The sequence below is a fragment of the Melopsittacus undulatus genome, chromosome 2 (assembly GCF_012275295.1).
Source record: "Melopsittacus undulatus isolate bMelUnd1 chromosome 2, bMelUnd1.mat.Z, whole genome shotgun sequence".
NCBI classification, from domain to species: Eukaryota; Metazoa; Chordata; class Aves; order Psittaciformes; family Psittaculidae; genus Melopsittacus; species Melopsittacus undulatus.
Genome location: NC_047528.1, coordinates 8,772,493 through 8,844,581, shown reverse-complemented (window position 1 = coordinate 8,844,581; position 72,089 = coordinate 8,772,493).

Sequence of the window (72,089 nt, the reverse complement as noted above, 5' to 3'; positions counted from 1 at the left end):
GAAGTGGGCTGATGCCAACCTCATGAAGTTTACCCATGCCAAGTGCAAGGTCCTACACCTGGGTCTGGGCAATCCCAGGCAGAGCTACAGGCTGGCCAGAGAAGAGATACAGAGCAGCCCTGTGCAGAAGGTCTTGGGGGTGTTGGTCGATGGGAAAATGAACATGGCCCAGCTGCAGTGTGCACTTACAGCCCAAAAAAGCCAACGGTATCCTGGGCTGCATCAAAAGGAGCGTGACCAGCAGGTCAAAGGATGTGATCCTGGCCCTCTACTCTGCTCTCGTGAGACCTCACTTGGAGTATTGTGTGCAGTTCTGGTGTCCTCAACATAAAAAGGACATGGAACTGTTGGAACAAGTCCAGAGGAGGCCATGAGGATGATCAGGGGACTGGAGCACCTCCTGTATGAAGACAGGCTGAGAAAGTTGGGGCTGTTCAGCCTGGAGAAGAGAAGGCTGCGTGGAGACCTCATAGCAGCCTTCCAGTATCTGAAGGGGGCCTACAGGGATGCTGGGGAGGGACTATTCATTATGGACTGTAGTGATAGGACAAGGGGTAATGGGTTGAAACTTAAACAGCAGAGGTTTAGACTTGATATAAGGAAGAAATTCTTTACTGTTAGGGTGGTGAGGTACTGAAATGGGTTGCCCAGAGAGGTTGTGAATGCTCCATCCGTGGCAGTGTTCAAGACCAGGTTGGATGAAGCCTTGGGTGATATGGTTTAGTGTGAGGTGTCCCTGCCCATGGCAGGGGGGTTGGAACTAGATGATCTTCAGGTGCTTTCCAATCCTAACTATTCTATGATTCTATGATTTAACACATCTACTTTCTTCTCTTCCCCAGCTATTTCCAGCTGATAACCTCCCACTTGATAGTAGTGTGCATGATCTTCCTCTCTGTAGTATTTATTTTCACCCTTTTTCTAGTCTTGGAGATCACCTGCGTCTTTTGATGTGACATTCTGACTGCCCTGTGGATTAACAATGCACCAAAAAATTAAGTCACAAGCAAATTTCATTAGCAGACTAACTTTCCAATTGGTAGAATGGCAGGATGGCTATTTCTTTTTACATGCCTTGCAAAGATGAGTGCAGCCCACATTTTGACATTTTTTCTCTTCATCTATATACTTAAGATCTAGGACATAACTTTCTTTGTTGTTGACTCCCTTTTCCATCTTGTGTATGCACCTTACTTTTTTGCTAGCATCTTTCTTGCTGGATTAACCATCCATTTAAGAATGATGTCTTTCCAACAAGATTTCCTCCTCTTGCTAGGGACAAATAATGTCCTTTGATAATGAAAAAAACAATATGTCTTTGGCTTTTACAAACTTGGTCTTCTAGTTCACTGTTCAGCTAGATTCAATGAAAGGTCCTCAATTGTAGGTATTGTTTGTTGAAACTGAAACTAAAACCTGATCATCTGAAAGCATAAAAAAAAGAGAGAGGGTATTATAATATCCTAATTTCCTGTCAAATCTATGTCTAAAGCTGTAGTATTTCTCTCTCTGTGCATTTCTCTTGGGATTTCCTGGGAATTCTGTTGGCTTTCATCTCTAAAATTGACACCACAATCAGTGCAGTAATGCCTGATCTTTTTCTGGCAGAAAAACCCAAATCAAACCAAAAGGAAACAAAAAAGTCTTTTAAATGGTACTCTTTCTGTAGTGTTTACCTTCCTAATAACATGAGGTCTCTAAAACCAAGACTATAGTAACTCATATTCTTCCTTTTTGGCTCTGTGCAGCAGTAAAAAAGTCATTTCAAATCTCTGCAGGAAATTGACATAATCCTTTTCCTAACCACTTCAGGAGTGTAGTTTGACTTATTTTTACTTCATTCCAGGTACCTAGACTCTTACTTACGGTGCTCCTTTATTGCTAATAGTAACAACTGCACTTGTCTATTTTTTCTGACATCAAGTGTAGAAAATCACATCTCTCAAAATTCTTTTCTTTTCCTACTCTATAGTTTTTTTGATGGGTCTCAATGGTTTTATACAGACTTTTCTGTGGTAGGAGGCTGAAGAAAGCATGCCATTTCCATGAATAAGATACATAGTTGAATATCTCTGAACAGTCTTCATTTACTCAACTAATTAGTCATCTCACTGTCTTCATTATCTTGTCTTTTCATTTTCTTTCTCAATGACCTGAAAAAAAGTAATGGTGATGATTGATTAACTGTGCATTAGCACTGCCAGCCATCTTCTGTGGGCTGACACCATCATCCCGGAGATAGGATGCTTCTTGATGAATTACATTTATGAGAAATTGTAGAAATAGAATTTCCAAAAAAAATCTTGAATGTGTACAGGAAATTTCAGATGGAAATATTGAAAATGGTTCCAGATCAGGGTAGTAACATTTCCAGAGTGAAATTTTTAGTGTATTAAAGATAAGATAAAGAGGGTGCTAAAGATCAGCTAAAAATTAGTACAAGGCCTTCAGCTCAGATGGTCTGAAACAAAAACTTATGGTGTTTTGCTTTCCAGTAGAAAACAAAAGTCAGTGAAGTTAGTAATATATAAGACAAAAAAAGACTTTGAAACAATTGTTGCTTCTACCAAAATGCACTTGCTTGTAGGGTAATCACTACATTTTACAAGTTAAAACTACAATAAGGCAAACTTGTTTCTTCCATATCCAGCAATTGTTTTCTTAATTTTCAATAGCAGTAAACAAAGTTTGGAAAGCAAAACAGATATTTGTGCAACAATAAAAGTCTGTTGCCATTTAGAGATACTCAGAATGTTCATATAAAAATGAAAATGAATTTCCAGTATAAAATATTTTTATTATATGTTTGATAGTATGTAAAATATCACATCATTAAAAGATCAATTAAAAGATCACTTCTGTTCGCTTTGGACTATAAACTGCAATAAACAGCTTTTGAGATTGATTAATAACCAAAACAAAGATGAAGCATTGAATCAGCCTCAAAATCTTTTGGTTACATAGAAATAACAGATTAGTCCTGCTATATTCTAGGTAGAGGAAAAAAAAGAAGAAGGGCTGGATTCTTCTTTTAATTTTATAGAGTAGGATTTATCTGAATTAATTTATCTGTTTAATCTAAACTAGATCTGAAGATCTTCATTCACTAAATAGTGTGAATGGAAAGAGACAGGCTTTTTGAAAAGGCAATTTATCCAGCCTTTCATAAACACCTGTCATTAGACAAATCATCCTGCGGAGATATCTATCTCCCCATTGATTTGAGGGAACTTAGGTATGTCAAGAGAGACACACACTTAAGATGGATGAAGGTGATATGATGCTGAAGTGCCCCTTTAACTTCAAGAATGTAGATGCATTCCCTCAGTCACCCACTCCCCCCCCCAGTTCAGGAGATTTCAGTAGCAGCTGACCATCACTATGCTTGCATCTTCTTCAAGGCAGAACTTTATTATTCTATGTAAAATATACTTAAAATATCAAATAACTTTTCCCACTCTGTCATCCTGTGCTGCTCGTTATACTGCCATATTTCATTGAAAATGCAGTGTTTCAGAAGAACTGCTGTTCTTCCCAAAGAAGGCTCCGGTAGTCTGGCAACTGTAGCTCGTCTCTTGGGTATGCAGAGGCCAGTAACTGTTCATGATGATGCTTGCAGGAAAAAGTACAGTGAAGACATGGGTATATCAGCTCACTGTCCCTCTCTGAAACTATTGCACAGCTTCTTATTCCTTATGACTTCCTAGTCTACTCATTCCCTTTGAACTGCTGGGTAGATCCAAACCAGAGCTCAACAGTCTCACACTTAGTCTATGTTAAACAGACGCATAAAGATAAAAGCAGTGCCAGGGTTTTGTTCTTTTACGTGGTTTGCTCCTGAATGATTATCTTCTGAAGGTGAAATAGGTGCACTTTTTTTAAGGTAGGTGATAAAAACATACATAAAAGAAGGGCTAAGGAGGTCATAATCCTGAAGTGAGGGTGCCCTTTCCCAATCTTTACTGTGTAATCTGAATTGCTTAATCACAGAAAATCATAGAATATCAGGTTGGAAAGGACCTCAAGGATCATCTGGTCCAACCTTTCTTAGCAAACTATGACCTAGACTAGATGTCCTAGCACTTTGTCCAGATGAATCTTAAATGTGTCTAATGCTGGGGAATCCACTGCTTACGTGGGGAGATTATTCCAATGGCTGATTGTTCCCATTGTGAAAAATTTTCCTCTTGTTTCCAGCCAGAAGCTCCCTAAAAGTAACTTGTGCCCGTCACCCCTTATATTTTCCATGTGACTCCTTGTAAAAAGGGAGTCTCCATCTTCCTCTTAATGAATTTGTCCTTTCCAACCCTAACGATTCTATGATTCTATGAATTGAACCACTATACAGAATGTGACCAAACACCTTAATTTTTTGCCAGAATACAAAACTGTCAGACAGAATAGATTTTGGTGCCTTGGTCTGGCATGGCCCTAAAAGTGATCATAGAATTCTTCTGTGTCTCAATTTTTCTAGAAATTGAATCTATGGTACACTCTCTACCACCCGTAATCACCGTCATGTTATCATACTCAGAATATTTATTAAAGGTCACAAGAGCCCTTACAAATGTACTAAAGGAAGGAATCCATAACTGCAAAACACATTGAGATCCATAACTGAAAGAAAACAGGCAAATTAGTAACAATTGTTTTAATAATTTTTTATGGTTTTTATCTTTTCTGGATTTTACTGTTTTTTAGTATTTGCCCAATGCCAATCTCCAATGCAGATATAATGTATCTGAATAAAATGGGACTTAAAAAAAGATAAAGTCTAGAGTAAATCAATAGCTGTGGAAGTTTTGATGTAGCAAATTTATATCAGAGATTTATTCTGGTTTAACTCCTTTCAAATCCTTCATTTTGCTAAGCCTGGAAATATCATATTGTCTGGAAAAGTCACTGGAAAATTGATGGATGCTCAGTTCTATATTAGCTGAATATAGGTATTTATATTAGCTGAATATAAGTATTTAACCTCATTTCTGCTAACTACAGTTCTTTATATCAACAACTGATCAGCAACTTGCATCTTAATAAAATTCTTCAGTCTCCATCTGGACACAACAGAGCCATTTGCAAATTGCTTTGTTGTTTTTAGGTGATAAAAATTAATATTACAGGGAAAACTTGGAGCAGATTAACTGCAGTTGCTAATACCAGGTGACAGGCTTCCCTAATTCTGACAAGGCAAAAACATCTCTTGCAACAAGTGTGATAGTGTTAAATCGAGAGATAACTATATGTCATCAAAACCCAGGAATTTTCTTGTTGGAGTATTTAAGTAAAGAAGATTTGAAAAGGATATAAAGTCCTATCCCTCTCTCAGTAATGAAATGCGGGCAGATGCATGTGTTTTCTCTGTGGTAAAGAAAATGAATGAGAGATTAGTACAGAAAACCAGAAAACAAGCAAAAAGGGAAGAGGGGCTAGAGTTTACGGCTGCAGAGCAGTCACAGAATGAAGTTTAACTGGAACAGATGTCTTTACCACAGTTGCCATTGTACAGCAGAATTATTGTCCTCTGTGAGTGATGCTTACTGGCACAGATTAGGCTAAGAAAAGACTCTTCACCAACCAAAAGGTCTGTTCTAGCAGTTCTTCACAAGTAACACTTGTCTAACACGTTCTATGAATTTACCTGTTCAGATAACTAAACTGGCAGAAAACTGGTAGAGTTCTTATGAGCACAGAGATAAGTCAAGGGAAGCAGTAGGAGTGAAGCAGTTTTCAGAAGCAGCTGTCTATTTGATCAGGTTAATCACCTGTCACATCATACATAGAACTGCAGTGGAACCCAACGCAATATCTTAAGCTGATAATGAAGCATAGCTACCTGGAAGGGCTGTCATTTTAAAGGTGAAGTGTAGCAATGGTGATATTCACTCATTAGAAGATTTTACATCCAGAATGCTAGCTGAGAAGCACATAGTGGCACATTCCATGAAATGGTGACATACTAAGTAAAACAAAGGTGTCAAATGTATGCTGCCAGAACATACATGGTGTATTTTTCCTTTTACTCCCTGCCAATTTTTTTTTCCACTTCTGGTCACTCCATAGATGTTTTCTAACACAATTAAGCAAACCAGGTCTCAGGAGGCCCAAATTGTAATGCTGAGGTTTACACTACCATGGGAAAAAGGAATATTTTTATAATATAAAATATTCAAAATCAATATTATCTACAAGAAATTCACAAGGGATCCCCCTTGAGTGTGTTTCTTCAAAGGATATCCAAAGGTATCCAACATCTTTGGAATCTGATGAGAGGTGATTACCAGTCTTCCTGAGACTTCTTGATTTGGAGCAGATAACTTGATACCCTGTAACATTAATGCTCTAAAGTGCTCAGTGCATCCTGCATGAACCTCAAAAGGTGGTTTAAATCTACATTGGAGTAAAAGACTTCTGTGGACTTTATTTCCATTCCCTACTACAGTGCCAACGCTGCAGGAAGAAAATGACTGCTTGTTATGCTGCATTGCAAGCCCTGTTTAATAAGGATGAATGCATATATGACACTGAAAGAGAAGAGCTGGATTTGACAATGGGATACTTGGGATACTGCCACTCAGTAAGCTCTTCTGGTTCTGCACTGCTTTAAAGGAAATGATACAGCTTCTGCAAGCAAGAGGGGAGAGACATTTGAAGTATGAAGCAATTGTATAATGACAACTTGAAACCTGAACACCAAATCCTCAGTCATTTCTACCCTAACCTCAGTTCTGCGGTGCTAAGAGGTCTATCTGCTAAAACTGTGTGTGTGGGATTTCCCTTGAGTGCATCCCACTGAACTGAAAAATGTCTGTATTCTGCTTTAGTAATTCAATGCCCAAAGATCAGCCTGCTAATGGACAAGAAGCATGGACTTTTTAGGGGTCATAGAGGTAATTTAAGCCTAAAACACAAGTAGATGTAACAACCTGAGTACACAGATAGGAAGCAGCACAACACTACTTGAACCATGACTTTCTTGTAACTGCATGCTTGAAGATTTAATATGAAATAGCATCCTATAAAATTATCTTTAGGTGCTAAATGGTGTAGCAAAGTGGTTGCATGCTTTAGTTAATCTTCTCAGAACAAAAACTAACAGTAAAAAACATAATTTAGGTTAGAGATTTTTAGTATTCTTTTTTAACTCTATCATCATTGTGCCTATTTTGGGTTTCTCTATGGCAGGTTGAGCAAAAACAGATAATGGAATGATAATCCCTTGTTCTGCCGATGGGTGAACTAGAAGCTGTAATAGCTATGCACCAAAAACAGTAGAAGCTACCAAAAAGACTGATGAGTGTCTGAATAAAATACCCTTTGTTGACATTAGGATTACTTTTATTCTATCTATTCAAAATGCCAATTTCTGAAGTATGTTTTGTTTCATGTCTCTGCCCCAGTGTCTCTTCAGTAGGCAATTCAGCTGAGCACTGCAAAATTCACTGCATTTTATTCTTGTACAGGCTGATGTTACGTCTCTGCTTTGCCTGCTTATAAGCAGGTATTTCTCACACTTCTTTCTGTTCAAAGCATAGCTGAAACCAGGGGGAAAACAGTGAGGCAAGGTTTTGGAATCCCTATTGCTGTTTGCACTAAAAGAGCTCAGGATTTGAGGTACTAATTGTATCTTTAGAGAAGAGTCTAACCAATTATGCATATTTCACTGTGGCAAAGCACTATGCTATTGTGTGGGAAGCCTCTGGAGCCGAGACTGTAGGGGGTTTATCTCTTCTTTCCAGTAACTCAGAAGAATAAAGGATCAAAACTAAGTGCTTTATCAAATTGTAACTCAGATAGATAGTGAATTCAATGTAATGTCGTCTGGTAAAGGCCAACTATTTGACTAAGGATGTGGAGCCTGAGGGAGCAATGGAAGCGAGATGAGAATATATAGTCAGTCAAAATGCATATTAGCATAGTTTGAATCTATTATTATAAATGCATTGTAAATTTTAAATGGATGGATTATAACTATGTTTCTTTTCTTGATCTTCTTAATATATATTCTGGTGCCAGACTTTCCAGCTGTTCCATTGCAATAAGGATGGAGCCTTGTGTCCCAGTTTTCCTGTACTTCCCTATACCTTTTTTTGATGGACAATAAGCTGGCAGTTCTTTTCTTTGTGTATGCATCTGTTCACATGGGCACAAATAAATGAGATTGCTTAAAAACATTCCCATGTGCTTTTGTCTACCTGATTTCTGCCCAACAATAGAAACATTCCCTTATATCCCAGTCTTGGTTTCCCCAAGCCTTCAGAGATTTTCAGTTTTAATGCGCAATCTTTTGAGGAGTCCAAGACGTACATGACTTGCAAATCATTGAGTCTGTTTTTTCCAGCTATTGTCTTTAGTTCAGGTGGATCCAGTTCCCCACATCTCTCCCTCTCATGAAGTTCTAGCATTTTAAAGGAAATCACTGAAGCTTAATAGCTAATAGAAAGTTAATGAATTAAACTGAATGTTGAGCTGCCTGAGTTTCCACCTTCTGAATTTAGGCTACATTTTTTCTCAGTCCTATTCTGGATGCAAATCATCCTTCACTTTACTTTTTGACAACTACTTTTAGCTGCCCTGTGTAGAAAACAGTTTCAGTTTCATACATACAAATCTCTGCCACAAAAACTGGATATGTTTGAAATAAAACAAAGCCAAGTCTCATCTTAAAAGTAATGAGGAATGGAAAGTTATTCTGGATTCCAGAAAAATCAGATTTGATTGGAAACCTGTAGTTTTCAGAAATCCTCAGCCATGAGAGCATTATTTTACTTTGGGAGAAATTCTATTGCTGTTCATGACTCTCTGGTTCAATACGTTCTTACACAAGCCCTCACTCAACATCTGCTTTAACTTAGGTGTCAAAATATAGATAGCTCCCTGTGCTTCTGCTACAAGAAGGTGCCTCTGGATGGCAGTTCATCTCATCTTAAAATAGGCATACACAGTAAACCAGACAAAAAAATGTTCTTTTGTCTGTGTCTGCAGTTCAGCACCCATCCAGCTCAGCGATTTTGCCACCTTGTGATGGATCATATTGTCTCAAACCTTCAGTGTACTTGCCATAGTTCATTAGATTTAGAAGGGGCTGTCTGCTCAGCACTGCTCTATGGAGTGTGCTATATTGTGTATGTATGGGGAACTGCTATGTTGTGAGACACGATGCTGAAAGTCCCTGCTCTGCAAAGTACCAGCTGATCAAACGTGGAAGAGTTCAACCCCAGAGGCATGGGCATTGTGGTCCCTTCCAACCCTCGGGATTCTGTGTTTCTGTGATTCTGTGACATTGGTCCAAAGAGCATCTCACCAAGGCTGTTATGGAGAGTTCCTTGGGGCCTCTTTACCTAATGGAAAATGCTTCCAAACCAGACATGAGAGTATCATATTGCCTCATCTCTCCTAATCTGCTCACGCTCAAGAAAGTATTTTTATTCTGCTTAATTAAACAGCATCACAATTGCTGGGACAATGACTCTTTTAAAAAGAACAATGTTTATGCTCTTACCCTTCTCTGCACCTTCCAAGTCATATCTATTCATATGATATTTATGACTGAATTTGTATTTCAGTGTTGCCAACTTTTATGGGCTCATGTCTTCCTAAACTAGCGGTGTAATTATAACTGCCTACCTCCTGGTATTTATTATTAACATGAATATAATGAAGTGGGTGATTAAGCAGTCACTGGTTACTCCTGTAATCACCAGACAAGCCCCCTAAGGAAACTGGGTTCAATAACATGTCATTGGAATGATAAAATCTTAATGAGTCATCAACGAGATGCAGAATTGTGAGGCTCATCAGAGTTCAAGCCATGTTTATCATAAAAATGGAAGGACATGAGGCTGGGTGAGAAAGAGAAATAGCACAAAATGGAAGGATAGATACTCGGTGTGATTTGTATTACCTCGGTTGGATCTCTGACAAGTAAAAATTGCTGAGGATCTGCCCCTCATCATTAGCACAGTAGTTGTAAAACCTTTAATTTGATATACAGACCTATTTCCATACACTCAGCTGTTACCTGGCACCTGCTTAATTCAGAACATGCCAGAGATGGGACTACCTCCTTCCCATCTGCCCCCTAAGATTACCTCCCCATCCTCCTTTCACGAAGACTGCCTGTGATAGGAAGTGATTTACAGAAAAAGAGTTTCCAAACCCTCTGGCATCTTGGATCTGCTTATACAAGCTTGTCCTGATTAATTCAAAATTCTTCTTGTCTAATAATCCTCCCATTTCAAAGCTTCTTTGTAGTTCCTTCACTATCTTTTGTTGGCATGCAAACAAGAAACCTCAGGTATGGATGTTTAACTTTTTTTTTTCTTCTCCCTTTTTTCACAATCTCATAAATTTTGGGAAGCTGTGATATGCTTTGGCTTTTTCTGTCCCTGAATGTATTCTCCATGTTATTAATAATTCACATACTTAAGAAGGGAGGAAAAATAGCCCTGTTAGACATAGAGAAGTGACAGTGCTTCCGGAAGAAAGACTGCAGGTCAAGTTCAGACTTGGGAAAAGCGGCTACAGCGTTATTAAACTACTTCCAGATTATTCATAACATCAAGGCAGTATGGCAGCCACTCAATAATGTATCCTGCTCCAACCTTCAATTAACCTTTTTATTCTTAAGCATTTAGCTGGGTAAGTCAGGCAAATTAATTTACTGAGAAGCTAATAAACAGTGAGTCACAGGAATCAGGGTGATAAGATGTTTAGTTATATGGTTTATTATTTATTTAAACTGCATTTTGATGAATTATTGAAGCTTTAACATTAATACTTTTCTTCTGAAGTATCGCTGAGAATTTTTTTCTAAGTGCAGAGATGGTTTTCTAAGAGCTTCATATGACATGATTGAAGACACATGCATTTCCTTCAGTAATCATATTTTGGTACTTCGTGGCCTTGAAGCAGAGCTGTTATTCCCACCATAAGCAAGGAACTGATGCAAAAACAGAAAAAAAGGTGCAATTCAGGTGTATATATCTAGAAGGACTTTCTCAGATATCTTCAGTTGTCCAAAGCATCAATGGAAGAGGAGGTAACATGACAGAGGACTTAAAAGAGACAAATCTTTCTGCTGCTCAGGTAAGGTATCCCGGAATCTCTGCATTGGTACTATATATACGCACAGTAACTCGATGTGTGCATGTGTGGTCTTCCCTTACAGCTGGGGAAGGTATTTCAGCTGAACTAATGAGCAAATAAGCAGAAGTAGGGCAACCACCTCAGCCTTCGTAGCGAGTGACAGAGGGAAGTTAATAATAGTAGAACTTCAGATCTAACCTGCTATAACCCATAACCCTGATCTGGTATATGTCTCCATCTTGTCGAACAAAAGAAATGGCATCTGATGACCATGTCACTAATGTATGGCAGAGGATAACCACCTCATCATCTAATTTAGCTCATTTAGAGTTTCATTTATATTTTAATTTACACCATTGTAGATATAGATTTTGTATTGCAAACCTGACAGCTGAAAGCAGAAACAAACCTTCTTCTGATTCATGGTGGCAGAAACTGGGTTTTACAGGTCTAAAGTGGCTGTGTGAACTGGCAGATTCCTCCCTGTGTTTTCCAGCTCCCAGTTATTCCCCATGCACAGGGTCTTGGGAACTAACACAGACATAACATACCTTTGCACATATATTTTTTGTGATGGTCTTGAGAAACTGTCTGCCCTAGGATTTATGAATAAAGATGAGTGATGTGTGATTTCCTTTTATAAAATATGTCTCCTAAAAAGGTGAGAAAAATAAGTAGTTACTGCTCCCTACAAACATTGTTGATCAGTGCCATGAATAATGCATGTTTCTCTCCTGGGTCCAGTGTCCTCTGGCATTTCTCAAGCAGTAGCTCAATATTTTCTACCACTCTGATAAATCATTCAATAGGGAAAGGGTAAGTCCTGATTCTTGAGCCACTCTTCAGAGGCAGTGACTGATGTGGTTTGTCGAATGGCTTAGTTTTACATTCCACAGCTGAAAGTCCGACATCCAAGTCTTTACAGTTCACCAAGGTCACAGGGACATCAGAGTTGTGGAGTGTGCTTTCAGCTTCTTGGATGGTGGGAAACAGCTTGAAATTCAGCAGGAAAATTTCTGCTCGAGTAGAAACACGGCTTTTTTCTGATTTTTTTATCTTTTCCTTTGCAGAGCTATGAGATAACAATGGTGTCCCAAGGAGACGATATGTCTTTCTCTAAGGAGAATTAGGGGTCAGATATTTCTATAATGTTCACAATATCTATGACAAAAGCTGTTCAGTGAAAATAACCTGTGGTTTTCTTTTCAGGACTGAATCTATTCTAGACATCTCTTCTATATACATTGTGAAAAATATTGTGTAGGACTGTTGGAGGAATTCTGTTATTCACAGATTATGGGTTAACTAAATAATGCTTTAGAGAAAAGTAGTATGGTTTCATTTCAAAATGAGTGGTTTCAAACCAGTTTCTTTCCTGCTGTTATACAGTACAACTTCCCTTTAGTTCCCAAAGCTAAGTGAAATAATGAAGTAACCATGCTGAATATAACTTAACCTCTTAGATGAATTTTTTCTTTCCATATTGGAAATCCTTCTGTTCTGTGGTTTTTTTTTGAGGCTAGAAGCAGCAAGTTTGCTACAGAGAGATTTTTTGTAGGATATTCAAAACAAATGAAATTCAAATACAGAATCACGAGCATTTGTGGAAGACAGAACTGAAAGGTTCACATTGTTTTCATCAGGGATCAAAGATGAGTCTAGTGCCCTGTGTATCTATCCAACCAAATGTCAGAAAGAACAGTAACGAAGAACATTTGGCACAAACAATAAAAATGTTGATGAAAACTCTGAAAAATACATCTGACTAATGTAAAACTTTTAAAGTCTCAAAGAGCATAAAATACATTTGAAATATTCATACAGCAGTATCATAAAAAAAACCCAAACAACCAAACCCCAACGCAGAAACAAAACAAACACCACAAAACACAATATCAGTATTTAAATCTTTCTTCTGGGAGCATTCTGACAAATAGGAAGAGATCTGAGGATGATGCAAGGATATAAAATTAGCCAAAAAGATTTATAATTAATGGCTGCAAATAATGTAAAAGATGTGCCAACTACCCCTTGCCTTAAAAAGATGGATATAAGAAATAAGGGGAAAGACTCGCCCTCTTCTTAATGCTAAGAGCATAATAAATGAGAAGTTTAGTCTCTCCATAAGGCCTTAAACCCATTTTCCAACACCTTGTAGTCAAGGTACCAGCTTACTTCCCAGCACAAGAGCTTCCGCAGTGCCTTCATACCAGCAGAACAGTCCTGCAAGTATCATGAATACCACCATTCTATGACACTGTTGGTAATGTCTTTGCTATATGTTTGTCTTCATGCTCATTTCCTATATTTATATCCAGCTGGGGAAAGAGCTTGACACGCACACACCTTCTCAATATGTTACAGGGCTGCTTGTTAGTACACAGTAGGGAGCCGAACATAAAGAATCCCAATTCTATTCTTGGCTTTCCAAGAGACACATGCTGCACGCAGCCTGGGGAACTGAAGTGTCCAAATGGATGTAGTTATCCTAAAAAGCAAGATGGAAAAGGAGACAAATCGGTGTCTCACATATTGTTATGTTGGCTCTGAAGCCTCCATCTGACCTTGCAAACTCTCAGTTACATCATTTTAAGTTTACTAGCTTCCTTCTAAACTGCCTCCTGTGTTAGACTTACAACCTTACTCAATAATAATAAAATAGATGGGGACTTTAATAGCAGTTAGGAGTGAAATTGGTTTTCTTCTTTTCTATTTCTGGACAATGTAGGAGTATTTACTGAAAGCCTCTCTCTTTCTCTTGGATATTTGCTTTTCTTTGTTTGTTTGTTTTCCTGACTTGATATTACAACTTAGAATTGACGGAGCTATCATGAGATTAAAATTCAGCTTCTATGTGTGAGAATATATTTTCCTCTGTATCTGAATGGTGTTGAAATGGTATGAATGGTATGGTCAGTCATCAACAGGACCTAACTGTTGCCATACAGCTGAGTATATAAAAAACACTGAGACCAGAAGGCATTTATGGCCTCTGGTCTCATTTACAGTTATGGCATTGAATGGCTGGATTTCCTCAGTTGTGAGGGTAGAAAGAGAGTTAGGCTTCTTCAAAAGAGGCAAAATCCATCAATTCCCATAGCAAGCATCTGGGATGTAGATACTTAATTCGTGTACTTTTGAACTTTTTAACATGTATGCCCAAACAAAAGGACACAGAGAGAAACAGTCCAGTGGAAAACCTGTTAAAAGAGCAACTATTCTCTCCTTTTAATTCCTTTGTCAGCTCCCCAATCACTTGAACACATTCTGGTTGCAGTCAAAGTTTTCATACTGAGACTTGGGTTTTGCCGTTGCCATGAGGTTTCAAAGGCACACGGTTCTAGTAAAACTGAGCTCTGCAGCACATGACACAGTTCTGTGGCACTGCACCAACACACAGACCTCTGTTCTTCACACAAAAGGATTGCAGGGCTGGAAGCAAGTCTAGCTGCTGCTCACAAGTCAGCAGCGTGCCTTCACAGCACACAGCAGGTACTTTACCCACAAAACCAGTAAACAATCACAGCTTTTTTCAAGTCAGTTTTGCTAGAAACAAATGCAAAAGGAAGCTAACAGGGACTTAATATCGCTGAAACATGGAAGAAATCTGTTTTTCAAATAGGACATTAAAAAAAATAATTCTTTGGGCTGTAACTCATGATTCCTACATGAAATGAGCCCAAATTCTGCAAAAAAACCCTAACCCAATCCAACCCAAACTAACCCAAACCACACCATTTCCCTTACACATTTCTGTAGGTGAATAATAAATGTGTTTCATGTCAAACCCCACTTAAAGAGAAAAGTTTTCTCAAGGCAATAAAGTATATTTTTAACAGATTGAGGGAGTGGACAATGAAAGTAGGGCTGTTTATATCTGAAACCCTTAAATCATGACTGAACTGAAAACATCTATCTTAAAATGAAACAAAGCTTCACTGTTTGCGCAGAAGACTCATTTGGAAAGATCCCATTTTAAATCTATTTTATTATTTGTTATCATGTGTCTTTCTCTCTGCCTTTCTCACTCTTGTTTGTTTCTGGAACTGAGCAAATATCTGAAAAGCTTTCTTCTCAAACTGTTGTCAACATCAATATATATCTCTTTAAAATAGTGTAGACTGTTAGAGTCTTGCAGAAATACTCATATCTTTCACTCTCAAGAATAGGTCACCATGACTCTTCTTTCTCCAAAAAGAAGCCTACACACCTCCTTAGGAAATCTGTCAAAAACCTACTGACAATAGCTGTCAGTTCTTCAAAGTGTCTCATCACTCGCACAGCACTCAGCACATTCTTTCTTAATGCTGAAATGAAGCCTTGTGTTAATTTTTCTGAGGGCAAAACTTTGTTGGTCCTACCTGCAGCAGATGCAGAGCTGATGTTTGATGCCTGGTTGGATGCAGGAAAGCTTTAACCATGGAATTATTTCCTGCTAGGCATTTCATTAATACAGTGGGTAAATATCTTCACCTTCCCCTCTGTCATGGCACACACAGAGGCAATGTACATCCACACACGCTACTGCCTGGGTCCTGGATTTGTTACCCTTACTCTTGTATATTACTGCTGTTATCAATATTTCAGTACAATAGAAATGATCTATTTCTGCATGAGAAGCTATTCTTCAAATAAAATTATATAAAATTTAACATAAAAATAAATAAATAATTAATAGGATTAATTAAATATAATTAATTATAAGAATAAATATTTAATAATAATTAATTTATTAAAATTAATAATTTTATTATTTAAGTAAAATTATTCTGACTGTATTTTCATTAGGAAATGTTGAACCAGGAGTTCTTAACCTGTACCAACAGTTGAAAAATTTACCCAAATGATAATTTCCCCTAGGCACACACAATTTCAATGATTTACCAAAAAAAACCCCCAAATAACCCAAACAAACAGGAAAAAATTAAAACACAGCTCTGAAAGCTCCAGCTCTAGACCTAAGCACAGATTTTAGTGAAGGAATCAGTGAAGTAGGCCTTAAATTGCAGTGCCTTAGAAGGCTTGGAAGACTGGCCTTTCTAGACCAGAAAGATACAGGAGGAAGTTATTTTCTCATAATTCTCTAAGTTTGACACATTATATATTTGGGAATTTTGATATTTAGATGAAACATAACCAGCAATATCAATAATGCAGGCAATCTTCTTTAAAATATGTTTTAGGTGAATACTCTCATTTTGTTGTTCTGATGCAAAAATTGCATCCTTGGGGTTTGAGGTGGGAACCCTTAAGGCATCTAGTTTCATTTGCACACAGCAATTATGCATGTTAGGTGCCACTGTATGCAATTCAAGCTTGAATTGATTGAAAACCTGGACAATGAGTTTACTTGACAGGGAAGCTGAAGAAAGAAAAACAGTCTTGTGCAGAGCAATCTATGGCACAGGCCAATGCTGTTATCACCTACCTGCTGCACATAGCAGCTTCTTCTCTGAGCACTCCCACTGCACAAATGTTATCAGCTGAGATAGCATTGGCCACCTCCGGTGGCTGCCCCAGACCAACCCAAACTATGGTTAAAGAGATTAATGAGGACTTCTGCAATGCTTTTCAATACCTGAGCTAAATGAGCACAACTTTCAGTCTGCTCAGCTAGATGCAGAGGAGGGTGTCTGTCTGAGGGTTGAAGATTAAACTTTGCCAGGCCAGGAAGATGAGGACATCAGTCAATCTCTTTTCTTCTACTGAGGACAGAAAATGTCAGAAACCATCTTTCTCTGGCCTATTATTTCACTGATTGGCAGGGACATGTGTTTGGGGACAAGCTTTGAAATCACTTTCAATTTCTCTTTTCACACTGAATTTAGGCTCTAAAGGGCATCTTCCCAGCATGGCACAACCTTGGTAGAGTCCTTTCCAGTAGAAGCTGTATAATTCAGCCAAACCTTTTTCATCAGTACCCTCATACCATGGCTGGAAACAGCGTAAGCCATCAAAAGCAATTGTCTGTCAATATACACCCAGGGTTTTGCCAGGATAACTAAAAGAGGCTTAAGCTGCGGGGCTTCTTCTACACCTCTGACTGATGCGGTTTCATGGTTTTGTTCTTAGACCTTTTTGTGGTGACCATGCACATAATGATGGATTGAGCAATGGGGCTTGACATGGAAAAGTTACAATGATCTTCCTACCTCCCCTAAGGCTGTCCCATAGGATCCTTCTTCTATCTTGTGCTACAAGTGTTCCTGCAGCAGCTTCTGAGCTGCTATATGGTTTGCAGCACAACATGTAGATAGCCCCTATTCAGTTCTATAAATTATGATGATCTTACAGTTCTGGCATGAAATAGCTGGACTTCCTCAATTGTGAGGGTAGAGGGAGAGTCAGATTCCTTCAAGAGAGATAAAATCCACCTGGGATGTAGATACTTAATTCATTTGGGTACTTTTGAACTTTTTAACCTGTATATCCAAACCTGCTCCCAGTAGAATGAATAAATTTCACTCAAGCTTGAAAACAGCCCATGTCAGAGAAGCATCCAACTGTTTTTTGGTCATTTCCCTGCTTAAATGCAAAGGATCTACAACATGCCCTCGAAATCAGTGCACCAGCACTTTTGTTCCAGTGTGGCTGTGAAGCCCTGAGACAGAGTGGAACCTGGCTGACCTCCTGCTTCCTTTGAGCTGGTTCTCGGATGTGCAGCAGCTGCCGTGCTGCTATTCAGGCTGCTCTGTGCTGGCCAGTTTTTCCAAGCTGTATCAGTTCCATGAACAGAGAAATTCAGCAAAATGAGAGCAAGTGTCACCCGTACTTGGCATTATCAGTACAGGGAAAAAAGTGCCATAAAAGTCAACATTCTGACACATAACAACACAACTAGATGGTCGATCTATAACTGCCATGTTTTTATCATACTGATTAGCTCAATTAGTATGTCCACATCACTAATACACACTAGCTGAAAATATTATGAGTGATCCAAAGATTTAGTCTAAATAAGGTCTTATGCATTATGATAGACAGAACAAGGACAAGTTGCTACAGACTCATCTACATCTTAATTAAGCTATGAATTAAACAGGAGGCTTGATCTTATTACTGTAGTCAACTAGTTGTAAATTCAATAGGTAAGAAAAAGCAACAGAGAGATTTTCAATAGCCTCCCTCTTGTTCCTCAACAGCAAAAGTCTTTCCAGCAAAGTTGAGGCTTCTATGTAGGTTGTTTGCTGTGCTCATTTTCCAAACAAGTGGGATTGGAAGCTAGGAAATCTGGGTCAGCTGAGACGCTGTGACCCTTGAAGTGGCTTGTTTGTGCAAATATCTTGTAAAATCTGGATTCTCAAAACTCAGCTGCATTTTCACACTTATATACTCTTATTTTTATTTCCTATTTTAATAATGTTTATTACTGCCTTCCTCTGGAGGCTTCTTAAGAGGAAGGCAGAAATATTTTAGTCTTTGAAAGAAATAGGTTGGAAAATTCAATAGTGCTTCATCTCTCTTCCCAAGCACAGTAATTACACAAACTACAGCAAATATTTAAAGAAAAGTAACACTTTCTCCCTCCTCCCCCTTCTTCTTATTGCTAGCTTTGTTGATAATAATAAAAGACTTAGAAGATATTGAAAAACTTGAAATGAGAAATATGGATGGAGAAATTGGAAAATGAATTTGCATGCAATTGTCTTCCCAAAGGGTAACTCCCTTATTTAAGGGAAATCTTCCATTCTGGGGGAAAGTTTTTAGGAATAAATATGGATTAAAGATGTTTTATTATTTTTAACTTATTATCTACAAAGCCCTTACAATAAGCTATAGAGTTGAGGGAATTTCCTGTTGTCTGTGTTAGTCTTAATTCCCAAGGAACAGAAATACCTTTAACATGTTACTCTTTATAAATTAAGGGACTGTAATTTTTTCAGGGTTTTAATTACTTCTCTCTAAAAATGTCTCCCAAACAACAGCACAAATTTATCCAGTGTTTTGGAAAGTGAGAACACAAACTGATCATACTGAGGATGGTTTTGTGGGTTTTTGTATTCTTTGATAAGGTATTGTCTATTCCCCCTCAAGGAATACCTCTTTGCTGGAGAGTCCTATAATAGAAGTCATTGTTCCCTTCAGGCACCACAAACAAGCTTAAATCCAGAGTGCTCCTTGACCCCTCCTTGCATTTCCAGATCATTGCCTGTCACAGATTTTGCCAATGACTGAATTACCCACAGTTTCCATTGAGGCTGACCTTAAATCCTGTCTTCATCTTCACAGGGCAAGGCTGAGAGCTGCTTCTCTGGAGGAGTATTGCTGCAAGGGTCGGTGGGACGGATGGAAGCAGGAAGGGCTGTCTGTCTTTCCCTGTCCTACAGCTGTCCCTGTAGTTGACAGCCCTTGTGCAGACTTTTTCCGCCAGAGTCCACTCAATCATATGAAAGCCCTGAAAGTACATAAGAAGTTTGTATCCAAGTAATGTCCTCAGGTGAGGATAAAGGATATATAGATTCTGCCATATCTATTTTCCTCTCTACCTCAATGTTATTTAAGGTTGGTTATGAGGAATTCTACCTATTTGAAATGAAAGATTAGCTGGAGGGGAAAAGCAGGGGCTTGCTGGTCCCTTATTCAATATATATATATAGGTACATTAGCCCTCAGAATACCCACCTTCTCTTCCTTTAACAATTTCTGCATCACTGCTTCATTGACTTCACTTAATGTCCTCCTTAACTGGCATAGATGTTAGAACATTCTTTCTAATGCTCACTTTTAATTTCTTTCTTTTCCTATGGTTTTAGAGCATTACTCCTAGTTTAACCACCCTTAAATATTTCCTTCTGCTCTTTCATATTATTTCCTATTAATGTATTTTCTTGTCAGTGGTTATCATAGCCCTTCGCTGTTATTTTCTCTGAGCAGCATTAAGCTTCCAATAGAAAAGTACAATCAGAGACTCTCTGTCTCAGTGCAATTTACCTCTGCATAAAAATGGTCTTATTTAATCTCTCGTAACATGCACTTTATTCTATTTCTGTATGGAGCAGTATGGAACACTTTAAATGGAGAACACAGAAGATCCACAACCAAAGGAATTTTTTTAGCCATTCAGAATGTGTTCATTTAACAATATCAAAGAAATCCAAATCTGTGGCAGTGCAGTGTTCATCCTGAATGAAGAAAAGTGTGACAATTGATAGAAACAGACACACAGTCAAGCTCTGCTGCACAAGGAGCTACCACACATCAGCTGAGCATCAATACAGGCTGAAGGCTCTGTCAACCAGTGGGGTCATTTATGCAAAACTCTGTAGAAGCAATCTGCAGTTCAGGATTCTCAGAGATAAGGGTTAAACTTAAGCAGGAGAAGTTCAGGTTAGATATAAGGAAGAAGTTCTTTACTGTGAGGGTGGTGAGGCACTGGAACAGGCTGCCAAAGAAGTGGTAAATGTTCCATCCCTGGCAGTGTACAAGGCAAGGTTGGACAGAGCCTGGGACAGCATATTCCAACCCAAACCATTCTATGATTCTATGATACTAGATTATTTCTCCTTATGACAGTATAAGTCTCTACTAGACATCAGAATATGTCTCAGGATACACTGGTATGTCCACTGGCCATACACTTCCTTAAAAAGGCAACACAGGAAACTGAAGATGAGTGTAGTTACCAGCACTGTCAGGAAGTTAGGTGATTTCCTCCCTTAACATTAGGTAATGTCAATAGTTGCCATTTATTGTATGTGTCCCAGTATTCAGAAGCTTCATGCACCATATGGATAAGATAATTAGACAAAGTTTGGCAGACAAGCGATCATTCACTCAAATGAAATTTCTATATGCAGTTAAGATTTTTGTTTGCCATTCCTTCAAGACAACTGTTGGGACAGGAGACATGACACAGTGTGTGGGACAGGAGACATGACACACCACAAAACAAATAACCCAAAACGGAGCTTATTTTTCTGTAGAAAGAAAATCTTTTCTTGGCTCCCTGCAAAGTATAGAATTCAAAAATGGTGTCTTTCACTCTCTGTCTGGAAACTGCTTGTCCAAAGTAATTATAATTTTAAATTTGGACAAAAAAATGCACACAGGGTTGTAATTATCAGTTATTCAGCTGGTCAATTGCTGCTTTTTTCTTTCTTGTCTTCTCTAAATCTTCAGAAACTGATAAAGGTCTTTCATTATTTTTTCTTTTCACAAGCATTTTGATGTAGTCATACCAAATGAAAAGCAATCTTTAATTATCTGTTATTTTGCAGCAGCACGGAGCAGTAGGAAGCTCTGTCTTTTTTTCTGAGTGTGGAGCTGAGATTCAAAGGATGACATTTCTTGACCACTGTCATCATGGTTCCAATACACCATCCCACGTCAAGTGCAAGTATAATGTTGCATTCACGGGCTGTGTTTCAGTCTCTATTTGCTTCCTCAGGAATGAATACATCACCAAAGGAAATAAATCAGTGTGAGTAGGATACTGACACTCAAAAAACCTCCTATATTTGCTTTGTAAGTCCTGTGTTTCTTCTCTACAGGGAAGGAGTGGCACAGAGTGGGTGCACACTTTGGCTATTTGCATGGTCCTATCCTGTTAGTGTCCAACACATCTGTATCCAGACAGCAGACAAGAGACTGTCCTACAGGAAAAAAGCAAGGTGTGCTGGGAAGACTGTCCCCATGGCACTCTGATGGCTATTTCGGTGTAGATAAGAGAGGAGCAAGACAGATATGCTGGGGGGCTCCCAGGTGTCATTGGATTAATCTCTGCACTATTGATCTCTGATCCTCTGGCTACATCATCAGTCTTCCCCTTCTTCCTCTTGATCGAAAATCGTTTAGAGGAGACTCATTAAGGCCAAAGAAAATGTATGTTGACTCTGAAAGAGGCAATGCAGTGCAATTGCTCAGGACCTGCCATCTTAAATACTTCTTATTGTTTTTAATGCTCCTGCATTTCTGGGGGGCAGTTGTTACAAAGTGGCTGTATATGCCCATAATTGAAGCTAAGGGTAATGCTCATTATTGCCTAAATAAGGATGAAGAGGATGATCATCAAGACATACATAATTGATGGTGTTGCATTAAGTATAAGAAAGCAATTCTAATTATAAAACATACCAGGTCTTCTATCAATCATCCTTCTCTTGTTCACCTTTTCTGCTTTGATCCACACACACATTACTCATACAGCCTGAACCGCGTCCCTTGCCGCATCTACTGCGAGGTCCCAGTGGTGGTTACTGAATTTACACCTTATGAGGAGAGAAATGGCACCACTAAATGCAACAGAAACTGGAATAAATAGCTCAGCTCTGCAAGGCTTGTGACACACACTCATCTTTTGAATTCCTAATGCATGACGTTCTACTACATTTCCCATTAATGAATGAGAAAACTGCATTTCAAAAACGTTTCCCGATTAAATCACAGCTACTGTAGGGAATGGGGTTTTAGCTAGCTTTCAACGTATGACCTTTGTGCATGTTGTTTTGCATAACAATAAGAAGACTTACAAGAAATTCAATGATTCCCCATTCTTTATGGCTCCAAATGGAAAAAGCAAAGATAAACAAAAATTCAGTTATTGAAAAAAATAATAAAAAAGGCATTTTAAGAACAAAGGTTTTTCCACAATGAAAGCTAAATGGTTTATATTAAAAAATTTTAAAGCTTATTTTTATTTAAAATAGAAAATCCCCCACAAAAAAAAAAAAGATGGAAAGAGGAAGTTTCTGATTTTTATAGTCACTTAATTAACTATTTTTAGGCATTTATTTAACAAAAATATGTTAAAAGAGTTCTGATGAAGGTTTTTTTCATAGCTGTGCTCCTAAAACCTTCTGCTAGGAAGCAACTAGAGCTGTCTGTGAAACAGCATAGGCTTGAAAAAGGCCTGAGACCAGCTCTGTGCTTCACTGTGGCTGCTGAGCAGTCACTGAGCAGCAGGGGCTCTCAGTAGATCCAGAGCCTTCTGAAGTGTGTGAAAAGCTGCCCAAGTAATTGCAGCTAGCTTTGATCAGAACACATGATAAAAGGCAATGCTAAGCAAGGGGTAGAATCAAAGAACAAAAATGTAAAGAATAAGTAAATATATAAATAAATGAAAAAAATTGTGAAAGTTACCTTTGGCAAAGCAGTCACAGTTATAAAGGGTTTCCATATTCCATCAGAATATTCATAGATTTAGTTCCAAAGTTTCAGTATAAAAGAAGATCTAAAATATAAAAAATGTCTAAAATCCTCAAAAAAAGACAAACAAAAAAAAACAACCAACCAAACAAAAAAAACCCAAAACTTCATTAGTGTCACTTTAACCAAAATCAAAATATTTTGTTTGCAGTCAGCTTAGCCACAGACCAAGTTTATGGTGGAGGTGTGATTCCTGTTTTTTCCTTCCTCTTCCCTATGTTTCCCTTATCATAGAATCATAGAACAGTTAGGGTTGGAAAGGACCTCAAGATCATCTAGTTCCAACCCCCTGCCATGGGCAGGGACACCTCACACTAAATCATAACACCCAATGCTTCATCCAACCTGGCCTTGAACACTGCCAGGAATGGAGCATTCACAACCTCCCTGGGCAACCCATCCCAGTCCCTCACCACCCTAACAGTGAAGGATTTCTTCCTTATATCCAATCTAAACCTCTGCTGTTTAAGTTTCAACCCGTTACCCCTTGTCCTACGTCCCTCCTAACACTGTGGGTATGGCAGGACTTCAGATGTACCATGGGATGACATCTGAGTCTGTATCTCAATGGGAGAATCAGGTGTCTATACTGATTCACCTGTGAAGCACCACTGTGCTAGGGAAGCTTATTTTTTTAACTGATTAAGACAAAAGCATCATAGTTCTATGCAACAAACGCAAACAAACTGCTCTGACTTTTCTAAAATTAAAAACTCATTAAAAAATATATAGGTAAATTGCCTTTTTTGTCTTGTCTTCAGAAGAGAAGTTTTTTGAACAGGCATCTGTGAAAAAAAGTGCTCTGAATTTTCTTGTTGAAAAGCAGCTAGAAGATAATATAGGGAGGATATTATTATTGTCATTATATTGTTTATGAAAATTATCTTAGGAACATGGGGCTAAACTGAACTTCTGTGTAGTGTGGTGTCTTGCTTTTATAATCAGCACATCAAATGATCCCTGTACTCAGATGATCCCTGTACTCAAATGATCCCGATCCTCAGCTATCCCAGTAGTAGTTAGTTTCTTTTACTCTCTTAGAAGTGCTGGTGAAGCGCCATACTACACCAAATTCCATCACTGTCTCCCTAAGCAGAGGATTCTCTGGATAAGCCATGAAAACACTGGGCTAAGGTAGCCAAAATACATGCCATGTAACCTCTAGCTTTAAGCTGAAGGAGAAGGATTTCTTCTATTCACAGCTCATATCACTGCCAGTACAGCTTTTGGTGCTGGACTTTGCTCTCTGAGGCTGACACCATAACCCCTCTGGCATTGCAACTCTTTCACTGAAGGATGACCACTATTCGTTTTCCCCTAAAGAATAAGAAACTGTAGCCTTTTTAGTGCTTTGGGACCTTCCTCAAGTATATATGGATTTCATTACTCTGTGCTGTAATGTTATAGTTGATGATATCGTCCTTCACCTAACATGCAATGGCATTCTAGTATTATTATATCAAGCTGTAATACCAGCAGTGTGGAAATGCTGGATGACTCATCAGGGTCCACTAATGCATTTTCCAGCTGTCTCTTTTTGCTCTCTTTCTGTCTTTGTTTCTCCTGTTGTATTTTCAGCATACAAGGAAAGGGGAAATAGGCTTTATGATTTCTGTGTATGACACAAAGCATACTGCATATGCTTGGCTTAGAAAAGCTTACAGAAGCACAAAAAGACTCTACCTAAACTGAGGGATCATTCCCATACAAGTGCAAGTGATGCTGCTAGCATGTCCAGGGCTGCCTTGCAGAAATGTGGGGGGAATGAGATAGCATAAGGCATGCTTACATCCCAAGCTACAGCTGTGCAGCAGCACTGTCTTACAACAAGCTGGTCAGCCACCAAGGCATGGTTCATTTTCAGGCAAGCTTAGTAATAATGAAAACTCAAAACTATTCCCTATGATAACTGTTTGGTAACCAGTGTACTACAAAAACACCTGTCTCTGTCCCCTTCAGAAGGATGGGGTCTCATCTTCCATCACCACGGGTTAATAGTGACTGTGAGGTAACTACGCCATATCCCAACACAGACAGCAACTCTGAATAAAGGCTTTAGGTAAACCTGAAGGCCTGATTAGATAATTCCTAAGCTGGAGTATGTCACCACACTATTGGATGTTCAATAACTATTGATGGATTTGCTCTTTCTGAATTAGATTAATTGCCTGATGCTATGTAGTGGTATCTTGGTATCTTCATTGTGCATCAGAACCTGATTATTTCCTGGCCTCATCTCTCTTTGTCTCTTTCTCAGTGTGAGGGCAGAATACTGCTTTGCCTCTTTTTCCAGGATGGGAACAATCCCAGAAGTAGGAATGATAAGAAACAGGCAGTGTGATACATAGGAAGCTGCTGCTGCATCCATGCCACATCTAGTGGTCCTCACATATAATTGCATTATTATAACATTGCATATTGCTGACTGCTTCAGAGGACAGTGGAAACTGAGCCCAGCAGTACAAGACTGGAGATAAGTTTTATGTTTTAAGCAAAGTGTCTATGAAACAATGGCTTACTGTGAGAGTGGTGAGGCACTAGAACAGACTGCCCAAGGAAGCTGGGGCTGCCTCATCACTGATAGTGTTCAAGGCCAGGTTGAACAGGGCTTAGAGCAACCTTGTCTAGTTGGAACTAGACTGATCCTAATGTCCTTTCTTACCCAAACCATTCTATGATTCTGTGACTGAAGGCTGACAAATATGATATCCATCTACAAGAAGGGACAGAAAGGAGGATCTGGGGAACTACAAGCCTGTCAGTCTAACCTTGCTACTGGGGCAAGCTGTGGAGCAGGTTGGCTTGAGTGCCATCATACAGCATGTACAGGACAACCAGGTGATCAGGCCCCGACAGCATGGGTTAGTGAAAGGCAAGTCCTGCTTGGCTGACCTGACATCTTTCTATGAAAAGGTGACCCACTTAGTGTATGAGGGAAAGGCTGTGGATATCTGCCCAGACTTTAATAAAGCCTTTGGCACCACTTCCCACAACATTCTCCTGGAGAAACTGACTGCTCATGGAAAGTCGTTGACTCACCATCCCTAGAGGTATTTAAAAGAAGTGTAGATGTGGCACAGAGGGACATAGTTTAGTGGTCTACATGTCAGTGCTGGGTTAATGGTTGGACTTGATGATCTTAAAGGTCTTTTCCAATTTACACCATTTTATGATTCTATGATTTAATCCTTTTACATTCTCAAAAAAAAAAAAAAGCTTTTGATTAGGTACATATTTTGTACAACCTACTCATCTAAGATTTCTTTTTTCTAAAGGTAACTTAACACAAGAAATCTGAATTGTTGTTATACACCTTCAGTTTGTGGCGATCACTGTGGTTACTGAGCCCAAACAATAGAGTTTGCAAGTCAGCCTGTATATTATATGGTGGTGAACTTGGAAGTGGGAGGAGAATGACACCTAGCTATTTATATTTAGCAAGTGGTCTGCTTAGAAAACTGGAAGTTTTAAAAAGATGGTCTGTGAAGACAACATCTGGGAGATAGCAGCTGAAGGAGGAGAGAGAAAAAATAGGTTGGGTTAATGACACTGATGCGTCAAATCCTGACCTCAAGACCAAAGTTGAAATTAGGTTATATCTCCATTATTATAATTACTTAAGTCTCTTTCCTACTTTTTTTAACCTATTCCCTTTCTTACATTTAACATTACTTTAACGTCTGGGGACTGACTTCTGATTTAATGACCAAGCAACCTTAACAGTGAAGGTTCTGGCTAAATATAGCAATTTCTTTCCTTATCTTATTTTAATTTGATTTTGTGGACACCCTTGAGTGATTTCCTATATACCTATGCAGCTCATGTTTCTGGATGCCAATTAGTGAAATTAGTTGAATACTTTTCTACTCTCTGAAAGATGAATTGTATTTCAGTGTCAGGGAAAGCAGAACTAATTGAGCAGTAGAGTAAGACTTGCTATTTTTAAAATACTAGACTACAGTCCATTTGAAGGTGCCTTGAAATTGTAGAAATCATAGAATAGTTGGGGTTAGAAAGGATCTTAACATCAGCAGGTTCCAAACCTCTGCCATGGACAGGGATGCCTTACACTTGAACATGTCAGCCAAGACTCTGTCCAAGCTGACTTTGAACATTGCCAGGGATGGAGCATTTACCACTTCTCCGGGCAGCCTGTTCCAGTGCCTCATGACCCTTACAGTAAAGAACTTCTTTCTTATATCTAACCTGAAGTTCCCCTGTTTAAGTTTGAACCTGTTACCCTCTGTTCTATCACTACAGTCCCTGGCATATTCGACCGTAATACTACTGTAGAAAACAGGCAGGTTATATTTGTGTATGTGCATAGATATCTTCATTTTCTTGACAGAAATTGACTTGACTTCCACCATGGTTAGCTCCTTTTTGAAGATAGTAGTTTCTGTGTGAGCACAGTTAACACCACTGTGACTATTAGTATTATTATTAAAGCAAAAATTAATATAAATATGAGTACTTTAGATTCCCTAAACTAAGTTTGTATGAGTGAAGAAGGGCAACAGTCAGAAAATTCTTCCCTGAAAGTGTTGTCAAGCATTAGAACAGGCTGCCCAGGGAAGTTATTGAATTACCATCCTTAGAGATATTTAAAACACACAGACATGGTGCCTGAGGACATGGTTTAGTGGTAGACTTGACAGCCCTAGATTAACCGTTGGACTCAATGATCTTATAGGTCTTTTCCAACCTAAATGATTCTATGGTTCTGTAATACACGTCTGGATATCTTTTAACTAAAGTGAGAAATCTAAATATAGGATCCTTCAATTTTCTTTGTTCTTTCATGTGCTTTGACCGCCTCCTGAAGGACACAGCACTTTATTTCTAGATTCATGTAGTACCACTTAACTTAAAATCGTTTTTCTCACATTGGTTAATTGTGAAAATCTGAATAGATTAATGGAATGAGTTTTAATAAGTTTACTTCAATTTAACACTGGAACGCCTGTGGACAACATTTCTACATCTATATTCTTCATGAAATCGTAAAGAAATGTGGGGTCTGTTTAGCCATCTGTTAATTTTTTTCTAATTTGAATTGAACAAGCTGGTTTGCATTAAAATCATAAAGGATAGTAAAAAGTAATTGAGACATCCAAAAGCTCAGTTAAAATATGCACACTAAACTTCACCTGGTGTAAATGGTCAGTTTTGTTATAATGTATGCAAATAGCATTCAATCAATGCATAATGAGGTACTTATGTGATCAATTTCATGTTTGTCAAAGATCATCTTTTTGGCCTGTTTGTACAGTGCCCTGCACAATAAATTACTCTTAATTGAAAAAAAAGTGAATGACAGTGTTGCCCATCTCCACAGGGACATCTTTAAACTATTAAAACACTATCACATAAAAGCAAGCAAAAAATATAAAACAAAAATCAAGCCAGAAATTTCCACTTCTGTCCTGCTCCACATGGATTTTTCTTCAGTAGATTACATTGATTACAGGCTATGGTACATTTCTCTTACACTGGCATGGATACAATTGAAGGTTTACTTTCAGAGACTGCCAGTGCCCATTTCTGTACTTTCTGTAATCAGTTCTAGTAAGATATGGATCTTTAATTGGACCATAAATAAAAATTCCATTCCTTGCAAATTCTCAGGTTAGAAACTCGAAACTTTCTCCCATTATGTTTAACACATTTGGGAAGAATGCTTGAAGCATCTGCACAGCTGCCCCATTACTGAATTTCAGATTCTCCTTTTTTTTTCTCTGCTTTTTCTTTTTCTTTTTTGTGTGACCTACAAAATGTCTCCAAACAGGAAAAGAATTAGTTCTCAGGTACATGAAGCCTTACCATTTACAACAGTGGTCTTCTTCTCATTTCCTCTCCTGAGTTCCTTCTCTTGTCTCCTTTTCTTATCTAGTCCAATTTTTGTTTGCACATGCTTTTGGATGAGGATTTTGTTATGTGTTTGTACAGCATTTGGAAAAATAGGGTTCAGGTCTGCAGCTATGAACATTTGAAGTGATTCATCTAACCATATACATATTCCTTCAGTGGTGTCATTTGCATCAAAGGCAGTCACTTGGGCTTCACTTGTACTTACAAATGAACTTACACTTTACAAATAAACTCTTTCGGGGTTTATGAACTAAGAATCTATGCTTATAGTTAATTAAAGCTGCAATTAAGTACGCTATTAAGTAGTGCACATACTTACTTGAAATGAACTGTGAGTTCTAGGATTAACTAGTGAAGCTTCCACTATCACAGGAAGTCCTTCTTACCCTTAGCTTTTCCATTCTAGATTTCTATATTTGTTACTGCCCTTTAGCATCCACCAGATTCATTAGTGAAATGTGTGACTAATTCTAATGATCACCAGTGAAGCCTTGTTTCTTAATGTACAGGCTGAGTTAGAGCACCTAAAGTTAGATGTTGCTCTGGATTTACTCTGCAACAACTGATTTAGTAATAGGATGTAATAATGGATATTTTCAGCAGCCTTACTTTCAGGCTCTTATCCAACATGGTAGCAATTTTAGTTATCTTAAAAATGCTTTATGCCCTACTTTTCTCTCTAAAAGTACATTTTTCATAAAGCCCAAATAAAAGAATAAAATTACCTAATCCTCTAAAAATTATGTGTCTAAGACTGGATTTCTTATCTAAGGGTCTGAGACCCTCAGTGGGTTTGGGTATCAGAGACAGTAAGAAAGTTTAGATAAATTTACTGTCTGAAGGAGCCATTTCTGACATTCACTAGTAACGTGAAACAAGAGAATCCACTAACTTCAGAGACCTAAGATAAGTTAAGACTGTGGATGCTTTAGTGTCTTTCCTGTTTAAACCAAGAGACTGTCTATCAAGAAATAGAAAATTCCCTGGGATAGTTGAGATCTCCATGGCTGAAGAGACTTCTAAAAATGCATAGCATCTGCTACCAACCAAGGGAAAAGGTCATAAATCAGGCAATTCTGTTCAGTACCTGAAATGAGGCAGAATAAATCTGGTCAAGGATGTAAGCATCCTAAATGGTTTAAAACTATTTATTCTTTAATTCTGAAAATTCAGATCTGACATACAGAAGTATAAGGGGAATCTTATTTCCTTTTACAAAGTACACTTATTTCTGACATTTTCAGTATCATACTTTCCAGAAGATTCTCCCTAATTGCTCCATGATTATATTGATTTTAATAATAATAATAATAATGCATTTTTCCTATTAACATCCATTCCGGTTACTGCTTTATCTTTTTCCTACTTTGTTGGGCTTTCCTTCGTGCACTAGCACCTTCTATAGATTGCAGGTACACACTTCTGTAACTTGAACGTTAAACCTGAATCCCTTATGTTCTTCTTTCTGGAATGAACATCAATTCCGCAAACAATTCTTTCCAATCCAGAGAAACTGACTTTTTTTTTAACACTGTAAGTTTTCTTTTTAAGGCTATTTTGCACGTTTCTCTCCCTGATACTCAGCATTGCAGTAAGGTTGATACCTTCCATGGATAAAATGACCAGTCAGGGTGTAGTTCCCCTGGGAGGTTTATTTGCTACTGGAATGCTGTTCTTTCAGATTTTATCCAAACCAAAACTAGGCTGCATTGATAATTTCAGTCTCAAAAGGAAAAGAAAAAAGGGATCTTCCAGTGTCACTTCTCAAAGGATAAAAAATCCTTGCTTATTTTTTGCTTCTCTCCATATCCCCATCAGGACAGAAGAGAAGAGACCATTTACAAGGGACCCAAATACAGAATGTAGGCTGATTTTCAGTGCAAATACTATACCACACTGAAGGAAGCAGCAATCTCTACTCTTCAGAGATCCAGGAGTCCTTATATCCTGGCTTGCCAGTACCTTTCTATCTATTTGTTTGATCACCAAATACATGTGTTTCATCACTTTTCCCTGTTGTCGTGTTGTTTTACTGAAATGATCTGTGCCAAGGAAGGACTGTCTTTGCAACACCGATGTGGCAGGGCTCTGAGCATACTGGGCTTTCTGGTTGCTAATGTAATACAAATGAAATTGCACAAGCAGTCTGCAAGTGCCTTCATTTCAATATATGTCATTCCAAACTGTTGTAACTTATTCCGAATGTAATTGTGGGGACTTAAATTCCTCATGCAATCAAACATTCAAGAGATGGATCCATCCTCTGGAAGAGTTTGAAGCTGGTGTTTTGTTTCTCATTAGCAGTAGACAGATTACATTTATTTTAGAACCTGGATTTCTGCCATTCCATTACTCGGCGTCTCTCTCTGGATCTGGCTCCAGAAATCTTTGTAATGTCCAAGTACCTGCTGTTACGTTTATAGATACTAACAAAATTTGGAGTCTACACAGTGATAAACACCAGGTGAAAATTAAACCAAATCACATGGCCTTAGGGATTCTTTATTATGAAATGTAATATCTCTCTAGCTGAATTAACCAGATAAAACACCCTCCTTTGGTTCAGCTTCAATTGTATTTGAGAGAGAAATTGTGAAAAGATTGGTGTGGATATCAAACTGACTCAGAATTGTAATGAGCACAAAGTAAAGCAGCCTAGCTGGGGAAATCTACCCGACTGCAGGGGTTGCTGTGGATGACTAGCATAAGACTTTGGAAAGTTAACAGTTTTCCTGTCTTGCTGTAATCAGGTTAGAAGGTTGCAGCTGCAACTTGTACCCAGCTACTGGCATGTTGCACCCTGGAAAGCACATGTGTTCCCATTTTATAGAGCCTGTAATGAGAACTCTGTTTGCCCAGTACTACCAAGAAATGAATGTTCTGTTGCTCCTGGTCATGGCAATGTGGCTTGCTAAGAGAGCAGGAAAGAGAATCTGTAATTACATCTGTCCACTGTGTAATTTCACACTTTTTTTCCTACCTAAGTAAAACAGCTAAAGACCCAGTGATAAATCACAGTGGAATCATATGAATCATATCCTAACCAATGTGTAGTGCCACTGAAATCCAAGCAGTATATGATGTAAGCTCAGTTCCCTCGCCGCTCCCCCTTTCTTTTAGCTCTTTCAATGGAGACAAACAGTAATGGATATCCAAATTGTTCTTGTATTTGGGTTTTTTATTTTGAAATTAAACTTTCTGCTTGCCTTTGTTTAATTATTTGAGGTTATCACGTATTGCAATAAAAGGTAACTTTCCAGAGTCCCTGTCAAAACAAAACTGCCTACAGTTCTGTTGACATAAAACATTTCAAAACAGAAGGAAAAAGGTTCTCTTAATATTCTCTTTCTTGGATAACTTTGAAATGTGTACCAATTTGGAAGGAAGCTAATCAGCAGAATCCTGAAATCCTCTGCAAAAACCCAACTCCCATTGTCTGCCACTGCTGTGCCGCTACTCAAGATTACATTCCTGCAGCCAGCATGGGCTCTGTAACTAGAATGCAGTATCTGGATCTAAGACATCAGGCATTGGCTATGCCATTGATTTCCTTGGTGAGTGCAACTAGTCTTTTGCCCTCTCTATTTCACTTTCCTTATCTACAGAAAGGGAATAAATGATACTGACCTTCTTTGTTAAATGTTTTGAGATGTGCAGAGGAAAAGGGCAAAGCATTCATCTGCCCTCAGCCTCTCCAGAGATTTTGCAACACAAAGGGAACGCAGTCAAAGGGCCTCAGACAGGAGCAAGGTTTGCCAAAGGAGAGCACGGACTCTGAAACACAGAAACCGAAGGGATGAAAATGATCAGAGCACATCAAAAACAGGCAGATGCTCCCAAGTAGAAAACACTTCAAGATGTCCACAAATATTTTACAAGTTTCAGGGGAGATTTTCAAAGATCTCCTGGGCAATCTGCTTACTAAATAATAAAATAAGGTGAATATCACAGGAATAGCAAAACAGAAAAGCCAAGTGCCTGAAAGACCTATACCAGGATAAGAGTGTTACAGCCTGGAACGTTTTCTCTGGGATTCAGGGAGAAAATCTTTGACTCAGACAACACCCACTATTTCTTCTCCCATGATAGTAAGCTACTAGTCTCTTCTAATACTGCATTTTATGCAGGCTGTGCTAGCCGAGCGGCTGTATATCAAACCTTTTATAAGGATCATCTAATTGTCTTGCATGCTGAAGTTTTTCTCCCTGCCCAGATAGGAATACTAATGAGCATAGCATCTGAAAAAAACACCAATGATAAAAATAACAGCAAGGGTAGTAGCAGCAGTAGTAGTGGTAGTAATAGCTATAGTTTGGATTCAGTGAGAGGAAAATTAAATATTAATAAAGGATGAAGTCTGATTTTCATATTGTAGAAGAAAAATTGAGTCATCCCCTACAGATATGCCCCCTATACCTATGTCTATCTACAGATATGCAAGAAGCATCTCCTTCTGCAGAGAAAGTAACTAGAGTGGGACTAGTAAGCAACAGAGTAAAGAGGGTTTATTGACATTTCTTGTAATTCAAGAACTAGGAAGATCCCAGAAAATTATTAGGTAGCAGGCTAAATGCAAGCCAGAAAAAACTCTCCTCTTCACACACGTATACACCCCCTGAGTGCAGAATTAAGTATGAAACTTGTTGGCTCAGGATACTGTGGAAATAAGAGGTTTAAATAGACTTTAAGAAGTACAGTGATCTTTCTGAAGGATGAGTCCAGTATGGACCATTACAGAGGATGGTCCAGAAGTGGGGTTTGTCACAGGAAGTCAGCAGATCACCAATAATTCTCTGTTTCTAAAGTAATTTCTTAACCATGGATTACTGTCTGTTTCACATCAAGCTACTTGCACTGTTTGTCTCATCCAGTACCTGAGCTGTTATTTGGACTTAGAATGTATAGAGTTTGTTGGTTTTTTTTTTATTACTTAATAGAAAAAAAGACTTAATGAAGCAGCTTAATAAGCAAAAGAGAAAATCAGACAGAAAAAGACCCAGGAGTTGCTCATGATAGACACTGGCACAGTATGTTATGTCTGTGCAGTACCCATGAATAGCTTCCTTATTTTTATAGTGCAGTAAGGTACAGCATGTGTCACCTCTGAAATTTAATGAACCCAGCATTCCAGGAAATGAAAGTAAAAAAGGAGACCTTAAAAATGTATCTTTAAAGATGTCTCAGGCAATTAATCTTTTCCAGTAGGGAAATCGTCTTTTCTTAGTGTTTAGGTTCACTAAAGATATATACATAATATTATCATGTAACATATTGTCTTAAATACTGATGTATCAGCACATAGGTGCAGGGAGCTCATATTTAATCTTTGACGAAAGAAAAGGGCAACTCTGAGATGGCTGACAGCTGTTTTTTCCTGTAGGTTAAGGGAACAAAGCAGAGGTCTTCAAGTGTTTGATCTTTATGGATGTGGAAGGTTATGGATATATTTTTTCCCCTGTATTATTTTATGGGGCCTCTGCTTGGCAGAAACTCCTGTTGAATTTCACAAAGTCACTCTTTTGTCTCCCTTTTGTCCCTTCCTTGCATGTCATCATTCTTACCCTGCCTGTGGGAAGCCTTGTGGAGGGTGAGTGACAATAATTCCTCTTGCTTTAAAGTCAGGGCTCCTGAGCCCAGCCTACTCCAGTCTGAACATCAACTGCATGCTGACCTAGGTGCTAATGCCAAACAATACCCAGCCACAAGCTCCTGGTGATGTGCTAGACGTTGTACATGTTTAAATATGTTTCTTTCCTTTATTTTTCTCTTGAAGTAAGATAAATTGAGGGAGTTTATGTAACTTACTAATTGAAAAGAATATGCATGTAAGTACAGACATATGGGTGCTGATCTGATCCCAGTTTTGAAGAATAACTTTATTTGTAATATTTGAATCCCATGGAGGTCTACTAAGAACAGGGCAGAGGTTTTGGTTTGTTGATTGGTTGCTTTTTCTGCCTCCTCCTTTAGGAAGAGCCTTTATCAGGCAGAGGGAATTGCACACCAAGGTATGGTAGGCTGTAGTGTGCTGTATTTTTCTGTGCTGCATAAGGCATTACTCCTTATGTCATTCAGTCATTCCCATAAATGGTGGAAGTTTAAATGTTTTCATCCTTACCCCCACTCACTTTCAGTCCTGCACCAGACAAGACCAGTAACAAAATAAGCCAGGTTTATTAAGCAAGATTATCATGTTATTACCTGCAAAACTGAAAGCAGGTTACAGTCAAAAGGAATGTAACTGTAATCTTCAAGTAAATTTAACAGTTGAATATTTTTCCAGTTGCTTAGATTTTATTAGCTCAGAATTGCTAATATATTATTATGAAGATACAGAAGTATCCTGCTTTTTGGATTACATCCCCAGGACTAAAATGTTTGTGCTAGCACTGAACTCCCAATTTTATCAGCTGGGTTTCTGACTTATTTTTAAGGCTGATGGGGTATTGAAGCATGTGAACAGCATAAACAGTTGCTACTTTACTGGTCAAACTATATATCTCACTTGTGGGATGCAGTTTGTTTGTTTAATTCTACTTATATTTTAAGTGAAGTTTAAAAAAGGGCATGTGGATTACATGTAAGAAGACATTCCACCATTTCCAATACTCAGAAAATGTTCATAAAACCTCCTATGCCTTTATCATACTTAATGTGTTTCTTCTGTTAAAATTAGGTATCCAACAATTTTTGTCAAGCAGGTATGGAGTGCATGCAAGTTGTATCAACAGTGCAGGGACAGATTTAGTAGCACATATCTTTGTTGATAGACTTCCTCCATCCTACACACTAACTCTTCTATTCTAGTGCATCTAGTGTTACAGGTGATTTATGCGAACCCCGTGACTGCAAAAAACCTAGAGTGAAAAGGCTAGACGTTATGAGTAATTGATCAATTATGGAGGAATTGATTCACATCATTTGCACTTACCTAAGCTAGGCCGTTTAACTGTAGCTTTTCATTGCCAAGTCTGCCCTTTTGATCTGCATTCTCTCCTGATGAACATCTGAATTCTCAATCAAGCTTCCATGTCCAAGCCTAGCCACACAAGGAGCAACAAGTCACCTGATTTTCAAAGCTAGTACTGAATCAGCAAGAGCAGTAAACCAGTCCTTGGAAATGTTTGTTCTGGAAGGATTCATTTCTCTCCTGTCACTGCCTCTTTCATATGATATCAATTTCACAGATGAACACCAGATATTCCCACTGATGTGAATCTTCCTGCTGTGGAAAAAATGCCCAAATATAAGAACAATGAATTCAGCTATTTATATATATATATATATATTATTATTATGCAGATTACAAGTGGAACAAACTGGATTTTTCTTTAGTACATTAAAAAATGTAACAGTTATAAAGCTCATCTAAATTTGCAGTTTGGCCTAAAGATCTGTCACCTCTCACTCGAAAGACAGCTTCTGTCCTTTTTTTGGCCTCTTAAATTCAGCCAGAGAAATTACAAACCACTCACAGGATTGTCTGTGACTGATGACCAATTCTGAAAGCCTTGTAGGTCAGAGAGATTCGAGTGCATTCAGGAGCACTACTGTGAACTGCGCTTCCACAGAATTCTCCTTGGAAACAATGACAGGTTAATGAGCTATTTCTTCATGAAAAGAGATATTGCAGAAGCTTGAACTTCTTGTGCACTCTTCCAAATCAGGCATGACACGTTAGTTAAAGAGATCCTGCACCTACAAAACTAAAAGAAAGCTACCCACCACTTTTATTTCCATGAGCTGAACACCCTCTAAGTATCCATGTCCTCTTACATGGGGATGTTATTGCTTCAGTGTACCCTGACTGCTATCCAGGAGACAAAGTCAATCACACTCACTCTTTTCCCTCAGATGTAAAGCAGGGGTGATTTCTGCACAGCAATGCAGGGACCTCAAAGCTCCTTTCAATTCCTGTATTCCACAATGGTGGTTTTGAGGCTGTCTGGGCTGGCCATTTATTAGTTACAATCAGGAATATCAAGGTGTTAGTTTCACAGAGATGGAGGGTATTGCCTGAAGCAAAGCTATATATATAGTCAGCTCTTAAAGAAAGCTTTCTTTGATAAAAGGTAAAAAAGGGATGAAGTGCATTTTTCAAGGTCATTCTGAAGGAAAATAGTGATGCTAGAGAGACTGTGGCTCATGGCCAGAGGACCATGCTCTTTCTTTATGGTCAGAGGTTTCACAGTGCTCTCAAGAGAGGCACTTCTGTGTTACTTACTGCAGAGCATCGCTACTGTGGGTGCTGCGATGACGATAAAACTGCTTTGTTATATTAGCAGAGCATGTTACGATTGTTAGCATGTTAGCACTCCATGCAGGAGAAGATAATCTATTCTGTAAACAGAGTTTTGCTGCTATCATTAGGATTGTTTCTTCTAGCCCATTTGTCTCTACCTTCAAACCTTCTTAAGCCCTGGTGACACTACTGGAGAAGAATGCTGTACTTGGAGATCTCACTCTCTTTAGCTTAACAGAGGAAAGGTGGTGGAAAACTTTGTCTATTTGACTCTACATAGGTAACAGGGATAACAGGGAGCTCTTTAACATAGCAGGAAGACATACAATGCTTTAGTACTTACAAAGTGCAAACAAAATTAATTTAGACTAGAAATAAAGCCCAGAAAAGTAATTTCCAATGTTATTTATCTGCAGAAAAAGTTCTTGCACACCAGGTACTTTCTGGGGGCCAGAACATGTACAGCAGAAAACTTAAATGGTATCGTATTACAAAAGCAGGGGGGAGAATTTAAACCTGTCTCTAGGTCCTGATAGAAGCAAGAATACCTGCTAAAACTGCTAAAATCTAAACCAGAGTGCTGTCCACACTGCCTGTTGTGACTCTGAAAAGCAGCATGCCCAACTCTGCATGGGTCTCTCTGAGATGAGCATCTGACCATACTGTGCCTGTACTTACCTGGCATCTTTTACCTGAGCACTGGAATGCTGGTCTGAGCAGGCAGCTGTCTCCTCTGATATACATCCTGTCTTGACCAAGAAAAATTCATATCCCTGGCCAAGCATCAGTGATTTTGCTCTTATTGTTCCTCCTGCTTAGATATAAGGAGGATTTGCACCATTAGCAAAATTCAACAGCATGATTTCTGCTCCTCTGCACTTGCATTTGCTGTACAGTGTTTTGGCCAAGCCTGTATCTACCCAGTGCAGCTCATCTCTGTTCTGCCTAGAGCTCTTTATACCTCTCACATCTGAACAAGCATAGATAGCTTCTGCAGAGTCTGAGACAACCCTTACACTTGTCTTATGTTGTACTCATGCATCTGTGTCTGTCTGTGGCAGTCCCATGACACCTCAGTGCTTTCAGAAAGAGAATGAACCCGTGAATTGAAAGTTTCCATTGGCGATAAATATAATCTATTCAAAACTATTCTAATCTAGTTTAAATGTGATTATATATTAATATGTATGGCTTAACAAAGATATATGTGTTATGCTACGCTATGTACTGTACTATATTAGGTACTACTATGTACTACTATATGCTATACACTATATACACTATATACACTATACGCTATGCTATTCTGTAATATAATTACAGATCCACTGCAGCAGGAAATCTTCTAACTTGAACGGAAAAAAAGGGATTGGACTTGAAAAGTTATAGATTAAAAGGGAAGTAACAAATGGACTGCAATGGCTTGGAGAGCATGGGAATTTGAATTTTTAGTAAGGATTTATTATGTTTACAGTATCTGTCTTAGTAAAAACTGCAACTGCCTGGGCAATACTTCTTTTTTTTTTGGCTGACATAGCACACAGCATTTATTTTTCTCTTTTTGCTAAAGAAAGGAGAGGGTTTTTTATGAATTAGTTTACTGCAATACTAAGTTTTATATTATCTATAAACTAAGGTAGTAAAGAAAATCACATCATTTTAACCTTGGAATGCAATAGAGAATGTGGCGGATGTGTAAAAATTTAACGCCCTTCAATGTTGGGTTAACTGGTCAGTGCTGATGAGTGGGAGTTTGTACCTGTCTAGTAGTAGAATATTTTAATGGGATTTTCTTCCAGAAGGATCTCTGAAGTTTGGGCTGTATTTCCAAAGCAGGTAGGCCATGAAACTAGTCTGTTGGTGAGAAGATGAGCAGATCCTGACTGAAGCTTTTTTGAAAGTCTGCTAAATACTTAGCACTTCTCACTTATCAAATAGGGTTTTTTCATTGTGCTGTGCATCTTGCAACCAAGTCTTTTTCAGTCTAAAAAATAAAAAGCACTTATTACTTGCAATTGGCATATGCTCCATTTCTCCCTTAGACCCGAGGACCTACAGTTGTTCAGGTACATATAGTAACTGTCTAAATAAAGTTGGTGTCATGAGTGGCAGTTGTATGGTAAGTACATAAGATGATAATGTCTCTGCTATACAAAGAGTTATTGGCTTTTACAGAACTTCAATTCACTGTTGCTTTCTGGAAAACACAAAGGATAAATAATTCATCATTAAGATAAAAATATGTTCAAATACATTTTAGTGCAAACTCCCACTTCAGTAAGTGACAGTTTTGCATTAAAAACTGAATTGGCCCGAATGAACCCAGAAATTTCTTCTTCTTGTCTTAGATCAAAGCAAATATGCAAAGCAAACACAGGCTCTCTGTTTGAATAAACAAGGCAGTTTCATAAGCAGGGGTTTTGAAGGAAGTCATGCAGATGTTTTACCCTTTTAAACTGTTTTCCTAGTCAACTGTAGCTGAGCTTGTTGTTCTGGATACCCAGGTACTTGCCATTTATGAAGAATGTCCATTGTCTTCTGAGTTCCTTCTTGTGCTTGTATAAAGCATTGTCTTGTTTTCTCTCTGACCATAACAATCCCCACAACTAAAGGTGGTGCAGTAAAAGTCCCCACTCTACGTGTTTGTATGTGTGTGCAGTGCTTGCAAATCCCATAGGATAAAGGCTGCCATATAAATGTAAATATAAGTCATGGTCTTCTTTGAACTGATGACCCTTTGCTGCTGTCTTTTTTGACAGGATAAGCAGCATGAATAGCAATTGCAGAATGAAATGGCATGATAAATCCTGCTCCTTGCTAATTTTTCAAAACCTGGGCTATCTTCACATATTTAAGGGCTTATTGTTGAATCTTGCCTTCAAAGTGAAAAATAAATAAAAGGTAAAGTTTAGGCTAGAATAAACTTTCAAACAGCTCTTAACACGTGAATTTCATTTGCAGTTTCAGGAATGAAATATGCACCTCTGAGTGTAACTCTCTCTGAAAGAAAAGAATATTGGGCTACATTTTATTTCTTGGACTTATTATTTTTTACAGCTTTTTGTTTCCTGCTGGCTGTTTTCCATAGGCAAAACGTCCACTACCCACAAAAGAGTTCTGCTGATTATTTTGGAACTTCATGCATTCACAAACATTGTCTCGAATATTGAGTTTAGACTGCGCCTGGGCTTACATTTCTAACCCAATGTTTTACATGAGCATACATAAACCAGGTCTTGCTTGCCTGTAAAGTTTCATTGCATTAAAAAAAAAAATAAATGAAGTCTCATATCTAACAACTCTGTATGCAAAGAAATTCTATTACCATCTTCCCTTCTTTTCTTAAAAAAAGCAAACAAAGGGGTAATTCATATGTTCACAGTTCTTGCTTTTAAACTTCCCTTTTTACCCACATAAATAGCAAATACATTACAATTGTCTGAATTTGGAACATAAATTATTTGGATTTTTGGAGATCATCAAGCCTCACAAATGTGAGTGTTAACATTAAAGAAACTGGAATAAACTGGCGCTGCTAAGACTTGATCTAGCATTTTTAGAGTTTGTAAATTCAGAGGTCTTGCTAAGGTCAAGTTAAAGGAAGGTGCCTTTAATCTGCTCAGTAGTAGGTCAAATTGTCATAAAATGTTGGTACTGCTTCTTTCTTGAGAACTGATTCACAATATTTCTTCCTGACTCCCTTCTTTTTCTACCATGGCTTACTGGACCTGAACCACTGACTCCCACTGTTTGAGAACAAAGAGTTCCCTATCCTCATCAGCAGTGTGGAAATTTGCCATCTCCATTGTGTGCCACTAGCTTGGCAAGCTGGTTTGATGACACAAGCTATTCCCAGCATAATCCATCTAGTTGTCTTTCCCTATAGGGAAAAATAACTTTAATAAGAGGCCAAAAACGATAGATGCCACTGGGATCACAGGACTTTCCATTTTTTTTTTCATTGCCAACTAAACTAGTGGAGCCAAGAGTTAAAGTGTTTCTCAGGAAAGTGGTTGTCACTATGGTTATGCATGGAAGCCAATATCAATATTTAGCCTTTGACTCTTTCATTCAAACTTTGAGTTTTAATAATTACAATCCTGAATGCATAGAAGGGACTGTGACTCCTATTAAAGAATAAATATTATTGCATAGGACAATTAGTATCTAATGAATCAAGTTTCATCAAAGAACTAATTCTTACATCTTTCTGTACTCCATTCTTAAGAGGCAAATGGAATGAATCTGAAACCCATTTACTGCAGCCTATGAAAAAGAATAGGGAGAAATCAGGCTGGCCTAAAATAATTTTAAGTGATTCAGAAATGGTGAATCTAAGATCCATTGCAACATAAAGGTCACTGGTTTATTTTTGGGAGCACCTTGCTTGTTGCAGTTTTTCTCCAACACCCAGTAAAGTTAAGGAAAGCTCAGGAAACCTTTGCTAAAAGCAGATGGGTTAACTCAACAGTCATTGGATTGTCGAAAAGAAATTGAATTAACCTGTGGAACAGACAATAGATACCCTTTTATAATGTTGTAAAATTATGGTGCTGACATAAGAACACACAGAACGGGTCTCATCTCTACACCACCAGGCAGTAGCAGTGTGCAACTCAAAGAAAGGTGCAATAGACTAAGTCCAAAACAATTCCTGCCCAGACCTGTGTCCAAAATTCCATATTTTCTGAAGTTTAGACTTCAGCTGTATGCACACTATTCATAGAATCATAGAATAGTTAGGGTTGGAAAGGACCTTAAGATCACCCAGTTCCAACCCTTCTGCCATGGGCAGGGACACCTCACACTAAACCATATCACCCAAGGCTTCATCCAACCTGGTTTTGAACACTGCCAGGGATGGAGCATTCACAACCTCCCTGGGCAACCCATTCCAGTGCCTCACCACCCTAACTGTAAAGAATTTCTTCCTTATATCCAGTCTAAACCTCTGCTGTTTAAGTTTCAACCTGTTACCCCTTGTCCTATCACTACAGTCCCTAATGAAGAGTCCCTCACCACCATCCCTGTAGGCCCCCTTCAGATACTGGACTCATCTTTCCATATGTGTCTGTCTATTTTATTTTTTGTGTCTTAGGTGAGAATTACTTCCTCTATGTTGCTGTTGGCATCCTTTAGATGAAAGCTAAGACAAGAAGAATATTATATTTTAAATACCTTCTGTGAACTTTCTTGCCAGCTTGGCCTTTATGGGCATATTTCAAATTAATTATTCTTGGAAGCCATAGACAGATGCCACCTCACCATAATGCTGTTGTCTACACCTGAGCCACTGAGGGCCGGGTGCTTTCAGGACACAACTCAATTCATCAGTCAACGTTAAACGCTAACTTTAGGATAAGATTACTCATACCTTAATATGCTCATTTCCTGCTTTGGGTTCTGAAGAGAACCCAAAATATAAAGATTGTAGATGTATATATATAAATATATGTATCAGTAATTATAGAAATCTATAAGAAGCCAAAGATAAAATATAGGCATCTGTACTTGGAAAGAAGAACACTTTGCAGTGAATGTAGCAAAGCAGAATGGTTCTTTAGTTCAGGATGATACAACATGTGTTGTATCTGCATGGCACTAAGGTCTTACCTCTAGAATGTGCTGTCTAGTTCTTTTTGCTTGAGGTTTTATTTTTTCTTTGTTTTCCTTGCAATTGAGAAAAGAATCTCACTTTTCCACAGAAATTTTCACACTTTTGTTAGTTAAAATGAAAATATTTTAACCAGAAACTAAAAGAAAAAAAAATCAAACATGTTTAATCAGAGATAAAATTCTGATTCCTCCATTTCTTTTTCTTACAACAGATCTGTACTGACTATAGCCTCTATGTGGCATAACCAGTTCTTTCTCAAGGACGGAACTAAAGACAACACTGGACTCAGAACAGGCAGTAGAAACTCATCTCACTGAATTTGTTCCCTAAGAGTTCAAGATAACTTAAACTGCTGAAACGAATTCTAACAGTTAATTGCAGATTTTACAGTTAGTGAACACGTAAAGTAGCTCTGAGCCCTATAAAGTGATCTTCACATTCTCACTGCTCTCAGATATGATTCAGGCACTCATACTGGAAGATCAATTCTTTTTTCTTTATTTTACTTCAGTTCCACAGGGTAACTCTGAATCCTGGTATGGCAGACAGTGATCTGGTGTGTAAGATTTGATTTCTCCATTGTGTTCATTAGTCTGTAGTTCATCTGTTATTATTTTACTGTCTAATGTAAACCTCTTAATTTTCAAGCACCTTAAACATCATAAGAGTTTCCAGGCTAACTTACCTTTTTTCTCTGAGTTTTGTTCTTTATTTCCCTGACTAGTTCGTGACGTAATTCCAAATGACTGTGTAGTCCTAACCTATAACAGCAGTGGAAGACTCCTGTATTACTTTCATTTTTATTGTTGTTTTACTGTTGCTATACACTGAGAAGAAAGCTTCATTTGCCACAGTGAAGATCTCTGCTCCGTTTAATATGGTATGTGTCACTTAATGAGAAGCTGGAAGCTTTGAAAGTTTTGTGCAGAGACTGTCACCACCTACATGGCACTAAGGTCTTACCTTAAGAATAACTACTGAGTACGTATCAGCTCTATTCGCAGTAACCCAAAAAAAGAAACAACTCTAATGCACCTAGGACATCATTAGTTAATAGTTTTTATCTTATCTGTTAAGAGTATTTTTAATTTAATACTGCAGATATTTTCCCATTTTCCACCTTGTGGAGACCTGCAGAGGGCATGAGTTACAATAATGCAGTGTAAAAACCTTGTCTTTGTTATTTTTATAGCAGCAATACATATCTCTTGCTAATTTCAGCAGAATATTTTTAGAGCATCTTAATTTGTTCTTCATTTGTAACATTCCTCAGGAGAATATAATGGAGGAAGAGGTAAATAGCAAGTTGCAGTTCTAGATGAAGACCTCTTTAGATCTTCCATAGTTCTGTTGCCATTAAAAGGCTAATACTCTTGCTTTTTCTAAAGCACTAAGCAGACATCTGTAAATCTTGCCTAAGAAGCAGTAAAAATGATTTTGTAGGTGGTATCAAATTTTAATTTTTAAGGAGGTTTCAAACTGCTGCTGTATTTTTTTCATATTGACACAACTGAGACAGATTTTATTAAATTCATTCTGTATTTAACTAAACAAAAAAGCAACTGCAAATAACAGCAAAACCTCCATCTTTTTCAATGCCAGACACCAGAAGATTATTTTTCTTCCAAAAAATGTTAATGAAATTGTATCAAAATGAAAAAGAAATGGAGTGAAGCACAAACCCCTGTTTAAATGTGTTAGGTTTGTGCTGCAATAAAATCATAAGGAATAATCAGACGTCTATTTTTCCCTCACTCTGTCTCTGTCTCATTGACAGGAAAGCCAATTGTAGATCAAATTATCTTTGTATAATTTTTTATATGTAGAGCATATATTTGGAACTATGCTTCATGAATATACCTGAATTTCCAACGATCCATATGCCTTCTGTTGGCAGCAGGTGTTTCACAAAGAAGCTTATGAACACATTTTTGGGCTCCTTGGCAATGCAGACTGAGGGAGTTTCAGGCTACAAACCAGTGGGTGAAATACTCTTCCTTTTCATTAGCTCTTTTTTGTTGTAATGCAGCATAACTTCACCAAATGAGGTCTCTATATCTGTATTGGTTTGAATATAGTTCATATAGAAAGTTTATTATTGAAATAAAATACAGATATATGTATCTTATTGCTTTGCAGTTTTGTTATTTCTATTCTATTTTCCATACAAAAGTGTTTTTTTTTAAGAAACTTGCTATTTTCCTGGACATTCTAAACTCACTTCCCCTCCACATACCACTGTTTCTTTATCTCTTTCATCCCCCCTCTGACTTTGAATTATCAAAGAATACAAATGCCTACTCTACTGCAGAATGCATTATTTAAAAAAACCCCATTCATTCCAATCACATTCCTATTCATGGGTCTGTGGTTGACTTGAAACAGTTTCCCTAGAGTAAAAGATGGCTTGATTTCTGGATTCAAACCCTGTTGTTTGTGATAGAAATACTTGTAAAAGAATCAGTGTTTAAATCTTACTATTTCTACAGATGTTTTATTTATAACCTGAGGTTCTCTCCTCATTCTAGGATAACAATGTGGTGTATAATGTTTTTTTCAAATGTAGACACCAACTTTTAGGGCAAAACACTGTCAGAGCATAACTCACAGCAGGAACCGTGAAGCAGTAGCATAGATGTGAACAGCTTGTTTAATTATCAAGTATCCACTGCAGTCTATTATTACTGTTGGTTGTGGTTGGTTTACAACATATGCAAAATTCCAGAAATGGAATTAGGATTTCTCATGACAGTGCTGTAAAGATGTGTAATAAATGTTTATCTGATCTTCAGAACATCCAGAGGTCAGCTAATTCCATATACTATAAACACTTATCTATCACAAAACTATTTTTTCTGGCACTCTGGGGATGCTTGATCTTCTCCATCAACTTTGCAGAGAACCCCTTTGACTAGGCTGCATACACTTCTGTAGGTGAGATGAGTCCCACCTGAAATAAATGCAGATAAATGGGCCATATTTAAATCAAAATAACATGTGCCTAATTAAGCTGTGAAGTCTACTATGAAGTTTACTATCAAAACAGCAGCGAATAATTCAAGTCATTTGCTCTCTCAGTGGAGGCAAGAGAAGTGCTTGAATTGGAAAGCGTATGGCAGATGCCTACTGAGGCCTTTTTGAGTAGAGCCCAACACTAAATATGTTGTTGAAATTGCTTTTCCCAACGAACTCTGGTCATTCCTGTCCAGGGCTTATTGTTAGCTACCACCTTAATGAGAACCACTCCTCAGGTCCTTGATCACTTCTAAACATTTTTGCCTAATAAACTTTTTCCATTTCAGACTATACAAATGCTACCAGCATTAAAAAGACCTCAATTTGATTTGTAACCTTCTATATAACAGCAAGTATGTACCAGAACAGGGTATTTGCATCTTGTAGCTGAAACAGAAAGGACTGATGTGCTCCAGAGGACGTGCTCATCCAAACCATTACCACCTACCAGCTTGCACCTAAGTCTGAGCTTCAGACATCTTTCTAAATATTGCTCTTTAATCCAACAGGATTGATGCCTCAGAGTAGACCATTAGTCACAATTATAAATTATTCCAGGAATTCTATGTTAAAAGTACATTAAGTAGCAAACTAAATGGTCAAAGCAAACAAAAAAAATGGTGCTTAGTTTGTATTTCCATATGAAAATTTAACTGAGTGCTTATGTGCATGCTCATTATAAAGCCACCGTTAGTGACACATTCATCTACTCTTTCTACAGAAAGGCAATAATCTATCAAGCTGCTTTTCCTCCAACTCTTGCTTTCCATACACAGCATATTGAAATTGTGCTTACTGCTTCGCTACCTTAGTGACAAGTTAATTTGACCAAATCAGAAGCTTCCATAAATAACAATTGTAACTAGGTTACTACTCTGTAGTCCATTTATCCTGTTTAGCAGAGCAATCCAGTAAACCAGAAGGAATCAAGAATTCTCTTAATCTTTCCAAACATGCAGAGCTATTGATAGTTTTTTTTTAAATGAGCAGAAATTGGAAGAAGAAAATTAAAGAATTGAGTGATGGAAACTATAAAGTTTAGAGTATTACAAGATTTCAAGAATCCTAATTTAGCTCTTTTTTATTTACAGCTTAATAATTATCTTCTTTTTCCCAATATTTCAGGAGATGATTACTGAAATTATAGTTCAAACTTTAAAGTTTCCCTTTGCCTTTGGTGGTCTTTGTGTTAGGCCCAGAGCACACAAATAGCTATACTAATAAATGCCTGTTAGTAATCTTAAATAAGTTTAAGAGAATTTTCCATCTTCTCTTCTCTGACTCAAGAATTCCAAACATCTGAAACAGAGAATAAGGATAAATTAAACGAAATGAGGAAAGACTTGAGTCTTTCTGTTGAAACTGGAGTAAATCTAAATTGTGATGCCTGTGCATTTTGTACTGTCAGGTTGGAGCCTTACAGATTTAGACATCTAAATCTACTTATCTGAATGTCTCCTTCTATAATCATGTAATCATTGGGAAAACGAAAGCACATTTATCTTACAGTCTGTTGGAACTGCTTTATACAGAGATGCCCTCAAAATAGATATTTTCACTGACTTACAAAGAAAGCCTGCTGGGGTTACTGCAGATGAAGATATCTCCATCTGATCAAGTGATTTTTCCTGAGTGTCATTCTTGATTTTATCCAATACAGCATATGTTTTCAGAAGAATAGAATGAAATATTTTAAAGGGAATTAAAATACTGTATAGTACACACACACCATCCCACCCAGAATATAGTTCTTTGAAGATTTTAAACCCCTTATCCAAACTTTCTGATAACACGAATGCGTACTTTTTGTGTCAGATGTTCATAAACTCACTATGTTTCTTACTTCACAGGTAAGGAAGATGACTTATGCAGAATAAAAAGATCTGTAGTACTGCAAAGACTTCTCTTCCTTTCTTCCATATTCATTGGTAAAGCCATTGATAGCTATGGCAATTCTAATGCAACAATAAAGTTGTAAGAAAGAAAGAGACCAGCAGTGGTAGTCTCCTGTGCTCTTAGGACATCAGAATCCACAAGAACTGAGCCACTGACCCAGGCAAAGGCATTGCCTCTGTCCTGGGTGGGTCACTTATTTCAGTTGTGTGATTGACATGCTAGTAGTCAGAGAAAGGGGTACATTGAGAAAAGGAATGTATAGAATTTATCATCATATACCTACAACAATGGAAACAGTCAATAAGTTTAACTGCTGATGGTTAAAATTTTGAGACCAACCTAAATATCTACATGGATCTTCTTCTTATCACAGGCCATGGAATTATACCCACTGATTCTTGTAATGATTCAGGCACTTTCTCTTTGACCTGAAAAGTATGTCTTAGAAACACTCGAAGGCTTTATTTGGGTCAAAGGTTTCAAGTGATGGAAAATGCATCCTAGGTGTATTGTCCTAACCTTTGGTGTTAAATTTTTACAGTGCATTTCCAGTTTAATTTTGTTGAGTTTCAACTTTCAACTACTGACTTTTATCTGGCAGATTAAAGAGCTTTGCACCATTAAAGATCTCTCTCTCTTTGTAGATGCTTATAAATGTGATTGAGTCACCTCTTAACCTTCTTTTCTCATATTATTCTTACAACATTAAATGAAAGAAATAAAGATGGCAGAAGGCCACATACTGCAATTTGGTGCACCTGCTTATTTCTATTGAAAATCAATGCCACAGATGTGCGGACCTGAACAAGGAACATGTCTATTAATGATTTGTAGGGTAGGGTTTCCAGGAAATTCCATGAACATCAAATGATCATCCTACTGTTTTTGTTGATGTCAGCTAAGTATGTATCACATGCCCTCTGCTGAGGGCAGTATTACTGCTGGCTGAATCAAAAGCAGAGCAATAGCTGCAGCCTTTGTAGCCAAAGGAAGGATGCAATCTGCATTGATTTTTAATTATAGAAGACTAAGAGTAGGGTTAATACAGTCCACTTTCTGTCCTATCATAAAACCTCAATTTTAGCAACTTTTCCAAGTCATTTAAGGATTATTTTCTTTCTTTCTTTGTCATTAAATGGGGTCAAAAAGGTTTCACTTCTTTGAAATGGCAACATAGTGGGGAATCAGGCTTTTTCTTTTATCGATTTAAAAGTATTGCTTGGATAGTAAGCATCCCAGGAAATCTGTAACTTACCACCGTAAACATTAATCTAATTAATTAAATTAAAGAAGTTAGTCACTACTGAAACTACATCCAGTTACCTCAGCCTGTCTGCCTTCAGGAATGGTCCTAATGGCTTGTGGCAGCTGTGATTCTGCTCTGCTTACCTTGAACGTGAGATCTTTAGAAAGACAAGCTAGTTCTGAGCCATTTTCCATCCTAATCAGCATTCCCCATTATCTGTTGTCACCACATCTTCTGATTCACAGGAACTTGCTGCATTTTTCAAATGGCCTGAACTGATTCAAAACAAATAATTTGGGGATAGTGTAAAAGTTGTTATTTATGCATTATCTAGTCATTGCTCATGGTCCAGCTCGGTCAACCTCTCAGCTCAAAGAGAGCACATTCTAAACCATGTTAGTGAAACATATGCAATTTAAAACATGAGTTGTACCAGTTACTCCCCCTGTTACTTGACTTCCTCTAAAAGCCTTGCCAGCCATTTAGGGAGAACCCAGCAATTTGTTTTAAGAGTGTAGAAAACGAAACACAAAAAGAAGGGGCAAATGATAAATACGGTGAAATTCATGAGCTGAACAAAATAACAAATGGATTTTGGAAGGGTACCTAAAAGCAACTTGGGTATATCACAGAATTTCCACATGGGCAGACACATGGAGGCCTTTCCTGCCCACATAGAGATAGCCTGATGTGAGCAAGCTTCTTTCCAAAGCCATTAGTGATATGGCTGGGATCCAGCTAATAAATACTACTGAAAGGTAGACTTATTGCACTGGGAATAGCCTATGGTAATGTGACTATATCACCCTCAATGTACTGCTACTGCTTGGCTTACCAACCTAGGGAGGACTGAGGTGTGCACATCTGAGGGCATCCAACTGCCCATAAGCACTTTTAGATCAGCTTCAACTCACCCAACCTTTGAAACAGCTGTGTTAGAAGTGTAACTGCTTTTAAGTCCTATAGCCAGTGGGGCAGAGGCATCTTTATGAGAGGGCAGTTCAGTTCCCTACAACCTGTAACATCCTGTGAAAGTTTTATGCTTTCCATAGATTCAAATGCTGTTGGAGGTGATAAAGTGCCTGACTGTCACAATAAGATTCAAGGTAAAAAAGTTATATTTGTGACATTGGCAATTGAAGGATGCAGAGCAATCAGCCTAATAAAACTCATCCGTGATAGATGAAATTATTTTAAATCACTTTAAATTGTTATTTTGATTTTAGATTTTTGAATTTTCTAAAGCAAAACTGGGAAATCCTGGAAAAAAAAAACCCACTCATTTCCAACTGAAAAATAGACATATTTAGGAAATGTCAAAAATGTTCATTTAAAAATATTTGTTCAGTTGTATCTTACACAGTGATAAATTCACAAAACATTCTGACATTGCTAAATTCCAATTTTGTAACCAAAAGCAGGAGCAATCCTTTCCTGAAAGGAAACAGTCACAGGATTTCCATTTTTCAATAACTGAGATGCAATTTCCCAGTGTGTCCTATGTGTCTGAATCTGCAAACTCTTTACCTGGAGCTCCAGGGAGCAGATTCCTGAGGAGCTAGGAGAGCCAGACCAATGAGAAATATTAGGTTGTATCAGCTCCTTGTTGATCATCTAATGGGATCCAGCCCCATACTTTGTAGCATGTGCACAAATGCAGACAAGGGCTCTGCTTGCACTGTGGTTTTACCACGGAAACATCTTTTTTTCTCATCTGAAGTACATGTTTAAGTATGCTACTTCACTTCCTGAGGAAGGAAGGATTATTTAAAAATGAGCAGTTGTGAGCTAACAAGAAACCTGCTAATTCAGGTTTACGCAGCTGCACACATTACCGCTGGTTAAATTCAAACCTTTCAAATACCATAGGATGAGCTTGGAGTGAATATTCCAGAGAACAGGCCTTTTCTCACACAAAACTTCATTTCTATCCAGATGTTCTGGATCATATATGTTACCATGGGACAAAAAAAAAGACTGACAGCTACCTGCATGTACAGTGGATTAGGTGCTTGTCTGTGCTAATTCCTTGCTTCATGCACATGAATTATCCAGTCGTCAGACAACAGGGACTTAACAAGGACCTGAACACAGAGCAGGGACCATATGTGTTTCTACCTGTCAGTGATATTCTGTGACTGGAGTGCCTGATGCAGTGGAGCAAGTTACTTCTCACCATCTTTTTAGGCGGCTTTGCATGGTTCCACACATGCATTTAGCTACATTCACATACATGTCTGCATACATATTCCTATACTTTTGTACATATACAAATATTCATTGTACAAAAGCCTGTGAGCAGCCCTGCTCAATTATCTCATTCTCCACATGCTATGGCCACAGTGTGAAAGCAGTCATTCAGAACAAAAAGAAAGTAGGGGAAACAGACAGCATGAAGCAATCCCCACTGCCTCTCCTTCATTTCACAGCTGGTGTCTCAAAGCCTGTTACCCAGCTCCTACAGCTCTTTGCATGACCAGGGGGAGCTGGAAGGAAATGCACGAGAAATGCAGCAGTTCAGCAGCCCATCTGGGTTAGGGAATAAGAGGAAAGATGCTATATCCACAATAATTTGTTGCTCATGATGCTGGAATGAGCGGTGTACCCACACTCTCAGGGATACAAACTTGTATTAGCAGGGCTGTTGTGGTAGTTCACAGATTATGATTAGAAACTGCAAATTACCTCCCTTGCTGCTTGCAAGGAGAAAGGAAGATTCATCTTTGCTCCTAACCTACTGCATCCATGAAAATCCCTTTTCATTTGGGCTTTGTGAATGGGAGTAGTGTTGGACACTATAAGCACCTACTCTGATGTCTTCCTGAGCAAACCATGTGAGATCAGGCAACCTCAAAAATATGAAGTTTATGTATCAGCTTTTCATAAGCTACTGAACTGGATAAAGCAACTGACTGCTCTGTGGAAGGCTGAGTTTCTCTCTTCCAGTCATAATATGATGATTTTTTTCCCCCAGATGTCAAGTAATTTTCCAATTTGCTGTTTGGGCTTTAAGCACAGTTTTTCCAGCATTCCATCCAACATCCACAGGACAAGCACGATTTTTCTATGTGGTGCCCTTGAGGTAATCTCCACTTTTATATGTTTTTTTTTTCCACAGAATTAGTATTATAAATGTGGGAAAAAAGCCATTTTTCACCTTTGCTACCTGTTAAAATGCCCAGTGTGACATTCACAGAGGTGCTTCATTTATGTAACTATGCTAATTTTCCTCTGTCATTCTCTTCTTAATGCTGAAATGCAAAAAGCTTAATTCATTAGGGTTTGTAAGGGGCTTTAATTGTGCTGGCTGGCACAAATTAGAGAAATTTAGCAAGTTTATTGCCTGTAAAATGTGGAAAGGTGGAGTTTGGATGAAAGATGCTCTTCAGAAAAAATATTCATTGCACATGGACATGTTGCAAAATTCCACTCCTGGTAACAAAGCATAATGAGAAAACTGCTGGCACTACCTTACTCCAATTAGTTTTTCCCTTTGCCTTGGCCTCCCTGGGGCTAATACAGCTCTATCTGCTCTAAAGATAAACTGTAGCATTCAGCCCTCAATGTATTCAGGTGGACCATAAGCCAATACTTCCTTTGAATTATTCTATGATGAATAAGCAGGGCTTTTATGTTGATAAAAGCTTGAACTAACAGATTGCAGCTCCATCTCTAGTTTCTACCCCATGGTAGCTGTGACTCCCAGGAGCTGGCAGGTGAAGGATCATGATAAGTTTACCCAGGTTTGAGAGTAGTGAAAAGGCAGATATGTGGGACTGAGGTGCTCACTGCCTTACACTGAGCTGTCCCAGTGCTGGGGTGTGTTTGAGTGGTGCTCAGTTTAAGTACTGCAACTCAGTTATAAGCTGAAATAAGTATTGCTTTCTATTGCTGTTCCAAGCTGTGCTCTGTGGCAGCTCAGAAGCAGCTTCATAGCCTTGTTATATGACACACAGATAAGGCAGCTTCAGACATTTCCATTTGATGAGTTAACATCCTTATGTTATTCTCCTAAGCATCCATTGCTGACCACGGTCTGAGACAAGATACAGCTAGAAAAATTGTCTGACCCAGTATGGCAGCCCTTACACTCTGATCTCATGAAAGGTTGCTCTGGAATTCTTCAATGGATTTGCATGAAAATGGAACAGTAGAATCTGATGACAATTTTGCTCATTTACAATTGTTTAATTTTTTGGATGCCGTACTATTGTGTTAGCCTTTTTATTCTGAAATGCTTTGAAAACTTTGTTTAATATATCCTACCCAAGACGGAAGCTAAATCCAGACAATGGAAGCCTGGTTTAAGGAATGAAATTGTGTTCTAAAACTAAAAATAAAGAAATAAATGAGGAAAAGTATTGGATTTGTCTGATTCTTTCCTTCCAGACAACAGCAGAGAATAAAAACACTTTCAAAGCCAAAGTGGGTTGCTCAGGCTCGATGCTGCTGTTGATTTTTAAGTTGCTGCTAGTAGAATTTTCTTCCTCTAGGAGCATGTCAGACCTGTCAAGGGTATTCCTCATCGGCAAAGTTGAAGTCAAATCACTGACTTTAAAAAAGAAAACTAAGATTAATGATACTTTTTCGAGCAATAGTAGTTCATTCTAAATAGGTGGTAAAATATAGTACAGTAATAGTCTATATCTTTTTGAGCAGTAAAAATGTAATATGAAGGTTTTGACTATTACTACAGACAGTAAAGTCTTTGCCCCACTTTCATAAAGGGCACTTTATTATTAGCTTCTTTGAGGCCAGGTCTCCCTATCAGTTAAATATCACTTTCACAGAACTGTCCAAGACAGGTTTGCAACTAAAGTTAAAGCCACAGACATTTTCCAAAGGCAAGTATGCAATGTACTCCTTGTTTCAGTGCCTTTCTTCTGAGCATTGTTTTCTGGGGGGAAAGGAAAGCCTCCCGGTTCACTAAATGATTGCTTCTAAGCTGAATGCCCATGAGAATGGGACTAGGAAAGATATATTTGCCTGTTCAGTGACCACATTAACAACTACTCGTTAAAAATGATTTTTCATGATGTGTTCTGAGCTTATCTTCCAACTGAGAGTTTGACATTTTGACAACATAACATCAGGATTTCCAATATGCATAAATCTGGAAAAAAGAAACCAAACCATGGTACATCTTGCTGCTATGCCCAAATCTTCCATGTATCACAGACACAGAAAATGTGATAAAACCCAGTGTAGGACTTGCCATGCATATATAGATCATCTATAAGTTATATATGTGCAGAGTGCCCCCTTTTCCTGACGTTTAATTCTTCAGGCCATGGAATAGAGTCAAAACATTTATCTACTGACCTCAAGAATTCTTTACATTCTGAGGTAAAACAGAACTAGAATAACAGTAGCACCATTTCTCTATGTTGCACCACCAATTTCCAAATAGTAGCATTATTCTACCTGAACATTAACAGGATCGCATAGATAAGTCAGGGACTGTTTCCAGCATCCATTGCAAGAAAAGGGAGGAGATGCCTTTTACCTTTACTGCAAGATTAGGATAGATGACTCTTGCAACAGGTCAACTAAAACTATAAATCTGTTCAGAAGATAAATCTCAGATAGAGATACAAAGCGGGGTAGATTACCCACAGGAGATCAAGACACTTTGTTTAAGGTTACTTTACTGAAGTAGTAAATAAAAGCTGTTATCTGATGGTCCTCAAAGTATATGTGAAACCAGTTTCCTCACACTGAACACCCTCATAAACATCTGCAGCCAATAAACCATGGCTTTGTTGAGCAAGACTTCAGTTTTCACCATATGAGATAATCTTGTCTGGAAAAGAGCTATGATGTAGAGAGGTTTTGTTGGTCATACCATGCCAAACCACCCGACAGATGCCACTGGGATTATTTCTGGCCAAATCTCTTTGACTGGACCTTGTGCCTCTCACCTAAGAATTTCGCACCAAAAAATAACAAAAAAACAAACCCACCAACCTGTATTAGAAGGAAGTGTTATTATAATTTCTTGAAATGGGTCTAAATGCTCCAAAGGAGTAAATTTATAGTTTACTGGGAGGAACACATCTCATTTTTTCACTCAAGCCATGAAACAGCAACTCTTTGCTACCATATTTTTAGTCAGGACCTCACTTTTGCCTGACAAAAGTCCTCTTTATCCAAGTTAGCACTCACTGAACACTGCGCTGCTCAGCTGAGTTGCAGGCTTGGAAAGAGGCAGATATATGGAGCTAATCACTTCTCTGCTAGTTACTCACTCTGAAAAAAAAATGGCTTTAATTAAACCCCCCTCAAATGTACATGGAAATGTCAATGCACATGATGTGAATGAGGGCAGCATTGTGGCAGTTATTGAAAGGTGGATCATGAAATGTTCCTAATGCAGGACAGGAATTCAGCTGGAGCTGACATCTCCTGGACTCTCCCTCAACATAACCTTCAGACTCAAGCTCATGGAGCAGATGCTTTGCATATCTTTTAGGATAACTGAACTACTCTCACTTTGGGTCTAATTTCTGGAAGGGTATTCCAGTTGTTTTGGCCTGATGTCATTTCTGAGGGCACGGAGAGCAAAACTGGACAGCTCATTCATAAACATGCCTATAAATTCTCAGCACTGTAGCAAAACAAGTGTGAAGATGTCATGGCAAGCAAGGGGAGATACACCAGGCTGAGGGGTACTAAGGGGATATTGAGCCAGTATTTCTCTCTGCACTGTCAGTTCCCTCAGACAACATGAAATTACTTCCTCCAGAATAGACTGGATCAGCTGTTCATTCTCTTTGGCCTCTCCTAGACACTTACATTCGCACACCCTGTGAACACAAAAGTCAGAATAGATCATCAAAAGTTTGCAAACTAGATCCTTGGAAGATTGTCACACATCTCTGCTAAATGCACTAAGAACATAACTGGCAAAATACCTGTTTGAAACTATTATTTGTAAGGCAAGCTAGAGATTTCAGTATACTTCTGGGTGAAGACTAAAGAGCGGCATATCAGACTAGAGGGAAACTAACAATTGTGGAGAATTGTGCTTCTAATTTGATTCTGGGGAATTATAGTTTGACATTGCTTTGTCTTTTTCAACTCATAAAGGCCTTTTTTCCCTTGTCACTGTGAGGTTTGTCTACTATTCACATTAGCAACTTGACATGAGCCTTTGTAATTGCGTCTTATAAAATACGTTAATTTCTATCATCCTGTTTAATGATGTGCTACATTGTTTATAAGGTAATGCAATGAACCCACTTTGAACTCATTCTATTATCCCATAAGTAACGCAATAAACTGCTTAAAAGGGCAATTAAATCAAGGGATTTCAGGTTAATGTTATTATACAGTATTCAAGTAGGTGCAACTTTTGTTTTGAGGATTAGTTTACCCTCTTAAATATTCGAAAATGCACTTTGCTAATGTTTTTGTTTGTATGCCCTAAGGTACTAATCACATTATTCATTACTGATGACCAGAAATATCATATAGCAGGTTTCCAGAGAAGAGAGTTAGTGTAGCCTCTAGTAACTTGTGACAAACCAATGGATTTAATAACCTTGGAGAACTCAAGGGTATTATGCAGCAGTGTTCAAAGCTTAGGGAAAAAAAAGAAAAAAGACATTTCATCATCTATAGACAGTAGAAAATCAAAGACATGAAAGAAACATAAAGGTTAAACACATTATGCTGTTAAAAAAAAAGATCAGATTGCACAACCTACATATCATACAGGTTTAGATTTTTTGAATGGGAACTTCATTCATGTATTTAGACAGCACCACTTTTTTCCTTATACCTTCTTTTTTTCTCCCACCCAAAAATGCAATTCAAATACTAAACACCACGCAGAATTTCATTAGGAACAGTTCCAATGAAATTAAATCTCTATTGTGCATCTTCAGTCTGCTCTAATGATTACTGCTCCACTGAGTATGTAATTTAAAGACTCTTGTTAATAGATGAGGTGCTGAACACCAACAACTAGCTCTTCCAGACTTCACAGTTGAAGAGCTATCTTGCTTACAGCCAGAGAAATCTACTTCCAATTGGTCTTCCATGGAACAATACTGACATCTAACAGCTGCTGGAATAATCCTTATTGCATATTATCCTATTCTTTCAAAAGTGGCTTATTACTTGATATATCTTTCTTAAGGTTTGCAGTAAGAATTATGTGTTCCAAAATTAGCAGCAACTGTGGCCTTCAAACCTGAAATCAGATTTTGACAATACAGCTGAAAAAGACTTTGATTAGGCAAACAGGTGAAAGAAATAATGGTTAAATCCTATATGCTGTTAAAAAAAATTATAGCTCTTTTGAACTGAAAGAAATAATAATTAAAAAAATAAATCTGAGAAAATAATAATATTGATTTTTCTCATTTTAAACATTCCAAGGTTTAATATGCATGTATTTATTTTGTAGAGGGTAAAATATTATCTCAAAGGAGATATTTTGCTGTACCCAAACCAGCTGTGCTCTGGGTCCTCCTTGCATTTCTTGAAGAAGATAGTAAGCCTTTTCCATGTCTTATGTAACCATAAGATGTCCCACCTTTTGCTGAGCAATGGGTCCACATTTTCCTCAGTCTTCCTTTTGTCAGCTATGTATTTATAGAAGCTCTTCTTGTTGCTTTGATGTTCCTGGCTAGATTCAGTTCCAGATGACTTTAGCTTTTCTAAGTTTATCCCTGGATGTTCAGGTAATGTTTCTGTATTCCTTCCAGGTCATCTGTCCTTGCTTCCAGCCTCTGTATGCTTCCACTCTCCATATGCTTCCACAGCTTCGTATTGAGCTCCTTTGAAATTCCATCCCATAATCTTCTAAAAATGAAGCATTTCTTACAAAACTAAAACCACTGGTTAGTGGCTATAAAGGAATTTTGGCACTCAAATTGTTCTCTGATTTTTTGTCATAATCTTAAAGCTGAATTTCATTAACTCCAAGGGAGCACTTTCCCCCTATCAGCTAAACCCTCACTGATTTTGAGTACTAGTTCAACTGCACTAGTTGCTGAAGTTCAACTTGAACACAGTAGCCTTGAACACATGAACACAAGTACAACTGTACTAGTTGAACTATTTGTCTCAGTTTGTGCTTATTTTGATTTCTACTCTTATTTCAGTTTGTGAATTGCTTGTAAAGAATGCCTCACTTCCAAGCGTATGATCCCTTCTTTATATATGGTCTTTGCTATATGTTTCACATACTTACCTTTCAAACTGCTGCATGGATAGTTCATGAACAACTAAAATACTTCACATTTATACACATTTTTAGCATATTCAAAGAGTGAACAGACATTAATTAAGTAAGACAGAGTTCTCAGAAGTGTCTAAAGGAATTAAATCTCAGGCTCCCCTTCAAATCAACTGGAGTAAGCAGTTTAGCTCCTCATGGGGATGTGGAAATTTCATTTGCAATCACAACAAGGCCTCAGTTACGGTAACTACCACTTGCTCTTTTAGATACAAACTGCTTGAAAGACACAGTTATAAAAATGCCCCTAGACCACAGATTCAGTAAGTGCCACTGTTAGCAGTCGAGCATGAAAAGCTTCCCTCTAGCTGTAAATATGAGAGCCAGATTACATGTGCTGCTGGAACAGGTGATCTCATACTCATTAAAAGATGGGCAAAAAGGCACTTGCTAAGGTTGAGGTGAATGTCACTGAATCATAGAATTATAAAATGGTTTGTATTGGAAGGGACCTTAAAGCTCATCCATTTCCAACCCCTGCCACAGGCAGAGACACCTTCTACTACAGCAGGCTGCTCCAAACCCTGTCCAACCTGGCCTTGAACACTGCCAGGGACGGGGCAGCCACAGGTTCTCTGGGCAACCTGTGCAGTGCTTCAGCACCCTCACAGAGAAGAGCTTCTGCCTAAGATCTAATCTAAACCTCCCGTCTTTAGTTTAAAGCCATTCATCCTTGTCCTATCACTACGTGACCTTGTAAAAAATCCCATTCCAGATTTTCTGTCAGCCCATTTTTGGTATTGGAAGGTGCTCTAAAATCTACCCAGACCCTTCTCTTCTCCAGGCTGAACATGCCCAGCTTTCTCAGCTTGTCTTTATAGGAAAGGTGCTGCAGCCCTCTGATCATCTTTGCGGACCTCCTCTGGACTCATTCCAACAGGTCCATGTCCTTCTTATGCTGGGGGCCACAGAGCTGCATGTAGTAATCAGGGTGAGGTCTCACGAGAGCCAAGTAGAGGAGAATAACTATTCCCCTTGATCTGTTGGTTACTCTTTTTTTGGTGCAGCCCAGCACACAGCTGGGTTCTGTGCTGTGAGCACACACTGCTGGGTCATGTTGAGCTTCTCATCAATCAACACCCCCAAGTCCTTCTCTTCAGGACTACTCTAAAACCAGTGTCCTTGCAGCCCTTGTTTGTGCTTTGGGATTGCCCTGACCCAGGTGTAGGACCTTACTCTTGGTCTTGTTGAACTTTGTAAGATTGGCATTGATCCACTTCTCAAGCCTATCAGTGTCACTCTGGAAGGCATCCGTTCCCTACAGTGTGTCGACTACACCACACAGCTTGGTGTCTCTGGCAAACTTGCTGAGGGTGCACTCAATCTAACTGTTTGTGCTGCTGACATGTATACTCGAATTGCTTCACAGCTCAAAAGAGGATGAAAAGAGCACATTATTTGGTGGCCATGTGGCATTTTCAGAAAAATCCATCTCATACAAACAGTGAGTGAAATCAAAAGAAAATTGAGGTTAGACAAATAGGCTAAAAATCTGACACAAAGCAAAGCATGTCAGGTTCAACTAACATCAAAATGACAATTTTATTTGGTTTTGTTTAGCTCTGTTGCCAAGCAATCTGAAAAACATTTTTTGACTCAGCTGCACATAGTATTTCCCCACCCCAATTTTTCATTCTACCAAACCCGAAAAACTGTATTTCGCTTTGCTCTAAGTGATATTGAACTCAGCTACTTCAGCAGGGCTGATTTTATTATTAAAGATTGTTTAACATTTACAGTTCCTTTGTAATAGAGTGAGTCAAATCTAAGTTACTTTTTCCTCCATCTTTTTCTGGTTTTTGAGATGTCTGTTTCTAGCATAATCAACTAGCTCATTCTAAAATGCAATTTATATCACTCAAATGGCTGAATTACATTGTACTTAGAGAGGAAGAGTGAAATGGGAAATGCAAATTTGAGTTCATGGAAGTTTTTTAAAAGTGAATACTAATCCTTCAGGGGCTCTGGATTTGACAAAAAAATTATATGAACGATGTATGCTCAGAAAAAGCAATGCTGATAAGAAGCCCAATCCTGATAGATTCCAAAGGTGTGAACAGAGTGAGTCTGGTTTTTATTTATTCTCTCATGCCACTTTATACAAGGATGGAGGGAAAACCAGAAAAGGTGACTGTAAACCACATTTTTTGCTCCCTACATTTCAGGCCTATGTGTAAGAGATTCACATGAAAAGAGCATCTCTCCAGTTATCATTTCTGTAATGTTTTTTCTGATCCTTCAGTCCCTCTGATTTCAATTCATTCACTTAACTGCATTCCATGGAACCTCAAACGGCCATGGCCTTGGTCAGCCCCCACACTGGAATCAAATCATATGGATATCTCTCATGAGATATGCATAACAAACTTTTTGATCCAGAACTTGGAAGCCAGGCTCACCACCCTTTTTTTAAGACTTTTTAAGTTATAAAAATTACCATTGTGAAGTTAAAAATGAGGTTCAACCACACTAATGCAATTATAAACAGAAGGTAATGACTGTAGGTTGTCTTAGGTCATCTTACTGTTATCATCAAAAAATAAAACTAAGAGAACTGCAATGCATCCTTCCTTGCTTTTAGAGCTTTTTAGGAAGGCAACTGAGGGTATCATTTGGAGTCATTTCCTCCTTACTCCACTCCATAAATAAACATACTCTGTTTATATGCTTAGAAAGTCAAAGGCTCCTTCCTCTGACATAAAATAGGAACATCTCAAAAATTGATAATGCTGGAATTTGCATATATCATTAACAAACTTTCTAATTATTTCTGGTCATATTTGCATAATGAAGAAGGGAATAATTTCTTCTTAATAATAGTAAATATAAAATTGTGCCTGTCACTCATCCATGGAGAAGGAACTTTGTTTTGTTCTAAAGCCTAAAGGTTGACATTTTAGAAACAGCTAAATAAATATTAGATGACAAAAGAAAACAAGATCCTGTTCAGAAACACCCAGGATATATACTGGGGTGAATTTATCATGACTGATACCGTTACCTCTAATTTACTGACAGATAAGTGAAAAAGAGTACAGAGACCTTTATGTTTTCAGGTGAAATGTCTAAATGACTAAATAAACCTCTTGGTGATCTCTCAGAAAAGTAGATGCTTCTGTTCCGCTTGTTTTTGTTTTACTACTAATGGGACATGTCTGAGCTGAAAAGGTTGTGAAGATTTGTGCATTGTAGTGACACTTCATCCTAGCCTCACTTAGAGGGAAGAAACCTTTTATTGATCATATATCTGTCTTGTTTAAAGGCCATCAGCCAAAACATCAGTCCCACTCCAGGGTTTTAATGGCAGGAAATTCATATGTTGGTGTTTGGCAGAAATAAGAATATAAAATATCAATTACATAAAACCTCCAGATATATTTGATTTTTTTTTTTTTCATGCTCAGAACCTAAAAAAACTATGATGGATAGATTTATGTTTACTGTGGCTAGAGCCATAGACTGTGAGCTCAATTCCCATCCGAGGCATAGGATTTTTGCATGATACTGAGCAAATCACTCCAGGAGCAGTTAAGATTCACAGCACTCTATCATGCCATATGTGGAAGAGCCAGCCCTGAACAAGCTTGTATGTCCAAACCAATTCCATGCAAGACAGCAGCCTAAGTGTTGAAAGAACAGCAGTGGCAGTACACTTCAACTAATTAATCTGTTCTGTCAGTTGTGCAGCCCAAGTGGACCACTTTACTACTATGGTGATACACCTGAATTTTGGAGCTAAGGACAAAACATAGCATGCTGCAGAGAGGGTGGTACTTATGGTTTTGTGGTTTGCCATCTGCCACCTCTTTCACAGGATGGTTTTGCAGGCAAATATCTGTAAGGTGTGCAAAGATCAAGGAACATGATGTAAGAAGATAATTTAAATGGACAGGAGAAGTGCTGGACCAGAAGACCTCAGAAACCAACAAGTCTAAATATAAGCTCCTGCCCATTATCACCTGTCTTTTGGCATCACCTGGACTGCAAATTGCTTCCCCTTCAAAAGAAAATGGTTGAAAAATTAGCTGATTGTCCATATGGCTGTAGCTGATGAGAGATTTTTTCTCCCTCATTAAATTGTGTTATAGAGACTAGCTAGGAAAGAAGGAGGAATAAAAGCTGCTTGGGTGGGATTTTTAGTATTTACTTATTAGACCTGAATAACCAAAAACCCAGAAAACTTAATTTACAAAACTGCAAACAAAAGCAAAATTGGAAAGAATGGTCAATATTCAGCTAAGGAAAGGCATCAGGAACGTTAACAGATATATCTCAGCTGTACAATAAAAAGTGTCAGCAACCAGTTGGTTAAACAATTGATAAAAATAGCTCTAGTAATAGCAGCAAAAGAGTTTCCATTTATTGGTACAAACATTTTGGGTACACAGTTGAAGAACTTAGCCTGGTGTTTGCAATAAAGGAAAGCACACATCCAGGAGCAGGAATGTTTTTGCATTTTGGGTTCAGAAGAGTTGTATGCAAATCTAAAACCACATTTCTCAACCATATAGACAACATATCTCAGGACACTTCTTGTTTGAACTGAATTCTGGCAACAGTAAATACAGTCCACAGTTGTTTGCATGATTTTGTCATTCCCTGCTCTGTGCCTTTGAAAATGTATATGTACATAAATACAGTGTGATGAATAAAAATGAAATAAATAATTCCTGTTCCTCATCCAAAAGCTAAATAAACAGTAGCAAATAAGACATGATGTGGTGCAAACATTGACCTGGGGTCATCCATAAAACTTAAATATCAGGGTGCTTTCAGCATATTTTATTTGACACAAGCTACCTATCCCTCCTCCTGACAATATATAAAAATGGTCAGGGAAAAGATAAGGGACCATTCCCAACTGGCAGCTTTGTAAAGACCACTCTTTTTTGAAGAGAAAGGGGTGGTTTATTTCTATATTCATCTATATAGAAACAAAGCAGGCCAAGGCAGTTTACTGGAGAGTGGAGCATTAGTATTGTTTCTGGCTGCTAGTACATAAGTAAACATCAAGGTTAATGCACTGCTGTTACAGACCTGTGGTCCTGAATGGATGAAAGACATTTGGCAATTCTAGATCTATAGCACCTATAAAAATTAAAGCCTCTCAGGTTATCTGCTTTTCTCTTTGATCCAGAATCATATTAATAGATTTCCCATTAACTTAATCTTAATGAAAACATCTATGCCCTGATTACATATTCAGATGTGATCCTAGAGAGCAATAGTTGTGAAAAGGAAGGTCCACTAAGGAAGAATAATGATACCTGGTGGAGATGCCTGTATCTCCTCATCAGCTATAGAAGCCTAGAGCCAAGTTTAACCTAATTAGACTAATGTTTATGTGTTAAAACTTGAAATGAGATGCATACATTTCTAAACAAACAAGAGAATTCATAGAAATAGAGAGAAAGGGGAGGGGAAAAGAGAAGGGAGGAGTGAAGTAATTCAATTATTAGCTTGTTCTCTGTGGAAACGAAAAATGTTCTGACTGTCAAAGGTTTAAGGACTGGTTTACATCTATGTGATACTCCAGATTAAAGAAAGCTGTGGAAGTTTCATTAAATTTCTCTTCCCAGAAAAGTATTTTTAAGAGACCTAAGTAAGAGACTGCAGTCTGACTGTACCATATAGTGATTTCTTTAGGTCTTCTAGCTAAGCAGACAAGGAACAAGAATACAAGTAGAAAAATATAGCACAGGGAAAGAAAGTGTAGCAGAAAATTAAGAAGTATATTGTAAAATGAGATGTGACGAGTGAGAGAGGGAAGGAATAAAACAGAAAACCCAAATAATCTAGACTTAAAACCATATGACAGACATAGAAATTGTTCTGTCTCTTTAGAAAATATTCTGTGTTTTAATTATACCAATTAAAACCAATTAGATTTTCCATGCAATTTGCTTTTCCTGAGATAAATATTGCTGGTTTCGTGTAAGGCCTCTTGGTAAACAGAAATAGCAATAACTATTACAAGTAATGATAATAATAAATACATAAGTAATCGTATTACCATTCTTATTTGTTGAGGAGTATTCTGTTTGTGTATACAAAAGAAAAAAATTAAAGGAAAAAATAACATTAAGATAGTGAATGTACTCAAGATCCATAATGTGGAAGAACATAAATATTTTCTAATTCATTGCTATTCCTAAAGCACCAGTACACCCATTACATATAATTCAACACCATTTTATAATCCTAAAGAGCTATAAAACCCATAAAAGTTCTAAAATCAAATTCCTTTGAGACAAGTCAAGAACAGTTAAAAATAATTTTTAAAAACATACACCTATTTTTTACTTTTAAATGTATTTCTGTTATGAGGGAACACATTAATTTGCAATGTCTCTTGCATGTACCAGTCAATACGAGATTCCTAGAATGCAATCTCCACCTGGTATCCATTGCTATGCATGATAATCCCAGTTTAGATCAGCCAAGGAATCATCCCATGGTTTGGTTTTAATTAACAAAGAAAATGTTGAAGCTTTATTTAAAGCTTAACTGCTGTCTTTGGAATCCTTTTGTCCAGACAAGCCAGCTTGGAGCATCATAATATGCTTTCTCATGAAATTTTGAATACTTCCTGCTTTCAATGAGGTCAGGAGCAAACTGGAGTTTCTCTTTGCAGATTGACATTTTGAATTATAATCAAAACTGCAGAGAAGGGGAAGAAAAACATAACTTGGGAGGAATTTTCTATCTGACAATCCAATGATCAAGTACAGATGTCTTCTATTTTTTTTGTGTAAACTTAGTGCACTTTACATGAAAACCAGTAAAATAATAAATTCAAATGCACTTCATCCAGCCACCACATATACTACTAATAGAGAGCAATATATATATATATAAACCCCACTAGAATCCCTCTTAGAACTGTACTTCACTGTGAAGTGTTTTTGCACATACTGTATATATAAAATGTGCATATGTATAATGCCACCTAGCTCTCAGACAAAGCTCTCCAGTAATTCTCTTCATTACACTTAAAAAGAGGAGTAGCATCATTGTACCCATTTTCTAGACTGTGAAAAAGCAGACAGGGTGGGAAAAGTGATTTGGCAAACTTGTTGAATTGTTAGAATTGAAGTCCCCAGGGTCCTGATGCATTGTAGTGTTCCCCATGTAGGGACACTATATATAGGGACCCAGGGCCAAGGGCTGTCCAGACAAGTCCAAAGTGGATTACAGAGGGCAGAGTAAGTAAGACTGCACTTCTTACAACAGATGTATGGGGCTCACTCATAAGGAGGATTTTCTCTTGTATTTCTGAGTGCAGAGCATGCCTAAGTTTTGCGTTAAAAACTGGGAGTTAAACAGTTGCACCCCTGTTAAATATAGGGTACAGCTGACGGTTAGCCAGTGGTTATTTCCTCTGGAAATAGCAGGTATGTGCTTAATCACAACTTCCAACTGACACTGTTGAAATCATCATCCAAGAGAGTACCAGAAATCCAGAGCTGTGGGCCAAGATGTCTCTCCCATGAGTGCTTTACCCAGGGGGTTAGTGAGTCCTGTACTCATCTGAGACCCTTTGGTGTGCCTCAGGGCATCCAAAGGGACATTAGAAGTAGGACCCTGCAGAGTTCAGCTGCCAGTGTCAGGAGGCAGCTGAATGAGCTTTCCAGGATTGAAATTTGGAGCATATGGAGCTGAATAGTGCTTGGAAGCCTTATTTCTGGTACTTAAATTGTCTTTTGAATCTGACCTTTTGTTTAACAGGTATGACATCGTTCATCTCTGAGCTTTGTTCTATCTGTCAGGAGGAGTTAATTGCAATCTATATGCTAAAGTTCACTTCTACAGAATAAAAATCTAATTATAACTCTGAAATTCACTTCATCCCATTATCAGAGAACAGAGGTCTTATAGAGCCAATGAAAGAACAGATTTTCAGCAAATCCCTTTTCCCTTGCTGCTCAGAAATAGAAGGTAGCTGCAACACATATTGATTCGAGGATTTCCTGAAGGTTCTCTGAGTTTCTTCTAGAGTGTGGGCATTGAAATAAAATGGGGTTTATTGGAGTGACTGATTTGTTGTCCATTAGTCCCATGCCAGACTTGTGTGGATAAAACCTTTTAGCTACTGCTGCTGTAAATGTCTCAGGTGACAGTAAAATACCAACAGACAGCTCTTCAATGAAGGGTTTGATGTAGCCTCATGATGACACCTATTAATATCGTGCACTTCTGCATCATCTTCAGTAATTTCAGAGCTTCGGCTGGCCCTGACAAGGCCTGCAAGATCAGTGACAGATTTATTCAGGAGACCCTTCACAAGAGATGACTCTATGCTGGGAAAATCAGTGGACACAAAAGAACAGTGCAATATCACACAATGGTTTACAACGAGGTTTAAAAAGAATAGGTTATTCTGTCTGAGGGAGAATGCACTCAGCTCACCCTCTGAGCCTCCCAGTGAAAGACAGGGGATTTGTGCTCCATGAGATAAGTTAGTATAATGCCCTTGAATTCCAGTTATTTCAGTGAGATGGTAGAAGCAGCCCATCAGTGTCCCTCAGATGTAAATGAAGGTTGAATTTTTCTCACAATTGAATTATACAGGTGCAATTGGGAGAAGAATATGACCTATAAATGCTTTATTGCTGTTATTGATCCATGAGCCAAGAAGATCATATTTTGGCCATTAGCTTCCACAGTAAGTCTACAGTGGCAGTAGTTAGAAAAATGATCATTTTGCTTGTCCTTTGACCAGATCTGACATAACATCAATAAGACAAAGTAAGCAGGGCACCCTGCAGTGCTACTCTTTCCTCTGCAGACTCACTTTACAGACACTCAGGTTAGAAGTGCTTTGTTTTCTGGTTCATAACCACCAACCATGGCATCTCGACTACAAGCAGTGCCTTCTAAGTGTTTTCCCAATAAATGAAGGAAAACAAAATCACAGTCATGAAAATCTGAGTAGACTTGATTTAATTGCATTGCACCTCACCACTTTCCTTAAATTTCAGATAGGAAGTCATACCTGAATAATTGCCAAACCTCTGGGTACATCAGTCCAAAGAAGCTGGTTTCAACAGCTAACACTTGACCTGAGGAAATAGAAAAACTCTAAACTCTTCCAGGAGACAGGGAGGAACACTCAAACCCATAAATTAAATGGGACAGACATTTATCTGCACATAATGTCACAGATGAACTGCTTTCCACCTGCAGACTCACTCTATTGTGAGATTTCATCTGTTATTTGTGACTTCTCAACAGCAGTCTGCAAACCTTTGTGAAAGATATAACGGTATTCCAGAAAATACATGACCATGATAGCTCCACAAGAGGAGAGATCCACAAGCATATTGGCCTATCATGTCTTGATCAAATGAAATGCTTTGAATTCTGACCATCTTTTTCTCTACAGCCCTCAGAGGGCCTGCTGGGACCTTTTCTCTATTGGACTTAAAAGTAGTGCAACACCCACCTTGATGGACCTGCACTGAGTCATGTAAGCAAAATTCTGGGTCACTGTCAGCAGTAAATTTTATTACCTGAAGAGAAAGAAAATTCTCTTTCCATTTGTGACCAAATGACGCATGATGTAATAATCTTCATTTAATAGCACAGAAAAAGCGGTGGGTTTGCCTACATTATTATAATGATCAGCATTAACCACAAATAAAAATCAAAAGTACTCATCAACAAATGCAAAGCAAAGAAACATCAACTCTTTGAAACAAATCCAACCTCCTGACAGCTTTGTAAGTATTCATGTTTTATTTTAGTATAGGCACACATAAGGAGTGCTACCAGTAATAATGGGCAAAACTGTCAAAGCTTTTCATATGTGGATTTTATTCATATGGGATTTTCTGAAGAAAATAACCTGAGATTACTGTGAATAACTTGGAACGTGTGTTAAAACAGATTAAAATCTGCAATGCCAAAAAAAATCAGCTACACTATAAGGCATAATTGAATAGTATACTTCTATAGTCCTTAATCCAAATGTGGTCACCCAATATTAGGAAAACATACTTGAAATTACAAAACTTACCATGGGGCAAAATAAATGGTAATCGAGCATAAATAGAGGTGTCACAAAGGCTGGAATTGCTCTGCTGGATAAGAAGAATAAATGAGGGGACTTACTGTGAAAATTATGAAGGACATGGTGCTCAAGGAATAAATACCACAGTTAAATTAAATTGGAAGTGAGTTTAGAATAAGAAAGGATATACATCTGTATGCAATCCATATTCAGCAATTTGGGTTTTATCGTTGAAGAAGGTATTTGATTTAAATACTGTGGCAGAAATTCTAAAGGGTTGAATAATTTTATGACCACTAATAACATTCATCATTATGTGTGTTGCCATTATGCTAAGGATAATAGACTCTCGTGCTATAGAACATAAAGTTATCACCTGTGGGATCAGGGAATTTCTTTCCTAGATATTAAGTGTCCATTAAGACATTTCTCATTTGTTTTTGGTAGTCAGTTCAGTGAAGCATCCTCCAACCCACATAGGTCAGTTCTTGCTGCTTCAAAGACACCTTGTTAGTCTACGCAGGGGTAATGCTTGGTTAAGTGATTATCCTGCTAAAGTGTAAATCCTCCTCCTGGGGGTGAGGGAGGTTCTTTTACTGTAAATCACAGAATGAATAAAGGTGTGTCACCAAAATTAATTTAGCAGAATAGCTAATACCTTGTCTGCATGCATTCATTTAATGGATTAAATGGGGCCTGAATTGGGCTAGGGCACTATACATGGGCAATATTGATCAGTTTGTGACTCATCTTTATTGGGCAGGAGAAATTTGTCCTGAACCCAGGACAAATCAATATGTTACTGGCAATAGCAGTTTGATGGTGGGAAGATAATTTGAACTGACTAAAATTTAAGGGATTATTTTGACAATGGTTGATAGTAGTACCTCAGGAACTGTGAAGAGATAAAAACATATAAGTAAAGGAAGAGGTGTGTTAAATGCTCCAGTACACCGTTCTGAACCTCCCCTACTTTATAATATCAAATCCATGTTTTATTGATGCTGAGTCAGTGTAATCTGTGATCAGAATTATGGCCTCACCATTCCTTGACTATTAAGCTAATGTGAAATTTGTAAATATTTGAAATCTTCTGTAAGTTCTTTTGACTTGCAGTTGACAGTCTATTAATGTTTGAAGTTTGATAGTTTGAGATCAAGATAGATTAAGGTGAATTTACAACAGCAAAAAGTAAACTGGTAACTTCTCTACCTCTCTGAATATTCTACAGCTGCAGCAATAGAAACTTATTGAAGAGGCCTTGGTTCTGATATTGTGAATCTGGGGAATGGTTAAATTCAACTCCAGGCTCATATGATAAAAAAGCAGAACCTGGAATACACGTCTCACCCCTCCTTACATTACAGACAGACTCAGTAGCCTGGAGGACAGCACTTGGTAGGATACATTTGATTTGTAACTATTTCACCTTGTGATGAATATTCAAGTAATCATAGAATCATAGAATAGTTAGGGTTGGAAAGGACCTTAAAATCATTCAGTTCCAGCCCCCTGCCATGGGCAGGGACACCTCACACTAAACCATGTCACCCAAGGCTCTGTCCAACCTGGCCTGGAACACTGCCAGGGATGGAGCATTGACAGCATCCTTGGGCAACCCATTCCAGCACCTCACCACCCTAACAGTAAATAATTTCTTCCTTATATGTAACCTAAACTTTCCCTGTTTAAGTCTGAACACATATTATTTGAGTATTTAACATGGCTCCAGATTGCAGAGGTATGCTGCATTTTGCAGGGAGGATATGGTTTGTTTGCGCCCATGTAGCCCATCCAGCTCAGCCTTCAGCTATCACATGTATCTCTGTATAGATCCTGTGTCATCCCAATGTATGTGTTCCATACAAAGTTCTTTGTGAGAATCAAGACAAAGTTCTTCAGAGAGAAAGCAAGAACTAGTTTGCACGCCCTGACTTTAGCAAGGATAATGGTTGCTCAATGTCATTTAGATCTTTTTACCAACTAAACTGATTATTAGTCCCAGGAAAACATCCACAAAACCCACAGTGTCAGACTGTAAAAGTATAACTCCCGATTGCAAACAAGCCCTGCAAGAGGCATTACTTGGTAGCTCTTATATCTGGGCAGAAGAAGGGCATAAGAGCTTTGAATAAAGATTCGCTTATGGAAAATAATAAAAGTGAACACAAAGCCAAGGTTAACTGAAACATATAATTAAACTTCACATTTGCTTTAATAAAATACAATATTGACTTTGCTCTTTAAAGTAGATTAGGTTGTTGACATTATGGCAGTACAATAAACAAACCACTAAGCTTTTTACTAGCAGAACAGAAAATTAAAGTTGGTTATGACAAGCCAAATAAAATGAGTTTATTCAGGACTGTATAAATCATCAATAAGAATTCCTAATCACTTGCCTCCAAAAAGCCGGATTATTTGATCTGCAACAAAACTGGGGCTGTGTCAGCAAGTTGGATGCAAATCAAACAACATTCAGACATCTCAAAAATTCTGAAACTATGTGTCTGGAATACAGATGAAGGCCAGAAATTCAGTGAGGCCTTCTTAGGGTAGTGCAAAAATAGGTTAAAGCTGTTTTTTACGCTGAGATGTGGTTATTGAAACAGGAGTTGCTCATCAGCATGATGTACCACAGATAAAACATCATCCCCAGTGTTCTAGTCTTATTTTCTACGTATATTTTTACAAAGACTTTTCTTAGTTTGATGCATAACTTTTATACACACTAAAAGCTGTACAAAGCTAAACTGTTCATTTTGATGCTTTATCATACAGTACACAATAGCACACTTTGATACATGTATTTTATAAACAAAGTCTTATTGTAATACTTGTGATCGATAGAGATGTTCACTCAGGCACAGAGTAAATTTGTGAAGTATTAATATTTTATTATCTATTTCCCTAAATCATAGTCTATTCCTGCCTCAATAAAATGTTTTTTCCAGATTTTTTTTCATACCATAGAAAGAAGGTTTAAGATCAAAATAAAAATAATAATAAAGTATGCCAGTGAAGTTTCCAAGAAAACTCCACAAATTATGATGCAGAATTCAGATGTAGCATTAACTTCTTCACATTTACCTCAATGCAGATCTGGTCAAAGTTGTTCATAAATCATTATAAAAGCTGAAAAGTGCATCTGCTTGCAAAAGAGTCATCTCTATTTTTTACTATGCAAGAGTTCATTTTGAAAGTACCAAGCTTAAACACTTGCTTAAAGCTTTCTCTATTTCGACTGTGTTTTGGCATTTGCTTATGGCTTCCTGATTAAAAAATAGTGCTCAAGAAGGAGGGAAAACCATGATGATATCATGCTGCCATATTCTTCCTCTTACTATCCACTCCTGCAATCCTGAATAGGATACAAATTAAGAACACACAGAAGGGATCAAATCTTCACAGATTTCTATTGCTTATTGACTCCTTTCCATGTTACTATGGAAGAGCTGCAAAAAATGCAGATGCTTGACCAGATGACCTCTTGACTATAATATACAGAGGGTGTTGACCAAATCTTGGATGAAGAACAAAAATAAGACATGAAGTAACACAGAAAATTAAACATTGTTAAAAGAAGATTGTGTCAGATTAACCTTCTTTTGCTTTTCAAAACAAGAAAGAGTACCTCTGAATATTTGGACTTTGGTGAATCCTTTGATTCAGTGTAGCAAGAAGAACTATTTTAGCAGGAGAAGGTAGAAA